The sequence below is a fragment of the Hevea brasiliensis genome, chromosome 10, assembly GCF_030052815.1.
Source record: "Hevea brasiliensis isolate MT/VB/25A 57/8 chromosome 10, ASM3005281v1, whole genome shotgun sequence".
NCBI lineage: Eukaryota > Viridiplantae > Streptophyta > Magnoliopsida > Malpighiales > Euphorbiaceae > Hevea > Hevea brasiliensis.
Window position 1 is genome coordinate 91,068,510 of NC_079502.1, and position 72,089 is coordinate 91,140,598.

General features: G+C 31.6%; 2 protein-coding genes and 2 pseudogenes across 2 annotated transcripts; 1 reads left to right on the forward strand and 3 right to left on the reverse strand.

Annotated features, from left to right (window-relative positions):
• Window positions 1–1,686: 1,686 nt before the first annotated feature.
• On the reverse strand, window positions 1,687–6,071 carry LOC110632695 (pentatricopeptide repeat-containing protein At5g65560-like; annotated as a pseudogene).
• An 18,451-nt stretch (window positions 6,072–24,522) lies between these two features.
• LOC110632692 (KH domain-containing protein HEN4) lies at window positions 24,523–31,188 on the forward strand. The gene is given in 8 exon segments (XM_021781005.2): window positions 24,523–25,303; window positions 25,730–26,161; window positions 26,356–26,625; window positions 27,655–27,921; window positions 28,000–28,290; window positions 28,405–28,454; window positions 29,963–30,086; window positions 30,757–31,188. Coding segments are annotated over 8 exon segments (2,136 nt in total). The 5' UTR covers window positions 24,523–24,736; the 3' UTR covers window positions 30,892–31,188.
• A 9,986-nt stretch (window positions 31,189–41,174) lies between these two features.
• On the reverse strand, window positions 41,175–41,891 carry LOC131183785 (lectin 7-like; annotated as a pseudogene).
• A 110-nt stretch (window positions 41,892–42,001) lies between these two features.
• On the reverse strand, window positions 42,002–47,398 carry LOC110632700 (probable 1-deoxy-D-xylulose-5-phosphate synthase 2, chloroplastic). The gene is made up of 10 exons (XM_021781018.2): window positions 47,272–47,398; window positions 46,963–47,124; window positions 46,595–46,759; window positions 46,328–46,478; window positions 44,113–44,384; window positions 43,720–43,993; window positions 43,337–43,644; window positions 42,972–43,253; window positions 42,600–42,884; window positions 42,002–42,489 (listed from the first exon to the last, which is right to left on the reverse strand). Exons 1-10 carry the CDS (start codon window positions 47,359–47,361, stop codon window positions 42,343–42,345), a joined length of 2,136 nt encoding a protein of 711 aa, XP_021636710.2. The 5' UTR covers window positions 47,362–47,398; the 3' UTR covers window positions 42,002–42,342.
• Between the last annotated feature and the right edge of the window lie 24,691 nt (window positions 47,399–72,089).

The window sequence follows — 72,089 nt, forward strand, 5'->3', positions numbered from 1 at the left end:
GAATAGTGGAATCGTAAGAGCAAATTTTCGTTACGAAACAATCTTTAGTTATAAATAATATAGTTATAAATAATTAAAAATATGATTAATAGTTAGTAATGTTTATATTTTATAAAAAAATTTAATTTTCGACTAATAAAAATACTTACTTACACTCCCAAGACCAAGACTACACTGCCACCTAACCCACTAACATGTAAGCCCAAAAACCCCACTTTATCCTTCGAAATGTTCTTCTTCTTCCTACTGCAGCTTGCATGTTGTTGCGCATATGCATGTTTGCTGAACTTTATTCTTTCTTTTTGCTTTCTTTCTTTCTTCTTTTCATTTCTCGCTAGAATCTCTATTTTGGCGACCCAATCGCATCCCCTAGCGATTTGGGATGCAAATGTCCTGCAATTTGGAATGCACAACCCAAATTGCTATTCCCAATCCCAAAAGGGTTGAGTGAATCTAGCATCTATGATCTAGACTACAGCTATGTTTGGAGCATTTTGGAAGTGAGATTTGCTAGCATTATTCATATTAGCCAAAGATGTTTTTGTTCATCCAACATTAAAACCTAATTTTCTAGCAGTTTTTTTCCAAAAAAAAAACTTTATTTTATCTCTAATAGAAAGTGTCCCTATTAACTAATTTACAAATACACTTGATCGAGTTCAATAGTACAAATGCAAAAGTCTATTTGACATAACAAGAACATTGCCAATCTCTTCAACTTCTTGTTTAAGACCAATTCTCCTACTAAGCTTTAACCCAAATTCATTTGTTGTTAAAATTGCTATCAACTCATATAATTAGTCGAAGGGGAAAACATGGGTGTCACAATGCAAAAAGTGTCTCATTGCAGACCCTGACTAAAATAAACAGGTGTACTATCAACGCAACCTAATTCCATATTGAATAATAAATCCGTATACTCCAAAAGTTTTCCCCTTCCAAAGATGTTCTGACAATATGCATAAAAAGTCTAGCAAAGTTTATGTCCAAATGGAATTCTAAGAACTCAAAGTCATGAAAATTGCAAATGCCCAAGTTTGCAACTGCAAACAACCAGCTCAACAACAATAAAAGTTTCCATCAAATGGTACCAACTCTAAAGTAAAAAACTTAATAAATAAACTTAAAACATATTATGTGCTTTTGTTTTATTTTCTTTTTATTCAATCAACAAAGAAAATAATTTAACAATGCTCAATGCACTACTTATTTACTGATAAAAAATTTGCAGCCTAAATTAATCGTTTATGCATGTGTTAACACTCCAAGAACACAATGCCTCAATATATGCTGGTAAAACTAATTAAGTTAATTACTCCTCCAATTTAGTTTCTTTTTATGGTATTCTTTTAGAAATATGATTTTATGCAAGTAAAAGAAATGAAGAAAAAAAAAAAGAAACTTTAGAAGGTTACTGAACACTTGCCTGCTGACAGTCATCTAATATTTCCTTTCCTTTGTTTACTGGGGTTCTGCTGCTACATCCAACAGTTTGTCCCATAAAATCGATGCTCCCTCTATGGTAGGCTACTACAGATTCTTAAAACCGATAAATCCCAGGTAATACATTTGGAGATTGCGTGCCAAAAGAATCTGAAATTCCAATTATATACATTAGCCTCCATATTCAACTTGGAACGGAAAGGCCTTTTTCTCCAGAATGAAACAATTTCAATAGAAAAGATATCAAGAATTAGTCCCATCAAGTCCTTCAATTAACATTCTGTATGTTTGTGGATGAATCTGGCCACCCTCTCTCTCCATGATGCTCAGTAATTCAGAGCATACATCAGCAAGGCCCATCTTAAGTAAGCCATCAATGAGAATTTTCCAAGCTACTTCATCATCATTATAACCAAAATGAAGCAAATTACAGAAAACTGCTTTAGCCTTCTCTTTGTTCCCTTTATCATATAGCCCACATACAAGTGATTTCTAAGACTCTAGAAGTGGTAAATGACCACACTCTATCATAGCATCTGCCAGTCTCACCGCATCACCATACACTCCAAGTTCACAGCAACAGTCGAGAAGAGAATTATAAATATCTTCATTGGGACATATTCCTCGTTCATGCATATGGTCAAATAACCTCTGGGCCACTCCCATGCGCCCCATTTTGCAAAGTCCTATAATGAGCTTCCCGTACGTGTTAGCATTAGGTGAACAACCATGTTCCAGCAATTTCTCAAAAAGCTCCTTAGCAGTTTCAAATTCCATGGTCTTCCACACATCAGCAACATCTACGAAGGAGACATTTGGAACCAAATCAAGTTCTCCAGCATTGTTGTTTTCCTTTATTAGCTTTTTCTTTGAAAGATGCTTGATTAAAAAAGAATAGGTATGATGAGAGGGATCACAACCAGTGTCAAACATGCGCTTAAGAACGTCAAATGCTTGATGTAATAATCCCAAGCATCCATATGCATCAATGAACAATGTGTAAGTCAGTGCATCAGGCGTAACACCTCTTTCAACCATCCTAGCTATCATATCCTCTGCCTCTTTTAAGTTCCCGGTGACACAATGTGAATGAATAAATGCAGTGTAAATAAACACATCAGGTTGGATTCCTAACGAAATCATTTGAGCAAAAAGCCTATAAGCATGGTCAAAATCACCCTCTTTCAACATTGCCACAATAAAACTTGTATATGTAGGAACTGTGGCCCTCAGACCCTTCTGTACCATATTTTCCAACAATAACAACGCTTTTTTCGCTTTCCTCTCTTTGCACAGCCCATCTATAAGGGCATTATAAGTGGATGAGTTGGGCAAACAGCCCTCAGTAAGCATTATTTCTAACAGAGAATCAGCATCGTCTATCATTCCAGCTTTGCAGTATCCATCAATTAAAGCAGTGTAAATCACTTCATTTGCCTTTATGCCTTTATCCTTGAGAGAATTGAAAAAAACAACAGCTTCTTCTATCCTCTTATTTTGCATAGAGTGTCTATAAAAATGCTGTAAATCCACTGGTCAGGAACCAGACCATTTTCCTTCATCATTTCAAGCAACCTATAAAACTCCGCCTAAGTAGTTTGCGTTTAGCCGGTCCCAAGCCCGGATAAAAGAGAAGGGTTGCGGTAGGTGACAACCAGCGTAAAAATTTCGTCACACCTTATGATATGGATTCAAATGATATAAACGTTGGGGCGTCCTCTATTAACGACGCGCTACATCGGAGCCCGGGTGTAGTGAGAAATATGCAAGGGTATAGGGCGTTCACTGAAAGCGAAGCGCTATGCCAGCGCCCGGGTGTGGTGTTAAGTGAGCAAGGGTTCTCATATCATGGACGGGTGTGGGTAAAGAAGTTAGTCCATAGGACAGATGGTAGAACAGATAGTGGAACAGAACACAAGATAGACATAGAAAACAATAGAAGATATTATAGAAAGAGACCAATTAGGAAAGAGCAGGTTATAAGGAGGATCAGGGTTGGTACTTGGAATGTTAGATTACTTACAGAAAAATTAATGGAGCTTGTGGGTACCTTGGAAAGGAGAAGGGTGAATATTACTTACATTCAGGAGACTAAATGGGTAGGAGAGAAAAGTAAGGACGTGGATAATTCAGGGTACAAACTGTGGTTTACCAGAAAGGAGAGAAATAAGAACGGAGTAGGCATAATCATAGACAAGATATTGAAAGACGCAGTAATAGCTGTGAAAAGAGTAGGAGATAGAATTATACTAGTAAAGCTAGTACTAGAAGGAGAAACAATAAATATAGTTAGTGCTTATGCCCCACAAATAGGACTAGACAGTGAGAGTAAACAAAGATTTTGGGAAGATATGGATGATTTAATGCAAAGCATACCGAATGAAGAGAATGTTTTCATTGGTGGAGATTTGAATGGATATGTAGGAAGTGATAGATGAGACACGAGAAGTAGTCAATAGAAAGCTAGAGCTTTGGAGAAGTGCTCTAGAGTCAAAGGATTTTAAGTTAAGTAGAACGAAGGCAGAATACATGCATTGCAAGTTCAGTGAAGGCTAAACTGTTGATAGGGAAGGAATTAGTTTGAATGGAGTGGTACTGTCCCAAAGTAATCACTTCAAATATCTAGGCTCAGTCCTTCAAGTAGATGGGGGATGTGAGGAAGATGTTAGTCATAGGATTAAAGCCGGATGGTTGAAGTGGAGACGTGCCACGGGAGTTTTATGTAATTGTAAGATTCCCAATAAGTTGAAAGGAAAATTTTACCGTACAGCCATACGACCGGCTATGTTATATGGTAGTGAGTGTTGGGCACTGAAAGAGTCGTATGCGTCTAAGATAAGAGTTGCAGAGATGAGAATGTTAAGGTGGATGAGTGGCCATACTAGACTAGATAAAGTCCGTAATGAGAGCATTAGAGAAATGCAGGAGTGGTGCCAATTGAAGATAAGTTGAGAGAAGGGAGATTGAGGTGGTTTGGTCATGTGAAGCGTAGAAATACGGAGGCTCCAGTTAGACAAGTAAAGCACATTAGGTTAGAGGATAGAAAGAAAAAAATAGTGAGAACTAAATTGACTTGGAGGAGAGTAGTACAACATGACCTAGAAGCATTACACATTTCTGAGGACTTAACCCAAAATCATTTAGAGTGGAGAAAGCAAATCCATGTAGCCGACCCCAAATTTTTGCAATAAAAGCTTAGTTGAGTTGTATTTCAAGCAACCTATAAGCAATATCTAAATGACCTACTTTACACTGCCCATGGATTAATGAATTATATGTAACCAGGTATGGTTTCAGCCTATGCTCGACCATTTTACTAAGGAATGACATTGCTTTGTGCACATTTTTCCTTTTGCAAAAACCGCATATCAATTCATTGTATGTACGCTCATTCGGGCTACAGTTATTTGAGTTCATCAAATCCAAAATTTCCTGCGCAGACTCCATCATCCCCTCCTTGCAATACCCATCAATCAGAGCATTGTATGTAGTCACACTGGGAACCAAACCTTTCTCCATCATCTCACTTAGCATTCTTCTACTCTCATCAAACTTTCTTTCTTTACACATAGCATCAATCATCACAGTGTAAGTGTGAACATTTGGCTCACAACCGCTGTTCCTCATCTCATGAAACAAATTTATAGCCTCCAACTTCCTATAATTTTCAAACAATGCATCTATAATCACTGTATATGTACGTACAGTTGGATAACAATCACCCTCCTTCATCTTCTTAAACAAACTAATAGCTTCATCAACCCTTCCAGCCTCACATAGCCCATGTATAAGGTTTGTGTATGAAACCTCATTTCTTCGACAACCCTTCTTCGGCATCATCATAAAAAAACTATATGCACGATTTACATCTTTATTCCTGCAATGCCCCAATATCAAAGAAGTATAAGTAAAGGTATCTGGCCTCAAACCCGCCTGCAAAATCTTACTCACATATAAATCAGCCTCAACTACATTACCCATCCTACAATACGCATTAACCATAGTGTTTAAAGTATATATATTGGGCACAAGCATATCACTCAGCAACTCAGCATAAACTCTCTTCATTTCATCAATCATTAGAAACCTCGATAACATCATTAGTAGTTCATTGTAGGTCCTAATACTGAGCTTAAACTTATGTTCATTATCATCTCTATTCATTTCCCTTAAAAAATCTAATGTGAACCGAATATCATCAATGGAAATGCAAGCTTTAATCATGGAAATACGGATTTTCACAGACACACCAAAAAACTTATTCCCAATCAAAATGTCTAAAAGCAGGGAATGGGATTGGACGCTATGTTTAAACCCAGGTTTTGGAGCTACAAATTGGAAAAACTTGAGGGCGATTTGGGGATCAAGATTTGGATTACTTCTGAAAAGAGAGGATACATGGGATGGAGAGATGCTCGGAAGTAGGCTGCGAAGGGCGGGATGTTTGCCAACTTGGATGGGAGAGAATAAAGAGAAGCTGGGAGGAGATATCAGGTGGGTCAGGGTCTACCGGAAGAGGGGCGACTGAGGAGAAGGAAATGGTTCTTTTTAGAAAAGGGTTGATCAAGGTGGAGGTGGAGGAGGATCGAGGACTCACCTGGGTGAATAATGGTCGTTGATTTTCTCATCTTGAAGGATCAGCAAGTGGTGAGTGCTCCATTCATGGAGCCAAGTTCATAAGTATTTTGGTGCATTTGGGTGGACTTTTAAGATCAGAGATAGCTAAAAAACAGTTTAAGGTATACGAGATGTTGGTCAGTTCAAAGAAACCTGGAATGGAAATGGTAGAGAGTGTGCAGGGCGCAGCTGGCTATAGAGAAGGAGCGCCAGTTTTGAATTGGGTTTAGGATGATGGGGCCTTGCCGTTGCTCCCCATAGAACCATGAGCTGAAACTTGCCTATCTCGATTAGTTTGGTCGTTTCTTTCTAGCATCAACCACGACTTCTTGAAACAAGCTACAATGTCACGTGGTGCTGCGGGTATAATTTTTTATTATTAATGTTTTATAATATTATTGATAAATAAAATAATTTGATAAAAAAATTATAGTGTTATAATTTTATAAATTAATAGATTAAAGTAACTAATTATATATAATTTTTTATAAAAAAAAGTCTCAATTCCAATATTCATTATAATTATTATATTATATTAAGAATAATTAAATTAGAAAAAAAATTAAAATTAAATCTTGCCAAAAAATATAAAACGTAAAAATTGGAAAGTTTAGTCAATTGAAATAAGAAAATTGAGGGGAAAAAACACCTAATAAATTTTTTATGATATTGTTTTCGGAATAGAACTCAAATTTGAGTTTTGATAAGTATAAAGTGAAATTGATTGCAATAAAATGAAATTAATATTGCAATACTATAATTTGTATTATTTATTTTAATAATAATATTATAAATTATTTCTGATTTATTATTCACTAAAAAATTGTATTTATAATTTAATATTACTAAAATATTTATTAATGAAAAAATAAAAATATTTTTTATATTGGATTTATAATTTAATTATATTTTATTTGAATTGTATGAAAAATATTTAAATAGTGTTATCTTTTATGCAAATATTGAATAAGTTTAATTATATGAAAAAAAAAAAAGCAAAAGATAAAAAAGCAAGATAAAAGCTAAACAGTATAAAAAATAAAATTAAAAAATAAGAAAAAGCAAAAGTGTTTCAAAAGGGCGGAATGTGTAATTAGGAATGGTAATGGGTAACGTAGGCCCTGTAAGTTATAATGAGTTTGATTTTGATGATAATAAAACTTAATGAAATATACATTAACCCTTTGTGCATAAGTATTTGAAGTGATTTTATAGATCATAATATGCAAAGACTTAGATAGAAGGACTATTTTATTGACATGGCTGATATAAAAGGAGATTATCATATTGTATAACACAAGACGAATCAAAGTCCATGAAGATCTAGGATAGAAATTGAGTTTTTTGATCTATTGTACAAGATTTGAGAGATTATGTCATTTAAGACCTAAAATCAATTTTTTTTTAGATTCAAGAGTTTAGAAAGTATTTTTATATCATTTCTAAGGTTTTTGAATGGTCAAAATAATTTTTACAACCCTCCTTCAAAAACTCAAATTTTTAAAATTTAAGTCAAACAGTAGCGAAATTAGTTAACTAGTTTTATTGTCTAAAATTCTCTGTCTTACAAAACTAGTTAACCGGTGAAAATTTTAGTTAACTATTTTCATGATCTGACCTGACACAACTCTGCTGCATGACTTTCAAAGTAATAACGGCTAGTTTTTGAAAATTAAAGAGTCGTTAGATACACTCTCCAGCAGACATTTTTTGCAATGAAAAGCACCAATAAAAGGCATCATTTACTATAAAACTAATGAAAGTGCTCTTATTCATTGTGAATTTATTGTGGTATTTTTAAAGCTTTCATTCAAATACTCTTGAGCTTAAGTGGGAAATCTTCTCTCTCAATCTTTTAGCATTAAATTCTGTATCTGAGAGTTATTGAGAGTGATTTCTTCTACACCAAAACCTATCTAAAGTTGTGTAAGTGTGAGGGCACACTTGTAGAAGGTTTTCAAGCACCTTGTGAAGCTTGTGGGAGATTTTCAAGCACCTTGTGAAGCTTGTGGTCTTTTGTGGGAAGCAAAGACGTTGTAAAGGTTCTTAAGCACTTGAGAAGCTTACTGAGATTGTAAAGGCTTTGAATCTTGCCTGTTGAAAAGATTAAATAGTGGAGTGACTCTCAAAGTGGGACTTTGGGAAGAGTGAATGTAGGTTAAAAGAGTCGAACCACTGTAAACATTGTGTTTGACCTTAACTCTTTAATTTTCAGCACTTTATTTCTCTGATTATATATTGAAAGTGTTGAGAATTTGTTTTATTGAGTTAATACTGAGCTTGAACAACTAAACTTGCAATTTCTGATTTTTATGTGAGAAGATACACTTGATATTAAGTAATTATTTTGTGTATGATCTGCTATTTGTGCATAATCTGTTTGATCACTTGAATTACATCTTAGAAACTGAGTTATACATATACATAGAAGTGCAAAGCCACAATTTTTCATTAAGTCTTGAGCAAGGACTGAAAAATTACAGTGTCTAATTCACCCCCCTCTTGGTCGCTTTCTTTGGGATAACAAATTGGTATCAGAGCTTGTCTCTCTTGCTTGAGGTTTAAACACCTTAGAGAGATCCTACAATGGCTGGCACATCTAACACAGCTGGTATCCCTGCACCTTTAGATGAAGGACACTCTATCACTAGACCACCTTTGTTTAATAGTTCTAATTATTCTTTCTGAAAAGTTAGGATGAGAAACTTTATTCAATCTATTGATATTGAAGCATGGCAAAGAATTGTTAAAGGTCATGAAATTCCATAAGAATTGCATGCTGATGGTTATAAAGAAAAACTAGAAGATGAATATAATGAACTTGATTGGAAGAAAGTTTCTTCAAATGCTAAAGCCTTAAACATTCTTCATTGTGCACTTGATGCAACTGAGTATAATCGTATTTCAGGTTATACATCTGCAAAAGAAGTGTGGGATAAACTTGAAGTCACATATGAAGGGACTAATCAAGTGAAGGAATCAAAACCAAATAAGCTTATTTGGGAATATGAACTATTTGAGATGAAACCTGGAGAAACCATTTCATAAATGAGCACAAGATTTACTAATCTGGTGAATGTTCTCAAAGCTCTTGAAAAAGAATCACTGAAGAGGAGTTAGTCAAGAAAGTCTTGAGGTCACTACCTAAATCATGGGAAACAAAAGTGACAGTGATCTTTGACACCAAAGATTTCTCCAAATTCACTTATGATGAGTTGATTGGTTCTCTTATTGCTCATGAAATGCTTTATGACAAGAGCAAGAGCAATATAGATGATGAAAAGAAAAAGAGAGGAATTGCCTTAAAGTCAAGCCAAGAGGATGAATTAAGGAAAACTATAGCTTTTAAGGCTGCCTCAAGTGACAGCTCCAATAGTTCAAGTGATGAAGATGATCTTGCCATGATTATAAGAAGATTCAAGAAAGCATTCAAAAAGGGAGGTTCGAAATATAAGAAATTCCTAAAGAAGTATTCTCCCAAAGGTGAAACAAGCAAGGATCAAAGTGAGATTAAATGCTTTGAATGCAACAAACCTAGCCATATCAAGCCAAATTGTCCTAAACTAAAAAAGAAGAATTCAAAGGACAAAAGCAAAAAAGCTTTGGTTGCTGGCTGGATGGACAGTGATGATTCCTCAAGTGATAACTCTAGTGACAAGGAGGTTGCACACATTTGTCTCATGGCTCTAGAAGAGGATAAACCAGAAAGCTCCCAACAAAGAGAAATCTACACTGAGGTAAATAATTATGACTCTCTTAGTATTGCAGATTATGAAGATGCATTTGCTAAATTATATAAAGAATACAAAGTTTATAAGAAAAAATGTTCTGCTTTAAACAAAGAAATTACTTCCTTAAGATCTGAAAATGATTCTATGAGCATTATTGTACAAGAAAATAAGTTTTATAAAAATCAAATGCTCTTGTTTGATGAGTTGAATAAGGAGTTAGAAGATTCAAAAACTGCTTGTGAAAAACTCATTGAGAGAAACAGGATTTTAGAAACTAAGGTAGAATCTTTGACAAATGATTTAGCTATATTCACAAAAGGCACACAAATTCTTGATACTTTACTTGGTTCTCAAAGATTATCAAATCAAAAATCTGGTCTTAGTTATGATGGATTCATGCACTATGGAAAATACAAAAATTTCTTTGTGAAAGCTTCATCTCAGTCATTACCAAATGTTATTTGCTTCTATTGTAACCAAAATGGTCATATGGTTAGTCGTTTTCCTATAAGGAAAGGTTCTTCAAAAGTAAAAAGGATTTGGGTACCTAAAGGAACAACTCCTAATGTCTCTAACCCCTAAGGACCCAAACTTGCTTGGGTACCTAAGAAATAGTCAATTAATTTCAGGTTTGTCTTAGAAAAAAAGCAAGAGTGTGAACAATGGCATGTTGATAGTGCTTGCTCAAGACACATGACTGGAGACAAAGAAAAATTCTCAAACCTTACCTTGAAAAGTGGTGGACATATGAGATTTGATGACAAAGGCAAAGCTTACATCATTGGAAGTGGCTCTATTGGGAAAAATCCAAGCATAAAAGATGTCGCATTGGTTGAAGGTTTGAAATTCAATCTTCTTAGTGTAAGTCAACTATGTGATAAAGGTTATAAAGTTATTTTTAATTCTACACATTATGAGATTAGAAGTTTGCATAATGATCATACATTATTCATTGCACCTAAAAGTGAAAATGTTTATTTGCTTGATTTGAATGTTATTAAAAATGGAAATGAAAGATATTTTGTATCTCTTGAAGAAGATAGTTGGTTGTGGCATGGAAGACTTGGTCATGCTAGTATGCATGTGATTTCAAAACTTTTAAGATATGATCTTGTTAAAGGTTTGCCAAAAATTAACTTTGAAAAAGATCATGTTTGCAAGCCTTGTTCTCTTGGGAAACAAACCAAAGTTTCTTTCAAATCAAAAAATGTTGTTTCAACATCTAGACCTCTTGAGTTATTACATCTTGATTTGTTTGGTCCTATTACACCTATAAATCTTGGTGGTAAAGCATATACTTTAGTCATAGTAGATGATTACACTAGGTATACATGGACATATTTTCTTGCACATAAGGATGAAACTTTTAGTGTATTTATATCTTTTTGTAAGAAAGTACAAAGTGAAAAAGGTTTAACCATTTCCTCCATTAGAAGTGATCATGGAAGAGAGTTTGAAAACCAATCTTTTGATGAATTTTGTTCAAATAATGGCATTTTTCATGACTTTTCAGCTCCTAGAACCCCACAACAAAATGGATTTGTAGAGAGGAAAAATAGAACTTTACAAGAGATGGCAAGAACAATGCTTAGTGAACACAATCTTCCAAAATATTTTTGAGCAGAAGCCATAAACATTGCTTGCTATATCTTGAATAGAGCAATGATTAGGCCAATCTTAAAGAAAACCTCTTATGAATTATGGAAAGAGAGGAAGCCTAATATTTCTTACTTTCGTGCATTTGGTTGTAAGTGTTATATTTTGAACAACAAGAAGGATAACCTCAAAAAGTTTAATGTAAAATTAGATGAAGGTATTTTTCTAGGATATTCAATGCATAGCAAAGCTTATAGAGTCTTTAATAGGAGAACTTTGTTAGCTGAGGAAACTATTCATATTGTATTTGATGAAACTAACAACTTCTTGGAAAGAAAGATTGTTTGTGATGATGATGAACTAGGTAAAATTTTTAGAAGAAAAAGGGATGAGACTCAAAAGCAACAAAGTCAACCTATTGAGCCCCAAAGTATAATTGGGAATGATGTTGTCAATGAAAATGCTAATGAGAAAGATCAAGAAGGTGATCAAGAAGTATTGCCCAATATTGAAGAACTCCAAATTGATGAACCACATCATGATGACCTACCTCAAGAATGGAGATATCATAGAGATCATCCAAAGGAGGACATAATTGATAGCCCTTCACAAATGATGATGACAAGAGCTCAACTTCGAAAATACTTTGGTAATGTTGCATTTGTTTCTCAACTTGAACCAAAGTCTTATGATGAAGCTCAAAGTGATGAGAGTTGGATTCTTGCTATACAAGAAGAACTCAATCAATTTGAGAGAAATAAAGTATGAAAACTTGTTCCTAGGCCTAAAAATCATTCTATCATTGGTACTAAGTGGGTTTTTAGGAATAAGATGGATGATAAAGGGCATGTTATTAGAAATAAGGCTAGATTAGTAGCTCAAGGATATAATCAAGAAGAAGATATTGATTTTGATGAGACTTTTGTTCCGGTTGCTAGAATTGAAGCTATTAGAATGTTGTGTGCATTTGCATGTTATAAAAATTTTATGCTATATCAAATGGATGTTAAGAGTGCATTCTTGAATGGTTATATTGATGAAAAAGTTTATGTTGAATAACCACCAAGTTTTGAAAACTATGAATTTCCTAATCATATATATAAACTCACTAAGGCCTTATATGGATTGAAGCAAGCCCCTAGAGCTTGGTATGAGAGGCTTAGTAAGTTTCTTTTAGATAATGATTTCCAAAGAGGAAAAGTAGACAACATACTCTTCACAAAAACACACAAACATGATATGTTTATTGTTCAAATTTATGTTGATGACATTATTTTTGGTGCTACTAATGCTTCTCTATGCAAAAGCTTCTCTAAGATGATGCAAAATGAATTTGAGATAAGCATGATGGGTGAACTTACCTTTTTCCTTGGACTACAAATTAAGCAACTCAATGGTGGCATCTTCATTAATCAATCCAATCCAAGTACATCAAAGATATGTGTAACACCCCTAATTTTTAAATTTATTATTTTTGGGTAAATATTGATATTTTATTTTACTTGAATTTTAGGAAATTATTTAAAATTTTTCGGATTTTAGAAATCGAGTTCGATTTTCCAAAAATAAAAACTTTGATGATTTTTAAAAATTAATTTAAAGACCACGTGGCAAAATTAAAAATATATTTGGAGTCTACGAATTTTTTTGAGTTTTCTAGAATTTTTTTGAAATTTTTTTGGGCCTCGTTTTCGGTCCCAAGGTAGAGTGAAAATTTAAAATTTTGTATCCTGAATCGGACCGGCCGAATCGAACCAGACCGGATCGGACCGATCGGATCGGACCGGCCTTTCTTTTCTTCTTCTTCTCTTCCACGCGCGTCCTGACCATCGTTCCTCTCTCTCCCGTTTTCTCTCTCCTCCCTCACCCCTAGGCCGAGCCGCCTCCTCCCCAGCCACCCCACCTCGCCAGCGCCCCACCCCAGCCTCCCCCCATTGCCGGCTGCCGCCTGGAACGCCGGGAAAACACGCACGAAGCCACACGACCAGCAAGAGTCGTTTCGACTTTCCGGCAGAAATTCAACCGATTCGGCCACCGATTGGGTCGGGTCTTATGTCAAACAACATCTACACCTCGAGAGCTTTCCATAGACACAAAGAACACCAAAATCCATCGAGCGGTTTGTCCAATTTTTGTCCGGGAAGTTTTAGCCCATTTTAATTTTTAGGCTAGATTTCTCACAAACCGTGAACCCCACGAGAAAACCGAGAGTACCAAAGCGCTCTACTCATCGAGAGCTTCACGGCAATATAAATTTCGAAATTTTCTGACACCGTTTTTCAATGGGTCTCACGGAACTTCGTAGTATTTTTCCAAGCATTAAATGAGCTTAGAAAATTTTGTAAAATTTATGTACTAACCCCCGTGTTGTAGGCTTCGTGTAGGTATCTTCAATTTACAGAAATTCGACAGTTGTCCAGATCTGTGAATTTCCGGCCAGACAGATCGGCTACCGAAAAAGTCTTGGAATCAGATCGAGATTTTGGCTACCCCACCATTGTCAGATGTCTCGAGCGCGTCCCCGGAGTTGGAATCGGCATAGATAAACCTGAACCTTGCTTTTTCGTAATTTTTTAGTGCTTAAATGGAATTAAAAATTCATAAAATATTTGTGCTAGCTCAGAAAATTATGATTCTTTTTGCATTAGCCTAGTAATATTGCTAAGGCCCGCGAGGCAAAGTTTTAGAATTTTTAGAGTTTATTTGGGTGGTTTTTGCAAAAAGGGTCAATTATAAGGATTAAACTGTAATTTTACATATTGTGATTGATGACTGTTTGGATGGGCCCAGGAGGGGCTGTGTAATATGATTGAGTTGTGGATGTATGGTTGGTGGATATAGAAGTGTGTTTTAAACCCATTTGGAGGTTGGGTAGGTCCTAGGTATAGGGGAGACTCTGCCGGATTTTCGGCACGACTTAGGACGTATTTGGTCTTTTCTTGGTTGTATTGAGTCAATTATATTAAACAATTGTAATAAAATTGTCAGGTGAGCCGGGACAGTCTTCTTCCTCCGCCCAGCCGCCACAGTGACTGTTGTCAAGTCTGTGAGTAAAATATTAATTTTAATTGTAATTTCAATATTATTATATATTTAAGCATGCCCATGCATCACTTATATGTATGTATCTATGTAGTTAAACTCGAGGCACGTTTTATTTTGCATTCACAACTGTTAAAGTGCCATGGATGTTGTTGTGGTAATTTGGAGCAGTGTGCGTGTGTTGGCGTGCGTGTGATGTGGTGTTGACTATGGATAGGACGGGTAGACACGGCTTGAGATCTTCGTTGGGACCCGGTCCTTCGGGGTAGACACGGCTTGAGTTCTTCGCTAGGACCCCGATTTGGTTATTTAAGTGGAAGTCCGAGCTGAGTTCTTCGCTGGCACAGGTTGGATTAAGAGAGCTGTATAGGGGATCAGCTTCCATATATGTATTGTTTGATATTATCGGGTGTGTGAGTGCTCCAAATTACCTTTTTGCTGTTATGATGTGAAAATATTACTGATGTTACATTTCACTCTACAGGGTGCATTAGCTTTAGATAGTTATAGAGATTATAGTTAAAATTGATATTTTACTCTCTGAGTCGAACGCTCACTCCTATTCATTATTTTTCAGGCTACAGGAAAATTTTTATTGTGGTTAACCTGCTTTTCTCCTTCGTAGGTTGTTTATTAATGTTTGTGTAATTTTATTAACTCCTAGAATTTTCGCATGTGTTAGAAGTATTTATTTAATTTGGGTCTGTAATATAATTATCATGTTGGACCTGTAAACATATTATTATATGCATGTTTGATGGACTGGATGAGGGAGCTGAGCTCCCATTTATTTTTATGATATTGAGTATGTGGAGGGTGAGCTGAGCTCCCCAATTGATTATATATTGTGTTTACAGGTCGGGTGAGTAAAAAACTCCCCGTTGAAAGGTCCACTTTATGGCCGGACTCTGTCCGGTTGAATTCTTGAAATTGGGCCCAATGGGCCTTAGAGTTGGGTTGAGGAATAGATAGGCTTACTACGGGCCTCGGGGGCTTTAGGCTGGCCCAGGTCCTAGTGCTGGTCCGGCCCATAGGTTGGGTCGTGACAATATGCTAAAGAAATTCAAGATGGATGATTTGAAGAGTATTGGAACTCCTATGAGCTCCACCATCAATTTGGAAAAGGATGAAAAAGGTAAAGATATTGATCAAAAGCTATTTAGAGGCATGATTGGCTCACTTTTATAGTTAACTGCATCTAGACCTGACATTCATTTTAGTGTGTGTTTGTGTTGCTCGGTTTCAATCATGTCCTAAGGAATCTCATCTAATTACTGTTAAAAGGATTTTCAAATACCTCATTGGCACACACTCAATTGGTTTATGGTATCCTAAATGCGACACATTTGATCTAGTTAGATATAGTGATTCTGACTTTGCTGAAAGTAGATTGGATAGAAAGAGTACTTTGGGTACTTGCCAATTCCTAGGTCATGCCTTAGTGTGTTGGCATAGTAAGAAACAAACTTCTGTAGCCTTTTCTACTGTTGAAGTAAAATACATTGCTGCAGGAAGTTGTGTTGCTCAAATTCTAAGGATGAAGCAACAATTAGAAGATTTTGGTATAAAGGTTGATCATGTTCCTATGAGGTGCAATAACACTAGTGCCATCAACCTAACTAAAAATCCAGTCCAACACTCTAGATCAATGCATATAAAAATTAGACATCACTTTATTAGAGATCATGTTCAAAATGGTGACATTGAGTTAGAGTTTATTTCTACAGAACAACAACTTGCAGACATTTTTACAAAACCCTTAAATGAGGAAAACTTTTGTAGGATTAGAATGGAACTTGGCATGAGTGAAGCTATTAAATGATATTTGTTGCATTTGATATGAATTTGGTGCATAATTTGGTTAAAATATGTTGCTAGTGCTATATTCTGCGTATATGTGTTTTTAGTTAACTACTTTCTCACTGCAGTTGTCTAGTTTTATACCTGTATAAAATTTAGCTAACTGGGTTTCAAAATTAGTTAACTAATTTTGCTTCTGTGTACATTTGAGAAAATGCGCCAGTTTTAAAATTACTTTCTTTCTAACGGGTATTTTCGCTTTCTTTATAATTTATTTTGACAAATATGCCCCTAGGCACAGTTAAGCTCTTTTTATATCTTTAAAGGGTAAAATTGGGTTTGGGCAAAAAAAGATTCCTGGTTCTCCATGATAAACTGACATAGTTTCAAAATTTGAATTTTTTTTTGGTAACTGCTACATATCATTTCAATCAATCTCTCAAAAAACTCCCTCATTTCCTGCTGCAAACTAATTCTCCACTCTCTTAGAAACCTAAACTTCTCTCAAAACCAAATATCCCCAATTCTCCTTCTCAAAATCCCTAAACGGCAAAATCCTGTTCTTTCTCAAGCCGCTACTTCTCACTGAAATTCTCCAAGAATCGATGGCAAGGGTAAAATAAATGGCTACCAAACCTCGAAAATTCATGGGTGATGCTATAAAAGCCACTGGCAAATCCAAAAAGGAAAGAGAAGAAGAAACTAAAGTTGAGAACGGTGATGACGAAACAGAGACAGTGACAGAACGAGCAAGAAAAAGAAAGGGAAAGGGTATTGCTGGGTCAGAGCCTTCTGAGAAAAAGAAAAAAATAGAGAAGGGCCCTGCTTCGAAACCCTTTGTGCAACAGAATATTCTCGAGCCAAGGTACATTAAATGGGATTCATTTTCTGATTTGCCTTATGAATTTGAAGATTTATTTACTTTTCAAGGCTGGATGAAATTTTCTGAATTGAATGAATATTATTATCCTTATTTAATTCAAGAATTTTATGGGAGTATGAAAGAAGGTGTTAAAGGAGAAAGTTTTAGTGTGAAAGTTAAGAAGAAAAGTCAGATTATTGATGTAGATTTCTTAGCCTCTGTTTTGAACCTACCGAATGATGGAAATAGGATTGGAACCTTCAAAGATACTAGGAAGCTTGAAGGATATGATGAGTAGGCATTTCAATTGTCAATTTTTCCAAAGGGTACACCTGAAAATGAAATGACCAATATTAGTTTAGTGCCTCAAAATTTTAGGATTATGCAATCCTTCATTCGATATTTGCTCAATCCTAGAAGTGGTAGTCATTCATATGCAAATAACCCTGATTTATGCATTATGTGGCACTTGGTTAATAAAATCATATTCAATTTGCCATTTTTTATTTTCAAAGTGATTGCTAAGTCAATTAAGCATAGAAGATTGCCATATGCTATGCCTTTGACTCTTGTATTTCAAGCTATGGGAGTTGATCTGAGCAAAGAAATGAAGTTTAGCAATCCTATTCCCATTAAGGAGATATTCAAGACTGATGATGGTAGGAAAAGGAGTAAGAAAGAAGAGAAAAAGCAAGAAGAAGAGACTGAGATTGAGATTGAATCTAAATCAGAATCAAATTCTGAAACAGAATCAGACATCCCAATAAGCAAGTTGAAAGAGAGAAGTTCTAAGATAGATGAAGGGGAAAGCTCTAAGAAGAAAAAGAAAATGAAGCTGAAAATGTCAGATTTTATGAAAATAAGTAAAGCAAATCTGGACATGATGAAGAAAATCAAAGAAATGAGTGGATTGACCTTGAGTATTTTAGAAAAATCTCATGAATTGCAGAAGGGAATTATGGCTGAGCAAAATGCAAAGATGGATATGTTGATTAATAGATTGGATAGACAAGAATAGTTCATGAAGAAGATGGCTCAAATGCTGTTTGGTGAATCTTTTGGGAAGTTTGGAGATTTTGGAAGCTACCCACAGGGTACTGCTGGTCCTAGCAATGCAAAGGCTATTGGACCAAGTGGAGTAAAAATTTTTGAAGTGGAATTAGAAGAAGAAGAGCATGTAGAAGCTGCTGAAAAGGGAAAAAGAAGAAAGTAAGCTAGCTGAGGTTGAAGAAGTAGAGAAAAATGATGAGAAGGAAGAATCTGCAGAAGAGGCATCAGAAACAGAACAAGAACCCGACAAAGAAAAATCAAGAGAATCCTCCTCATCTCATACTAAAAGCAACAGCAGCAGTGAAAACGAAAAAAGTGAAGGCAGAAATGGTTCAAGACAAGAAGAGGAGAAGGAAGATGCTGGTAAGAAGAAAGAAGAGCAGTCACAAGACCCATCCTCTGATCAACCAAACCCTGTTCCTACTGCCTCTCAACCAGTCCCTGAATCAACCATCTCTTTACCCATGCAATATGGCCATAGAAGAATCAAAACACAAGCCAGAAAATCAGTACTACCCATTCCTCCAAAAATCCAAGTAACCATACCTAAAAAAGAACCCCCAAAGAAGAAGAAACAAGCCAAACCTGTTGATCCTACTCACCTTAGGAGAAGTGGCAGAATCCTTAGTAGTAAAGATAAACCTTGAGATTTCAAAATTGTCTTTTTGTCTATTTTTCAAAAAGGGGAGAAAATAGGATAAAATAGGAGAATGTCTATCTTTTTGTTGATGTTAAAAAGGGGGAGAAATTAGGAGAAGATGGGAGAAATTGGGAGAAGATAGGAAAATATTTCAACTGACAGAATGTTTTTAGTTAATTGGGTACATTTTTAGTTAACTAATTTTGTTCAATGGTTATATGGTTCATATTTTGATATAGATATTTTGCACTTAGTTTGGAAAGTTATTGAAGATATGATGATGATCTTTTATGATTGACTTATGGTTGATATAAATTATATATGATGATTAAATTGATCTTGGATGAATTAATCTTGGAAATTGTTTAACATGTTACTTATATTGTTATCTTTAAAATGCTTTGAATATCATATTTAGGGGGAGACATTTTGTAGCTTCTCAACTTTATTGCATTTTGAATGATTGGGTGCATACATATAGGGGGAGCTTGTCTCAAAGCAAGTTCTTGCATACATGACATATGTAAATAGTTATACAATTGAATTTTTATGATCTTCATAGATTCATTAAGTTTTGATATCATCAAAAAGGGGGAGATTGTAGGCCCTGTAAGCTATAATGAGCTTGATTTTGATGATAACAAAACTTAATGAAATATACATTAACCCTTTGTGCATAATTATTTGAAGTGATTTTATAGGTCATGATATGCAAAGACATTGATGGAAGGACTATTTTATTGACATGACTGATATAAAAGGAGATTATCATCTTGCATAACACAAGATGAATTAAAGTCCATGAAGAAATAAGATAGAAATTGAGTTCTTAGGTCCATTGTACAAAATTGGAGAGATTATGCCATTTAAGACCTAAAATCAATTTTGTTTTTAGATTCAAGAGTTTAGAAAGTATTTTTATATCATTTTTAAGGTTATTGAATGGTCAAAATAATTTTTACAACCTTCCTTCAAAAACTCAAATTTTCAAAATTTAAGTCAGACAGTAGCGAAATTAGTTAACCCGTTGTGAAAATTAGTTAACTAGTTTTGTTGTTTAAAATTCTCTGTCTTACAAAACTAGTTAACCGGTGAAAATTTTAGTTAACTATTTTCATTATCTGACTTGACACAACTTTGTTGCACGACTTTCAAAGTAATAATGGCTAGTTTTTTGAAAATTAAAGAGACGTTAGACACACTCTCCAAAAGACGTTTTTGGCAATGAAAAACACCTATAAAAGGCATCATTTACTACAATTCTAACTAATGAAAGTACTCTTATTCATTGTGAATTTATTGTGGTATTTTTAAAGCTTTCATTCAAATACTCTTGAGCTTGAGTGGCAAATCTTCTCTCTCAATCTTTTAGCATTAAATTTTGTATCTGAGAGTTATTGAGAGTGATTTCTTCTGCACCAAAACCTATCTAAAGTTGTGTAAGTGTGAGGACACACTTGTGGAAGGTTTTCAAGCACCTTGTGAAGCTTGTGGTCTTTTGTGGGAAGCAAAGACGTTGTAAAGGTTCTCAAGCACCTGGGAAGCTTGCTGAGATTGTAAAGACTTTGAATCTTGCTTGTCGAAAAAATCAAATAGTGAAGTGACTCTCAAAGTGGGACTTTGGGAAGAGTGGATGTAGGCTAAGAGACCCGAACCACTATAAACATTATGTTTGATTCTCTTCTTCCCTTAACTCTTTAATTTTCAGCACTTTATTTCTCTGATCATATATTGAATGTGTTGAGAATTTGTTTTATTGAGTTAATACTGAGCTTGAACAACTAAACTTGCAATTTCTGATTTTTATGTGAGAAGATACACTTGATATTAAATAATTATTTTGTATATGAGCTGCTATTTGTGCATAATTTGTTTGATCACTTGAATTACATCTTAGAAACTGAGTTATACATATACATAGAAGTGTAAAGCCATAATTTTTCATTAAGTCTTGAGCAAGGACTGAAAAAATTACCTGAAGTGTCTAATTCACCCCCCTCTTGGTCACTTTCTTTGGGACAACAGGTAAGATATCCAAAAAAATTATTCTATCAGAACTTAAATTTCATTGATATTCTTACTATTTGAACCAATTCCAAACTCAGTTAAAATTTACCGATATTACTAAAAAAAATCAAAACTCATTTAATTTTATATATTTTAATTAATAATATTAATAAAAAATATTTTTTATTAATAATTTACATTTTAAAAATCTAATAATTCTATAAAATATTTAAATTTTATGTATTTAAAATATAATATATAGAAATTTATAAATATTATTATAAAAAAATATATTTCATATTTAATTATTTATTTATATAAATATGTTTAGATAATGAATATTTAATATGTAAAAATTAAAACCGTTATAGGTATTATTCTTTAAACTCGACTTGTCAAATTAGATATTCATAAATACTTAATCCGTTATCATTCCTATATGTGGTAAAAGTATAAAGAAAGCATTTTGTGGACTGACACTCTTACTAAAAAAGGAATAATAATAATTTTAATATTTTATTATTAATTATTATTTAAAAAAATAATAATTTATTAATCCGCTGCAATGTGCGAGCAACTTTTATAACTTACTAAAAACTTAAAAATTCAGTGTATATTCGAAAGAATATCTTACCTCATATTTACTATTCCCACAAATGAGTGAAAGGTTTTATGGTTATGCTGGGTAAGTGTTCGACTGTGGTGACTGAGATTTGGACCGTTTTGAAAGCTCTTGGGCTAGCTTGGGAGGCGAGGATTAGGAAATTATTGCTGGATTGTGATAGTTATGCGCGGTGAATTTCATTTTAGGAAGAATGAATCCTCCTAGTGGTGTGCGGTCTCTAGTTTTATAAGTGAGTAGACTTCTAGAGAAGGATTGGCCTGTTTCTGCGTCACGTAATTTTAGAGAGTCCAACTTTTGTGTTGACTAGTTAGCTAAGGAAGCATTGTTGCTTGCAGAGGCTGAATTCTCTTCTTTCTGCGTTGTTGGATTGGCTTAATGATAGTGTTGTGGGCGTGGCTTATGCCAGGCTGGTGTTGGTTTGCGCTATGATTTTTTTCTCTCCTTTTTGTTTAAAGAAAAGAAAGTTACTGTTCTAATGTATAAGTAACTTAGTCATCCTAATATAAAGAGGATTACTTATAATTTATGATTTATTTTAAGTAATTTTTTAATTTAAAAATTAAATCAAATATTAAGATACTTATAATTTTATATTTATAAATATATTTGATTAACTTATAAGCCGAATCAAATATTCTATAAAGAATTATTTAATAATTAATGAAAATACTCGAAATTTTAATTTTCTCATTAATATTTAGGTTTGCATTTTCTTTCTTCTTTTAGAATATGTTTACATTTATTTCTTGAAGAAAGATACATTCACCTCAAATGTAACTAAAATTTCTTAGGAATTCAATTTATTTGAATTTTTTTAAAGTAAATTTTCATTTTAGAATGAAAGAATTATTATGTTACATTAGTATAACGTAATATAATAAAATAAAATTAATTATATAATAGAATTAAAATTATAATGTTATGCAATATATTATGCATAACATTATTTTATTTGAAATAAGAAAAATGTAATATAATTACCATTACAATAAAGACATATGGAATGTAATCAAATTAGTAATAATATTTTATTATATACTATTTTAATTTGAATTTATTAATATTTTCACTATTACCACTGCCAAGTAATGATAGTGATAACTAAATGACGGTGATGGTAGTGGTAGCAGTGGCAACGATAGTTAAGTAGTTGTAGTAATAATGGTGCTAGTGATGACAATATTTCAAGTAATGGTGGTGATGATGGTAATAGAGTAAGGGTAGGGTGGGAGTGGTGGTAGTGGCAATGGCTAGGTAGCGATGGTGATAGCACTGAATGGTGATAGCACTGAATGGTGATAGTGGTAATTGTGATAATAATAACAACATTGATTAAGTGATGATGGTAGTATGTGGTGTTAGTAGCAGTAAAGGCGATTGGGGTAGCGGTGGTTTAGTGGTAATGTCAATAATAAGTAAAAAAGCCAAGATGAATAATTATGATTATATTCATTTTTATGTGCAATGATAATTACATAATCTAAAGTGTAATTAATTATATTATATAAATATCATTTCATTAATTTTTTTTGTTATTAAACAAAGTAATCAAATATTTATATCACATTATACTGAATGTGATCTAAATACTTTTTAGCTTAAAAAATTTTTAGTTAAAAAAAATAAAAATTAGATATAATTATATGAGAATTCAATCAAATTCTTACTTCCAAATAATTTACTCCAAATAGAGCTTAATGATATCTCAAAGCATTTTTTATGGTTTTCCAAAATGATAAAATATCTATACTATTTAATAGCTTCAAAAAAAAATATATATATATAATTTAATCTTCCAATTTTAGCTATTTCCCATAAAAATAAAAATTTAATCATTTTCTCAATATAAAAATTATTCTTTAAATAGTTATATATAATAATTTTATAAAAAATAAATCCTTATAACAAAATTTAACAAATTTAAATAATTTTATTATATATATCCCAAAACAATATTATATAAATAATAAAATTATATAAGAAAAATTAAAATAGAATACATGGTGCTCTCTGCTTCAAGTTTTATGTCACTTGATTCTTCATACAAGTTTAGAATTTCTCAATACAATAATAATTATTTAAATATTTAAGTATAATTAATTATTTAAAAAAGTAAAACCAATAGGTTATACACTCACAAATTTAGCTCTTATATTTGTTTTGAAAGTTCAATTTAGTTCGATTGTTTGTCAAAATTTGTTTAAAAGTTTCAATTTAAACTAAAAAAATAAAATTTACAAACTAAATTTTTTATTTTTTAATTTAAATTAAAAATTAAAAATTTAATTTCGTAATTTTTAAAATAAATTTCTTGATTTAATTTTAAAAATCAAGAAATTTAATTTCTTAATTTTTTTTTATTTTTAGACTATATTTTTTATTAATATTATTTTTAAGTAAAAAATATATATTTTTTTTAATTTTAGCGAAAGATGGATGTTCACATAGTATTTAAAATGAGCTTAAGATACAAATATGATCCGGGCCGTGGAGTTCAAAATTTGGGGTAGACCTATAACCTGCTCCTGCTCCTCGACAGCAAAACAGTAATGGCAACATTCTGTGCAATTAACGATTCACATGTTGCCACTTGCCATTTCTTTTTTCTCCTTTTTATTAAGCTTATATTTTATTTAAACAAATTTTGCCTCTTGGAAGAAGGAAAGGATTTCTTTCACAACCAACCAAACCCCTTTGCTTCTCTCCATTTCCTACCATTTTATTATTTTAATTTTTTTTTACAATTATTAATTTCTTTTCATCAATTAATTTTAATTATATTATAAAATTTTAAATTTAATTAAATCCTTAAAGTAAATATTTAATTATAACAGACTAAATGTTCAATTTTACCAATTAAAATGTTTAAATTTAACTATTTTTTGTTTAAATTAATTTAAAATTTAAAATTTAAATTTATTTTACTTTAAAAATTAAAAATTAAAAATTTTGACGAAACTCAATTTCTTATTTATTTTAGTAAAATTGAGTTTAAATTAAAAATTTTAAATTAATTTAAATAAAAATTAAAATAATTAAATTGAACATTAAGGGTAAAACTGACATTAAGCCATAATGATACAGTATCTACCAAACCAAGTAACCAACCTTTCTTTACAAGATTGCAATTCAACTGGCGCGCGTATCACTCCCTCAGGCCCGGTCTTTCTCACTCACACTTCGAATCCCACGCTTCAGAGCTCATTACCCAACTGTACGGAGTTGCAGCTTGTCTGAACTGTACCGACAAACCAAACGCAAGAATACCCTCCTTTTCCAGGGAGGAGCGACTACAAGTCTTCGGATACGACGCCGTTTAATTAATGCAACACCGCGACTACCAATTCTCCAGCCACCGTCCCAGGCGGCGCCCCCGTCCCCCGCAGCCGATCTTGCTGCAACCCGGCCAGGTGGCATTCCGAGTCATCTGCCATGTTTCCATCATCGGCGGCCTAATCGGTCCTTCCGGCTCCATCATCTCTCAAATTCGACGCGACACCGACTGTACCATCCGCTGCGAAGAGCTAGTGCAAGGCTCGGACCACCGGGTTATCGTGGTAATCGGGCCGGCATCCCCCGGGAGGAGAATCGCGTTAAAGTCAATGGAGGGTGATGATGAGGATGAAAAGGAGCTCGTGTCGGTAGCGCAGGAGGCGGTGATTAGGGTTTGTGAGAGGATGTGGGAGGTTGGCGCTCATAGCGGACGGGTTGATGATAGTGAGAGGGGCGTGAGTGAGGGCTATTGTGGACTTCTGGCCGATACGACGCAGATTGGTGCCGTAGTAGGGAGAGGAGGGAAGAATGTCGTGAGAATGAGGAGATAGTGCGGGGCCCAGATTAGGATCCTGCCGGCCCCACAATGCGCTGCGAAGGACGATGAATTGATTCAGGTTTTTTCCCTATTGATCGTGTTCTTTGATTATATGCTTTTTTGTCTATTTCTTTTGTCGTTTCTTTTTTTTTTTTTTTTTTTGTGTTGGCAGACTTTTGTTTGGTTCGTTGGCAGTGAAAATAAGAGAAAATGAAAGAAAATTGAGAGATGATTTTGACTTTAGGCTTTGTTCCGCTTGGTTCTTTTCAACTGCAACAAGATATTTTCGTGAATTCCAATAGCTACTTTACTCTTGAGATAAATTTTGCTGTTAAGTGTGGATGATAAAAACAGATAACCTGAGCTTTCTAGGACATGGCTTCAATTTCTACAAAATTTTTGTTTCTTAGGGACAAATATCCAATTTGTGTTCAGTAAATGTGGTCTGTGGAACAAAAATATTGGTTCCTTCTTCCCATGTGAAAAAGATTTTATGTTATGGCAGATTACAGGTGATATTTTGGCTGTAAAGAAAGCACTGGTCGCTGTAACTGAATGTCTTCACGATTGTCCGCCGTATAACAAAGAACCAATGCTTTTGAACAGACCTGTTGAGAGAGCTTCCCACATTTCCTCTTCTGATCTGCATGCAGAGTTCTTCCCACATCTTAGTTCATTGTTACCACCTTTGATTGAAAATTCTGCAAATTCCCATTCATTATCCTCAGATGCTGATGAAGACCCCAACCAGGATGTGAAATCTACAAGACAAGAAGTTTCATTTAGGCTGCTTTGCTCCAATGGTGCAGCTGGGAGCATAATTGGCAAGAAAGGAACCATAGTAAGAACTCTACAGAATGAAACAGGTGCTTCTATCATGTTTGCAGCTCCAATAACTATGTCTGGTGCACGTGTAGTCACCATTTCTGCATTTGAGGTTAGTCATGCTACTATTGAACTACTTATTGACATGCTTATAGTTGTAGAAGCACTAGTACCAATTCTTACATTTATACATTAACACAGGTAGAATCTCACAATGGCTTGGTAGCATCTTTGCGTTTTGGGTTATCATCATCTCAATGCATATTATTTTTTCCATTGATCTTGGGTTGTTGTCATCTTTTGCAGAACCTTGAATCATCGTACTCTCCTGCACAAAAAGCTGTTATTCTTGTCTTTGCTAGATCTATTGAGCATGACATTGAAAAGGGGCATTCATCAGGCTTGATTAAGGGTAGTACTGTAACTGCAAGGCTCCTAGTGGCATCAGATGTTGTTTGTTGCCTGATTGGGAATGGTGGTGGGATAGATTCTGAAATGACAGAATTAGCTGATATACGGATCTTAGAAGGGAAACATGTCATGGATTGTACTTCAGAAAATGATGTAGTAATAGAGGTGTGGTTATGACTGTATTGTTTGCTTCATCATTTTCTGTCTGAGCTGGTGAATTGTATAAAATGGATTTTAAGAATTTCCGCTGCACTATTATATAAATACAACTACGACCAGTTGATATTGCCACTCAGGTTGATCTTTTTATGCTGGAAATATTATGGTTTACAAGCTTATAAAAGTTCTCTGTCGCTATCCAAATATAATCAAAATTTTGCATCACAATACCTTCTCTATCATGTACTTTATTTCAATTTTACCTTTGCATTTGACATGTTAGAAGTTCTGATGCTTCTATGATCAACTATCATTGTATATGCTTGAAATAGGCATTTAATTCTTTTCTTTTTTTTAATATTCCTTATAACTTCTCTTCTGAATTATTTTATCGAATTTTTTGTAACATCGTATTGAAATGCCCTTGCACTTTTAGTGTGGTTGGATGCATAGAAGCAATATGGGACGCCACAAATATTTATAATTACATTTATTGGGTTTATATTATTGCATCTTTGTAATCTTTACATTCAGTATTTCGTATATTGATCTGCATTAATTGCTGAGACTTAGAATATGCATGTTTGGTGTAATGTGGTATGATTCTCATTTGTTATTGCCCTTATGGTAACTTCAGAAAAATTCCCTCAAGTTCTATTGATGACATCAGTTTTTACTACCTACATAATATGAAATATGGATAGGAAAAGTTTAAACCTAATAGGAATGATAGAAAAAACCCTAAAATATACCAATCCTAATTTTATTGTATTCTTTAATTAATATTTTATGATTCTCTGATAGATAGGGTTTCTTCTTAATTTTATTCAGAAACTTTATCTGATATAGGTGCTTGAATGTTATCACATAGACTTTAGAACGTCCCATTTGTAAAGGTTGGTTGTCTGGCTAATTGGTAGAGACTCTAGGTTTCTACAGAAAATTTGGGTTATTTTTCTTTAAATTTCAATTATCAACGTACTTTGGAAACCATGTGCCAATCAAATTATACTGAAATTGTTGTACTTTTTGCAGATCACTGGTGAGTATAAAAATGTACAGAATGCTCTGTTTCTAGTTACTAGGAAACTGAGGGATAATCTTTCTCGTACTGAACTGCTCAATGAAGTGAGAACAAGGAGTCCCCATGGAAGAGTAATGGAGATTGCTTCTCCTAGATTGCAGCAACCAATCCTATCTCTTAATTCTGATCGAGAATGTAGTTTGAAAGGAGGAATGGATCGGCTTGGACTTTCCAACAACTTGGGCAATGCCTCTTCGTCGGGACAGCGGTCACCACAGGTAGCAGGATTTCTTCCTTATTTTGCAGTTTTTATGTTTAGTTCCGACTGAGGGCCTTCTTGTTTTGTGTGATTGCAGAAATTTGGAAAAACGCATGCAACAACTATTAAAAATAATGGAAACAGCTCAACTTTGTCTGGTGGGTGTTCAGAACTTGAAAGGTCACTTCACTTGTTTCTGCCCAAAGAGGTGCTTAAAGAGGTAGGTGCAAGGAGTCCTGGTGGAGTGAGAGAGACTACTTGTCATGAATCACATTCACCATCAGACCTAGCTTCTGATCTCATTCAAGAAACTATTTTAACAAAAGAAAAAAATCAACCTGGACTCTCCAACATTGGCAGTCGTTCATCTGCATTGCATATGCAACAGGTAACTGGTTTCTTATTCCTTTATTTTGAATTTTATACTGTTCTTTCTCATTCTTTAAGGAGTTGGATCTCTGTCCAAGGACCTCAGTGTTTGAAAGTGGGTATATGATTGCAGACTGCAGGAAAAGGCTCAACAACTTTTGGAGGGAGTGTAGAACTTGACAGGTCAGCACCGCACAACACAAATTATTCAACCTTGATTTTCTTTTTATCGTTTCTTTCTATATTCCCTGTCTTATCCTTTGCTACATGGTGGAACTATTCATGATCACACTCTACTTTTGGATTTATTGTTGAACATTTATTGACAATTATTATGTAATCAAAGGATACTTTGTTTACAGTGTCTTGGATAGGTTTTGAAAATGGCCATAATATTAGGGTGGAGAAACTAAATATAGAATTTAAGTTAACTATTTTCAATATATTTATTAAATACATCTCCGTTTTCGTATAATGGCAATGGAAGTGAACAAAATGTATGAATTTCAAATTTAATAACATATTTAAGTGGTTGGTATAAAAGAGATTAATAAAATTATCCACTGTATTAGTAATATACAGTTTTGTTTGCATTCATAGTAACAAATTCATAATTAAGTAAAAACATTTGGCATAAACATACTGTATGTATTTTTGTATGACTCTTGTGGAAGTGTAGCTTGGTTATTGTTGATAAATAACTATTATCATTAATAATTTTGGTAAGATCTGCACTGGTGAGCTTGAATATGTTAATGCCAAAGTTTTTAGGCTGTTCATAATATTTTATTACTTTTTACATTTTACTTTAGAATTTTATTCTTGTTTTGGTAAATTTACTGTTGTCATGTCAATATATTTATAATAGTTTAGCACTAATAACAGGTCGCTTTTTCTTAATTTTTAATTGAAATTACTAGTATCTTTTTAAAAATTTATAAGTATTCTTTGTGTTAGTTTTAAATAACAGATTTTCTTTTGGTTGCATTTCTTGCATTTACGTACTCATTCTGCACAGCATAGATGAGATAACTAGTATTTAATGACAAATTTATTAGATTGCAAGATATAAAGTTAACAGCTAATATAATGCAACAAAACAAAATTATTTATTATTGAAAAGTTGCTGAAAGTTACAAATAAATTCTTTTTATATATAAATTTGGCTGAATTCTAGAAACAAAGACCTTAATTTGTCTGCTTTTATTGTTTGTGGATAGGCATCAGTGATCAGACAGGTTACTTCACATGTCATCCTTGTGTGATGATCTGTGGTAAAGTTTTATTTTTTTGCTCCAATTGAATTACCTATATAGCCAATGATAATGAGTCTTGTCTGTAATGGTCTAAGTGATCATATTGTAGTAGGATGAGTCTTGACAAAGGCTTTAAAAAATCATTGCTCTTTCAATCAGGGAGCCAAGGACTTCACTTACCAAGAACCTTTGCTTTGTTAATAACATTGCTTGTTCTGGTATTGGCACTAAATGGCATTTGGTAATGGTTCTTAACACATGTTCGTAAGGCATCACTATATTGTCCTAGATCCGGCAGCTTGTCATTGCCTGCTACATCTTGAAAAAGAAAATAAAATGTTGCTTACCCCATCTTTTTTCATCATCTAATGTCTATAGATGTAAAATTTCTTAGAATGGATTTCGCATGCATGTAACCACTCTTCGTGCTTACAGTAGTTTGCGCCGTCGAAAAAGATCTGCTATAGTGGCAAATACAACCTTGGAGCTGATAGTCTCTGAAGATATTCTTGGTTCTATTTATGGTGATGATGGCAACAATCTGGCTAGATTAAGACAGGTAATTATCTGTTTGCCAACCATAGAAAGGAAGAATAGGAGGATTAGAAACTGCTTGGTTTTATCAAATTGATAAATAAGTTATTTCCAGCCAACTAATTTTGGCAATACAATAGGAAAATATAATAGCATGAAATAGGAGTTTGGAAGTTTAAAATTTTGGTTTGTGTTAATTTGTAGTGTTTGGCACTAACAGCTGATCACAAATAGTTCAAAATGAATCTCCAATTATAATATATGCACTGGTTCTGCAATTGAGTATAATTATACTAAAATATTAAATCAAGATAGACTGATAACTTAATTAAATAAGGGCTGTACTGTGCAATCATGATCAATTGGTGAAAGATTTAGATCCAGTGTGTTGTAGTAGAAGGGTATTTGTGTATTGGATTCCACTAGTGCTTTATTTTTCCCCAGTCTAGTAGCAACTTCCTTATGCAATAAGCACATGATTCTATCAATTTTTTTCAATCAATAAGAGATTATGTTCTGTCATTCGGCTATAACAACTTTTAGTGTTGATCTCTCTCATGAACACTCAAAATCAGATAATCTGTGGATGACATACAGATCAAAACAAGCGTGCGCAGGCGCGTGCGCGCGCACGCACACACGCACACAGATGCATGTATTTTGTTACTAATTGACAAGTGGTTTCATTTCATCAGATTTCAGGTGCAAGAGTTGAAGTGCGTGATCCATCTCCCAGCAAGAGTGAGAGAATGGTGGTTATATCAGGGACACCAGATCAAACCAGGGCAGCACAGAGCTTGCTTCAAGCCTTCATTTTAGCCGACCAGTAATTTACATACTACAATCTAACCAAATATAGTTTGCAGCAGATTGTTGGACGTAGATGTCATTTGTGTATATTTCCACTCGAAGCATGGACATATCTTACGTGTGTGGTTCAGTGTCAACGTGGAAATGCTAACTTTTATGTAGGGTGAGGTTTCCCAGCAAGATCAAAGCCGTAGAAGAGGTCTTTCTAACAGGTTCTTGAGATTTGGAAGTGCAGAGTACAATTACACTGGATTTGTTGATATTTAATTGCAAAACTTGACATGATATCATATGCTTTTAATATCTTGTTAGATCAATCGTTTACCTTTCCCTTTTATTTTTATTTTTTTAATAATAAGAGGATTTTGTTGAATGATTAGAACCAAGAAAAATTTAGAATGAGCACATCATCCTGTTCCCAGGTCAGCCGTCCTTCCATTAACTTCCAACCTAGATGCTATGCTAAGTTTAAAAAAAAAAAACTGGTAAAAATGTTACAATCAAAGCCAAGAGTGCGGCCTGAACCATGAACCAAACCATGACTGCCAAGCATCTGCGATAGATCACTGTTATCATGAACGGTGTTCAGGGAATCTGTTTTAGTGTATATGTATAATATAATGTGTGGGCTCATTTAGGGGCTTTTTAGTAAATTGAGAATGAAAAATAAAAGAAAGGCATTTAATTTCAATTACAATAAGGCCCAGCACATCAATTAATTTAGCATACCTGCAAACCACTGAACTGTTACACTAATCATTCAAAATTGTTTTTTTTTTCTAATTATTTAATCTTTTTGAAATCTTTTTTTATTTCTCCTGTGAACAATATACCTTTTTTTTCTTAAAAATTATTCCTTTTAAAGGTTGTTTATTGTTTTTACATAATATATTAAGATGATAACCACATTAAAACAAATCCATCTTTACCATTTGAATATTATATTTTTATTTTTTAAATTGTTTTCTATAATAATTTATTCTTTTTCATAATATATTAAAATATATCCATATTCAATATTCACAAATACAATAATTTTTTTTAAAAAAAATTGTTTTATTTAATTGTTTACTCTTGTACTATACAATTTATCTTCTTTTTTATCTGTTACTTTTTAATTTTTAAAAGTTATATATTCTTTTTTTAATATATTAAAATAATATTCACATTGATTATTCATAAATAAATTTTCTCCCTTTTATTTTTAAAAAATTATTTACTCCTTTTGCACATAAATGCCAATCTATTCAATGCTTTATTCTATCGACTTCATCAAACACCCAAATCACCTTTCACTTTTTAAAAAATCTTTTTAATTTCAATTAATTTTAATATTTTAATATTCAACCGTTACTTTTATAATCATTTAATTTTTTTTTATTTTATATTAATATTTTTATTTAATTTATTTATACTAATTATTACTCTGTTATTAAAATAACTTTATAGATAAACATACTTAAAACATTAAAAAATAAAAATAATTTGTAAATCTACATCAACGCGCGCGGGTGAGTTTGCTTGTTTCAACGAAACTAAAATTTCCAAGGAAAGGACACCACTGATGCAACCCAACTTCAAAACACATAACAGAACAAAAACCCCTTTTTATTTTCTTCATCGTTATAAGAGAACAAAACATCACCGAGCAAAATTCAAGGATCAGCAAACGGAGCAAAACTAGGCAGCCCATCAATCACTACATAGCAGCAAAACTCAATGCATACCAGCAACTCATTAGATATTATTCAAAATTGATAGGCAAAAACATTGGTGGATTTAGAAATTTTTTAAGATAACATATAAAAAATAAATAATAAAATATTATAAAAAATTAAAAATATAATATTAATATTTTATAATTAAATTTAATAAATTCTAAATACCTTGAAAATTATGAAAAAATATATTATTATTAATACTATTAAATATACATTTCTATACAAACAACTAAAAGTCATTTATCAATTTATCACGTATATAATTATATCATTTTATCTTAATAATATATATTTTTTAATATAATTAATTTTGATCGGGAGAAACTTTAATTTTGAAAATCACTCAGTATTACTAAATTAAAGTTAATTGATAAAGTTTAAGCGTCTGTTATATAATTCTAGCAGCGTCTTGTATAATAATGGGCTAAAGTCTATTATTTGAATCACCAAGTGTCTACTGCTACATAATAATTACTTTAGATATTCAAGTTAATAATTGAACTTCAGGGATTTTTCCCCCTTTGGGGTTAAAAGCTTGTAGGATCTTTAAATCATTCACTTGGGGTCACTCACTTCCGTGTAAATCATTAAATTATAGGTGTTAAAAAGTCTCAGAAAATGGAGCTATGAGACTCAAATTATTAATGTGGTTGGGATTTGGACAAGGATTTTAGGTTCAAGTGTTCATGGCTAGTTGCACCAAGACAAAGAAAAGCATGCAAAGGTTTCAAAGAAAAATGAAGTTAGGCTAATTAAATTTCTGCTTTATTTATTAATGAATTGTTTATTCTCAACAAAGAATGCTATGTAGTTCAACAGATGCAGCAGAAAAACCTATTGTAGCCCATTCAGGCAGAACTTCCCTCACATCAACGGCATACGACAAGCTGAAATTTTCCTCCATTACTGAATTGGCAAAGATGCTCAAGGTCTTGGCAGTAGAGTCATAACTCACCCCATGCATTTACCACAGATTCCACTGGCACTGACACCTAACCACGGAGCATATACCACAGATTCAATGGAGTAGATGTTAATGTCTATATGATTATAGATTGGATCCCATGAGTTCTAATAAGAATCAAACTCAACAACAACAATTTGATTCTCTATGCATCCCTTGAAATGCATCACAGTCCTATTTTAGATGCATAATGGGAGAAGAGAAGGGGAAAAAAAGTTTCTTAGCATCATCCCTTGAAATGTTGTCTTAAAGTCTTAATCAACAAATTACGATATATATATATATATATATATATATATATATATATATATATATATATATATATATATATATATATATATATATAATTCAAGATTAATAATACGCTATTTGACAAAACCTAATTACTTAAAATAAAGCAAGATTGGTTTTGAACATACTATTAGATCAGAGTGAAACTTCATCAATTTGCATATGAGCTCCAATTTAATTAGATAATATAAACTCTCATAAATGTTGTGTCTAAGGTTTTATGTTTTAATAATTTCTAAATGTTTCATGTCTATGATTGAACACAAAAATAACTTTAATTATGATGCATCCCATCTTATTTTAAGAAATCTCACTTCTTATATTAGAAAGTGTTATGATATAACTTGAATTTTGGATATAATTTTTATGAGTTTGAATTATAATATGATCCGAAAAGGTTATGGTGCTGTGCAATCGGAATGAGATATTATTCTAATCAATTTTTCTACATTTATTTTGATTATATGATTTTTTTCATTTTTTATGTTTAAACATTTGATTAATTATTTTTTTTTAGCTTAAATTTAAAAAAAAAATAAATGAGAAGATGTGATTAAAAATATAAGTAAAAGGAGAGAAAAAATTAAAAATTAAGTTAATAATATTTTAATAATATTTGATATATTATTTTATTATTATTTTTTTATTAATATGAAGTTTTTTAAAATAAATGAAAATAAAAAACTACTGAATAAATTGATAAAATTAAGAGGAATCGCTAAAATTGTTATATAATAAATGAAAAAATTTGGATTATTTTGTGAATTGATGAGTTTAATTATTTTTAATTAAATTTATTGCTAAAATTGAAAACAATTAAAAAGATTTATTTATGATCAAATTGATAAAATTTAAAGTTTTAACTAAAATTGATAATTGAAATAAAAGTTTTAATTTTTTTTATTTAAAAAAAAAAGAAAAAATAACATAGTAAAGGGTATAAAAGTAAATTAACTATTCAAAGAACTTTTTATTGTGTAAAAATCAGGATAAAACTGTCAATTTGTAATTTGCCCTTATTTATTTTGCATGGACCAAACCCAAAAAAAAAGTACAATTTTTCTTCTTTTTAATCAAACCATTAATGCTTGATGAGTCCTTACAGAAGCAAACTCTCCTATGTCAAAGAGACGCTGTCTCATGATCCCAAGCCATACCCTGTTATCCTCATCATCTTGGCCTTCATTGTTCACATTTTGTTTCCATATTACCTGTCGTTTGAATCAATGATAAAATCCAAAAGACGAATGATGCGATGGCTACTCCTAATCATGCCTATTTTCATATTCAAAATCTCCCATTGCTCGCCACCGCCAATGTTGTCCTCCAGCCGTAGTTTCAATAAATCAAGATGGTGTGGTAGCTTTTTTCAAGCGTTTAGGGACCGGTGCTTCTCCGAGGGATACACGCCTTTGATCGCTGTTGCTCTGGTGGTAATAATTCTTGTTATGGGCCAACACCAGTCTGCCATGCATGATAATTGGCTGCCCTTTGGGAAGTAATTCATTTATTAATTACTAGTTTAAAAGTGCATTAGGGTTTTCTATGCTATAAATTCAAGGGTTAATTTGAATTCACAATTAGATTAATGAAATTTAATAATTGAGTTTATCTAAAAGAGTATAAAATTTAGGGTTTCAGTATATATCAGACTTTTGCTTTGCAGCGACGAAGGACGGCCACGTAGTGGCATAGAAACCTATAACGGCATGTTCAGGTAACACTTCCCTCAGATCAACCGTATACGAAGGGAACGAACGGCTGCGATACGCACCGGATACTGGATTCCTAACGTCAGTCGTCACAAGCACTCTTATGTTGAAGTGGAGTTGTTCTCCACCCTTGCATATGCGCCACTGATCCACTAGAAACGACCCAGGTAAAACTTTCCCGAGATTCAATGGATCGTTTTACGTTAATTCCCATATGATTATAGAATAGATCCCATGTCCATGTGTTCCTGTACTAATCGACTCAAAATTGATTAAACTTAAGGAGCCAATTAATCAGGGAAGTTAACATAGAATACTCCCATTTTTATACTTTCACCCACATATCTTCAGAATTCATCTTCCATGATTTGTTACAGGTCCATATATTTTAGTACACCGGAAGCATTATATTGCTTATTCACTCACATAAATATGGATTTACCTCTCACAATTCAGGGAGGAATCCACTTGTATGTGAATATAATGAACACTACAATTCTGTTATGTTGGAAGGGAAACAGTCTCGCATATATTTTTTGGCATGTCAACACTCATGATTAGTGTGGAGTTGGTTTGTGAATTGGAGGAATATATCCTTTTGCCTCTCTGCTTCTGTATTTGAATTGCTTGATGAATGATGCTTTCTTGCTAACGGTGCTTTTCAAAGGAAATTTTGATGCAATTTATCTTTTGCTATTTTATGGTTATCATGGTGGGCATTTGCCAAAACTGTGTGTTAAGCTAAAAAATTTCTTGTTTCTGTGTGTGAGAAGAAGAAATTCTCAAACTAAAGTGAATCTATCAACCATAAAAAGAAATTAAAAAAGTCAGCATATGATATCGACATTAGAAGAATCGATTTCAAAGTTTTTTTAAACAAAACTCCATGGTTGCCGATAGTTATATTATGGCATGCAGAGCGCTGTCAGATGGTACAGTAACAAACTGACTCTTATAATGCTGGTAACTATTGCCCTGCTGTCTCTCATGCCAAAACAACTTATTTATTCATTCGATTTGTGAAATGGATAAGCATATATAAAGTTGACATACCAAAAACTCGGAGGAAATTCATTTTCATAAAATTATTATTATATGAATTAATAATTGTGTTAAATAATAAATTAAATGTTTTTTCATAAATTAATGTCTATAAATCATGAATTAAATTTTTTTAAAATTAATGTCTTAATTCATGACTGAAAAAATATTACAATGAATATTCATTATGATTTATAGACTTTCTTTATTGAATTATTTCTGATTATTTAAAGTTAATAAAATATATGATTTATAAAAATTATGATTATTGTTTAATAAAATATAATTTATAAATTTTTATTAATTATAATAATTAATGTTTCTGCACTTAATTGTATATAATAACTTTTGCCATATCTATATAATGTTTTAGTTAAACCATCAGATTATATATATTGTTAATAAAGATCCGAAAGAAAAATTTTTTCTCCCGTCGTTAAAGTCCTTTTTATGATTCTACAAGTTTTCTTTTCCTTTATCTAAGCATAGTATTTATTTTTTATTTCAAATTTAATTTTAGTTTAGCTAAGTTTATGTTTTTAAATTGGAACGGAATTAAGAAAAATAGAATTTTATTAATTAAAATCTAGAGTATTAATTATTAGTATAATTAAAAGCCATTTAAATTGGAATTTTTTTTTAACATAAATTCACAATTTTTTTAAAGAAATATGAATTTATTAATTAATTTTTTACAAAATTTTAATTTATTGTAATTAGTTATGTAGAACTACAAGTAAGGTAGAAATTTTAAAGTTATCAAAAAAAAAAAAAAACTCTAAAATGAATATAAATAATTAAAAATAATAAAACGGTAAATAATATAAAATTTAAGGATATTTTATTGTTTCAAAAGTTCACCCTTTCACTCGTACATACATATACAGATTAATTAAAATTAATTAATTTAATTTTATTTATTGAATTAATATTTATATATTTAACTAATTTCATGTAATTATTTTTATTTTAAATAATTAAATATTCTAACTTTAGATGATTTAACACAATTATTAATTCATATAATTACATTATTTAAATATTTAATATTTAGTTAAATAATTTTATGAAAATGAATTTCCTCCAAGTTTTTGGTATGTCAACTTTATATGTGCTTATCCATTTCACAAATCAAAAGAATAAGTTATTTTGGCGTAGGAGACATGGGAGACAGTAGGGCAATAATTACCGACATTTTAAGAGTCCGTTTGGTCACATGGCAGAGGAATTACTGCACCATCTGATAGCACTTTGCATACTGATAATTTAACTATATATCGGCAACTAGGGAGTTTTGTTTAGCAAAAAAATTCTTCTAATGTCAGTATCATATGCCGATAATTTTAATGTCGGTTTCATGGTTGACTCTGCCACCTTGCCGAGATTCACCATGGTTTGGGAATTTCTTCTTCTCACGCACAGAAACAAGAAATTTTTTTAACTTTTAACACACAGTTTGGGCAGAATGCCTTATTATGGTTGGCGCGGAATGAAAAAGTTTTTAATGACTATGATACCTCCACTGCCTCTCTATGCTCTCTTATTTTACATCGCCTCTCCACCTAGATGAAGGCTATACGTGCAAAATTTCCCTTCTTAAGATCAAACTTGTGGATTACCTCAGCCACAATTCAATCATGATCAAATCCTCCCAAGCAGCGTCCACTTCTCCTATGGGCTGCTCCTCCCTAGACGTATGCTTCTTCATTTGGCAAGCCTGGGAGAAGTGCAGTAGGTGGTGTTCTTAGAGATTCCTCAATTTGTTTTTGCTGTGTATTTTCATGCCTAGTAGGTATCATAGAATCAAACGAAGTTGAATCGTTGGCCATATGCAAGGCTCTAAGGTTATCTGTGGACCTACCAGAACTAGGTTGCTTCCCTAAATCTCTCATCATTGAGTCGGATTCGATAAATGTAGTTTGTTGATTGACAAGCCTGGATTTTGCCCCCTGGAAGTTCTCCGTCATCATCAACTCAATTTAGAGCTTGATTTAATCACTTCCCATGGTCTCTTTAATTCATACTCTAAGGAAGCCAATTCAGTAGTTGATATTTTAGCCAAGCAAGGTCTGAGCTACTCAACGGACTTTGTTGCGCCACTCTAGGTTTGTAAGTTGCGGTACTCATATTCTCTGGACTTCTTAATTAGTTGTTCAGTTTTGATGTAGACTTGAGTTTTCGGCATCAGCTTTGCTCTCTATGCCGGATTTTTGTGCTACTTTTTGTCTTCTAGTTGCTTAATTTGCTCTCTATGTCATTTTTTGTTTCAAGTTTTCTGTTCCCATTGTTGTGTCTTTATGCTTAGCTTTGTCCTTCCCACAGCAGGAATTGAGTTTGTGTTTTGATTGCTAGGTATCCATTTTGACTTTGTACCTTTCTTCCAGGTTTTTTCAATTTTAGGTGTATAGAGGAAGTCAATTGATTTGGATTTAGTATAAGCATACTAATACTGAGATTTTCCTGATTAATTTAATAAAATAATTTTACTTATAAAAATAAATAAGAAACACTACAATTTTGTTCTCCGAATGCAGTTAATAATTTTCCTAATTAATTTGTGGAACAATGAATTTCATTGAGTTTCAACAATACCAACACTTACCACATTTTTATTTTCTACGTTGGTGGACTAGTTTTTTAGGCAAATTATTAAATTTACAACGAGTACTATAAAATAATGCTCTTTAGATATAAATATTCAATTTTTCCTTATTTATAGAAAATGAAATTTATGTTTTCTAATCATGTGCTTCAAGAGCCCCTAATAATCCCTTAGTTCTCCGAGCTTGAATATAATTCCCAAGAAAGCATGTACGAATTTCAACCAGTCCACCAGTAGCAGCAGCCAAACCATTACAGCAAAACACTTTCCTCAAATCAACTGCATATGAAAGGCTAAATATTTCCTACCTAAGACTGGATTCTCAGCTTAAATCGCGAACACACCTAATTTCTTGTTACTGGAGTCATAAATCACCCATACATTTGCTACCTATCTACTGTCAACGACCCAGCGAGCAGTTCCCACAGATTCAGTGGCGTTTACATGTTAATCCCTTCGTGACTTTTATAGCTTTGTAATCCATTCCCAAGTGTCCTCGCAAGTATCAAACTCAAACGCAACAAAGCCAGTGGAAGTAGAATTAGAACAAAATACCCCCCATTTATATGTATACCGTAAAAACTTTTTGTTAGTTGCTTTTCTGAATTTTCGAAGTAATGCATTGTTTATTCCAAATTTTCGAAAATACCATGTATTTTACTTGAATCCATTATATATTGGCCACTTCTTCTCCTACCACAAGGCAATAGCAAGTACCAAAGAGAAGAAAGAAAATAGTCATCGTATTTGAACTATGGACAACCTATCTAGAATTCGAATTTAATTTAAGGATGCTTTTTTTTTTTTTTTTTTTTTTTTTTTTTTTTTTTTATAATTGGAGATTTAAGTTATCCCACTTGCTGAAAAACATTATTGTCATTGCTCCAATACAAGTATATACTAAAATCTAAATTTTAAAATTATCTCTAAAGCTCAGAAAATAATTTATATACATGAAAAATATTTTCTAAAAAGATGTTTTTCATAAAAATATTTTTCGTTATTTGATTATAATGTTAATTAATTATATGTGTTTATTTTATATATGTATAAATGTATTTATATGTTAATAAGACTATTAAAATTAAAAAAATGACTTTTTCTTTTTAAAAATAGAAGTTATTTTTTTTAAAATGATTTATTTTTTCCTTTGACCAGAAAAATAACGTCAGAAAATGTAAAAAATGTTTTTCAAGAAAATATTTTTCGTGAAACAAACGGAGTTTAAAATTATAAAATCTCGATTTTGAACCTTAAAAAGAGTTAAATAAAATTTAAAGAAAATCTAAATTTATCATTGAGTATTCTAAACAAATTTTAATAATTCAAAGCAATTTTTAATTTAGTTAATTATATGATTCATTATAATTCACTGCTAAGTGAAATTTGACCTAGCTGGCTATGAATGAGATAGAATTGCTTGAGTGGTGATTCACCAAAAGACAAAAATTCACTCTTGCTTATGAATGATAAGGAAAAACTTCTGCTTAGAGGGAAAAGGTTTCATCTTTTAATAATCTGGAAAAAGCATTTAAAATATATAACTGTTGACAAGATACAATTATTTAATCAAGTTAATATAGAAAAAAATTAATGCGTTACATTAGACTAATTGTGTTCATTATAGGCCTTTGGGTGGATTAATTGTTATAGCCAAGGCAATGAGTCAATCAAATGTTTGCTTAATTAATATGAATCTCCACTCATTACAAAAGATGAATTATTGACTGATGTGAAATATGAAATGGGAATTGTGTAACTTAGATGAAGTAGAGTTTCCAAGAAGGAAAAAAAGATAATGAATTTGAACATAAGTTTCACTTCATTTATGAAATGAAACCTTTTATTACACCAGGCTTAACAACACCTCCTCCCAGGAAATAATTGGCTGATTAATTTGTGTGAACAACGAAGTTTATTAATTGTTCACACGAGTAACACTTATTATAGTTTTATTTTTCATCATGATGTATTAATTTTCCAAGCTTGAATAAAATTCCCAAGAAAGAATGTTACTGATTTCAACGGGTGCACCTGTAGCATCAGAGAAACCTGCTATGGCGTATTCAGACAACACTTCGCTCAGATCTACTGAATACAGAAGGCCTTGATTCCCAACGAAGGCTTGATTCTCAGAGCCGTAAATCATGTCTACACGTAAGGTATTGCTGCTGGAGCTATAAGTCACCCATGCATTTGCAACCAATCCACTGCTAAAAATCCAGGGAGCATTTGTTACAGATTCAATGGAGTTTACATTAATCCCTACATGACTAATATTGTAGCTTGGATCCCAGGTGTTTCTCTAAGCATCAAACTCAACCGCAACAACTTGATTTTCTATGAAGCCAGTGTAAGTAGAATTAGGACTAAATAGTGCAAGAAATCCCCCACTTGAATCAGGAGGGATCTGAGAGCCAACTGTTGCTATGAAGAAGCATATTCCATCGCCATAAATTGTAGGGTCAGTTGTTTTCACCACAAAAGAAAAGTGGTTTATAAAGTCAGTGAGCTTTCTTGTTTGGGCATCCCAGATATGCACTGGTTGAATACTTGCATGGAATAAGATAGAGGAGTGCTTTAAATATTTGTAGCAGGTAACAGAATTGTCTTCTAAAATTTTCCCCTTTTTTTTTCTTCTGAATTTTCGAAGATATGCCTTGTTTGTTCCGAATCTTGAAGTTACCATGTTTGTACTTGAATCCAATGTAAATTGGCTACATCTTCTCACAGCAAAAGCCAATACTTCTGTATTCGCTAAATGATTCACTCAGAGCATAATGTATTTTTTGGACTATGTGCATGGAAGTTTGCGTTTCATATTGACAAATACTTCTGTTTTTACATATGAACAAACAGAATAGAAGAAGGAATATTACTGAATGTTTTAAGAGAAATTTCTCGGTTTTGTCTTTTAAAGTTCTGACTAGTGCATATACAGAGGCGCCATTGGTGACTTAAACTGAAGTGAATCATTTTTGAATCCTCATATCGAGATCCATTTTAGTCATGGGATTGGAGGAGTTCCAAATCTTTGTACATTAATATCCAACTATGAACTTCTAAATTGCAATTTTTACAGGAGTCTCTCACTTACAGTGATGTGCATGGCTTTTGCTATTCCTGAAGCAATACTCACTTCACTTGAACTGAAGAGCTTCTTTTGGCTTCCCCAAGAGAGATAAGACTGTGGCAGTGATATGGTTTGAGGAGAGCCCTGCTGCTTGAATTTGGTCTTGAGGTGATCCATGCTCAATATATCTGTCAGGAAGAACCATTGGTCTCAACTGCAATACGCTTTAAGAAGGTTAGAACAGAAAAAAAATTGAAAAGGGAACAAAATGAAAGCAAGTCTTTTACGAAGCAGCTGAAATTTGCATGTTGAAAGAAAAATCACCTTTATTGGTCCATCCAGAATGCCACTTAAACTCAGGAAGTGGGATACATGGGAAGAAAACCCTCCAATGGAACCCTCTTCTACTGTAATTAGGAACTCATGCTCTTTAGCCAATCTCCTGACAAGATCTGTGTCTAAAGGTTTGCAAAATCTCGCATCAGCTACTGTAACAGAAATGCCTCGGGTTCTGAGCATGCTTGCAGCTTCTACACATTGTTGAACTATAGAACCATATCCCAAAATGGCAACTCTATCGCCTTCTTTCAGTATTCTTCCTTTTCCAATCTATTCAGTAATTAAAAAAGAAACATTTTGGTTATCTGTTATTAGTTCTGCTGTATGTAATTTTCTGAGTTGATTGCTTATGCTAACCTCAAGTGGGGTTCCTTTGTTGCTAGGAGGAAGAGCTGCTCCAATTCCATTGCCCCTTGGGAACCTGAAGCAGCTGGGTCTGTCATCTATGGCTGCAGAAGTGGCAATCATGTGCATCAGCTCAGCTTCATCAGATGGGGCCATGACCACCATGTTGGGCAAGCAAGACATGTATGTGACATCAAATGCTCCACAATGAGTGGGTCCATCTGCACCAACCAAACCAGCTCGATCCATGGCAAAGCGGACTGGTAACTTTTGAAGGTCCACATCATGTACCACCTATGTTACCCAGAAAAAACTTAGTATGGTATTTTGCAGCGGACTTATCTTAATTAATCAAGTATCAACTTCCGTTGGCTCACCTGATCATAACCTCGTTGCAGGAATGAAGAGTAGATAGCACAGAATGGCTTAAGTCCTTCAGTGGCCAAACCAGCTGCAAATGTAACAGCATGTTGCTCTGCGATGCCCACATCGAAGCAGCGATCTGGAAACCTCTTCTGGAAATAATTGAGACCAGTCCCACCACCCATCGCAGCATGAATGGCTACAATCTTGTTGTCTGTCTCAGCTTCCTTGATCAGAGCTTCAGCAAAGTACTGTGTATATGAAAGTGTAGGGGATTTTGGCTTGAATTGCTTCCCAGTTGGAATATCAAACTTGACGACACCTGAGAGTATGAAAGAATAAGGATCTTCTAAGGAATTCATAACACCACTACGTGACAAGAAAGTTGTAGTCTCACCATGCATTTTATCAGCTGCTGCCTCAGCTGGGGGATAGCCCTTCCCTTTCTCTGTCACAATGTGAATCAGAACTGGTCCTGGGGCAGGCATTGCTTTAACTTTTTGAAATATGGTCACTAGATCTTCAACGTTGTGCCCATCCACTGGACCGATATAATATAAACCTAGCTCCTCGAAGAGAGTAGATCCAGAAGCACTAATCATTCCCCTTGCATACTCATCTACCTTCGCTGCAACTTGATGCGCTTGCGCACCTATTTGCTTTGTGATGCTCTTCAACACACAAAACCAAAGTCAGATGTCTTCTGATATTGAAATTAGATGCGAGGACCAGAGCATGAAGATAAAAAAATAAAAATAAAAATAAAAAAGAAAGAAAACTTGTAACTTACTTTTGCAGCTTCACGAAGTTTGCGGAACTGGGTGCTTGCCTGGAGCTTGGTCAAAGCACTACTAAGTGCTCCAACTGGAGTTGCAGGGCCATCGATCGTAGCAGTGGGTAAAGATACTTGCTTATTGTCATTCAATATAACAATTAGATTAGCATCAAGGAATCCTAAATTGTTCATGGCCTCATATGCTTGTCCAGCTGTCATGGCTCCATCTCCGATTACAGAAATGACATTGTTGTTCTTCCCCAACAGGTCCCTTGCAACTGCCATTCCTGCACATTTTATTTTGTAGAAAACTTATTACTACATTGAATTCCTACTTGTACAAGCAGTACTGGTTAGTAATATGAATTTAATTGTTGCATATAGCCTGTACCTGGATCTCTTCTATTCAATTTGATTTGCATACTAACTGGATTAATGGGAAAAATTATATTATTAAACGGTGACTTAAATTTACTTAGTTGTTAAGGATTGAAGTCTTATAAAGTGGGTCAAAACTTACAAGTAAAGTAATAATTAAAAAATAAAAAGGAAATTAACTTTTCCAATTTGCTACTGAATTGCGACTCAGTAAGCAGATCATGTTTAGCTATATAAGGAGATTGATTCTCCATTTTGAGAGGAGCCCAATTTTGCGATAGAAAACCCATTTTGTGAGAGAGAAAATTAGAGTGAATTTTCTATAAACCAAACTTTTGAGAGGTTTTGAGTGTAATTGGATATGAGAGTTTGAGTGATCTGTAAGATAGAAATATTTAGTGTTTGTAATTATTTTGCTTATAATAGAATATTTATTTATAAAGTAAATTTATGCTGAATCACTTTAAATTTAAATTTTGTGTTTTTTGTATTTTAAATAATATTTAGTGCAATAATATGAAATTATTTAAATAATAATATATAAATTATACATTAATTATATGTAATAAGTTTAACATATGAAATATTTAAGGAGATAATGTTATAATAATGATACAAAATTCTCTTCTGAAGGCAAGTTTAAAATTCTAACAATAAAGTTCATATTTATTATTTAATCAGTATGAAATAAATTACAATCATTTATTTTTTTTATAAAAAGAAAAGATATTTCATAAATTAAAAATAAAGTAAAAAATAAGTATGAATTAATATATAATATTTTTCATAAATAAATTAAAATTTATAAAAAAAAAGTAATAAAAAAATATTTTAATAATATATTTAATCGTAAAGGTCTTAATTTTTAAAAGTTAGTTTTTAAAGAAAATAATAATTTAAATAATAAAAAATTAAAATAATAAAGTTAATAATAATAATAATCTTAATGAAAAGAAAAATTAAAGAAATTAAATAATTAGTGTAAAAGAGAATTATATATTCATTCTTTGTAAAGAGTGACATGTAGCAAATAATGTTTTGCATAAATGAATTCAAATAAAAAAATTAATGTAAAAAATTTTTAAATAATGTATTTAATTACAAATATATTAATTTTTAAATATCAAATTTAAAAAAAAACAATAATTTAAATCATAAAAATTAAGGTAATAATGTCAATAATAATTTTAATTAAAAGAAAAATAAAAAAATTAAAATAATTAGTAGAAGGAGAGTTATACACTATTTTTTATGGATGTTAATACGTGGTAAATAATATTTTTATTTTATAAATAAATTTATAAAAAATGTAATATAAAAAATTTTTAAATAGTACATTTAATCACAAATGCCTTAATTTTTAAAAATAAAATTTTAAAGAAAATGATAATTTAAATTATAACAATTAAGTAGTAATACTAATACTAATAATAATTAAAAAATTAAAAAAAAATAAAATAATTAGTATAAAAAAATCATACACTGTTTATTGATGGTGATATATGGTAAATTTTTTAATAATTAAAAAATAAAAAAATAATTAATTAAATTAAAAAAAATTATATAATCATTTATGGAGTGTGACGTGATAAATTTTTAGGAAAAATATCACATAGTAACACTATATGAATACTGCTTGCTTTATAATATAGGAAATATTATGAAAAATTCTTAGTACATATAAAAGTAGTACTATTTCTTTTAAAAAAAGTGAATTATATTTATAATATAAAAAAAATATTTTACATAATTATAAAAAATAATACATATATACTAAATACACTTAATAGTTTATGCACTTATAGATATAAAGATTACACTTCTGAATAAAAAGAGCTGCGCCTATACATACCAAGACCAGCAGAGATGCTTGTGGAGCTATGTCCGGTGCCAAAGGCATCATAAACGCTCTCATCTCTTTTAGGAAATCCTGCAAGCCCTGAAGTTTTCCTTATGGTGTGCATCCTAGACCTTCTTCCCGTTAGAATTTTATGTGGGTATGCCTGCAAAAAAAAAATCCAGACCCTGTTTAGGATTACATACTCTGGACATTCAAACTCACCATTCTGCTCTTTCTTTTTTTTTAAAAACTGATTGTTTGGAATGTAGAGTATCCCACCTGATGACCAACATCCCAAACGATTCTATCGTCAGGGGTGTTGAACACATGATGCAGAGCCACTGTTAGCTCGACAACTCCTAAGCTGGCACTCAAATGCCCTCCTGTCTTTGATACACTGTATATAATATCTGCTCGAAGCTCTGCTGCTAGTTGTTCAAGATCCTGAAAGTTATCGATGTATAACAACCAAAATAAGTAGGCAGTTCAAAAAGATTCCACGTTAAAAGCAAACAAAACAAGAACGCCAAAAAAAAAAAAAAAAGGAAGCAGCAGTTCTCATTGGTGTGATAACAACCCTGTAAACAGATACAGAAGATCACCATCAGCTCTGCGTATTTTTTTGTTTTTTTTCTCTTTCTTGTTACCTGTGTGGATAGGTTCTTCATGTGAACTGGGTAATTGATTGTATCCAGCAATGGTGTGGCTGTTTTCCCCCCTGAGAAATCAATTTTCCAGCCATTTTGATCTTTGCTTATCATCGTATTCCCTTCCTCATCTGGGTGGCCGGCAGATGCTTGTAAAAAGAACTGAAACGAATAACCAACCATCATTTAACTACCCATAAACAAGATCACATCATCAAACACCAAAGCGTAAAGAATAAACCAGAAATGAAGATGGTTAACAAGATGAACATCATCATCATCATCATCATCATTATTATTATTATACACCTGTTTTCTGCCATAAAGGATTGATCTTGGAGCTTTCAAGAATGGAAAGAGAGATTGGTTTGCTATAAAAGAAGAACTAGAAACCGCCATGGCTTCTAAAATTTATGTAGTAAGAGAAATAAGAAGGAGATTTTGTGTGAGGGAATGAAGAGGGGGAAGTACCAAATTTATATAGCGGGCAGCCCGGCAGGGTAAGACAAACAACGACTTGTGTATTTTTTTAGTGTTTATTCGATTAAATTCTATTAAAATGTGTTTCAGTAATATATAATTGAATTTTAATTTTGAATATAATGTTTATGTCAAATTTAAATTTTATCAAGTATTGTTCTTTGTACTGCATCTTGTTTATATAAATGATTAATTAAATATAATATATATATTTTAATTTCACTTTAAATATCTAGGTTCAGTCCTTCAAGTAGATGGGGGATGTGAGGAGGATGTTAGTCATAGGATTAAAGTCGGATGGTTGAAGTGGAGACGTGCCACGGGAGTTTTATGTGATCGTAAGATTCCCAATAAATTAAAAGGAAAATTTTACTGCATACCATAATGACCGCCATGCTTATATGGTAGTGAGTGTTGGGCACTAAAAGAGTCGTATACATCTAAGATAAGAGTTGCAGAGATGAGAATGTTAAGGTGGATGAGTGGCCATACTAGACTAGATAAAGTCCGTAATGAAAGTATTAGAGAAAAGGTAGGAGTGGTGCCAATTGAAGATAAGTTGAGAGAAGGGAGATTGAGGTGGTTTGGTCATGTGAAGCGTAGACATACGGAGGCTCCAGTTAGACAAGTAGAGCACATTAAGCTAGAGGATAGAAAGAAAAAAAGGGGTAGACCTAAATTGACTTGGAGGAGAGTAGTACAGCATGACTTAGAAGCATTACACATTTCTGAGGATTTAACCCAAAATCGTTCAGAGTGGAAAAAACGAATCCATATAGCCGACCCCAAATTTTTGGGATAAAGGCTTAGTTGAGTTGAATATATATATTTTAATAATATTTATAAATATTTTTATATATTATATTTTAAATAAATAAAAATTAAATATTTTATAAAAATATTAAAATATTTGTATTAATAAAATTTATAAAAGTATATGGGTCTATATATTAATAAGATAATATTAATAATTGAATTTGGAGTGAATTTTAATTAAATTTAAGATGAATTTAATTATTAGAAATTTTAATAACTTAAAAAAAAAAGATAATTTTCGTAAATACCCATAAAAAAGGAGAGCTTTTGTGTTATAAAATATTCTATCATCTCACAAAAATATTTTTACTTCTATTTTTATATAATTTAAGAAAATATAGTAAATATAAATAAAATAATAAATTTTAACTTTTACACCCACTTTTTAAAAGAATAGTTTTTTTTTTCTTTACATCAATCGATATAAAAAAATAAACAGTTATTTTTTATAATTAATTTTGATTAAAGTTAAAATTTATAATTTATAATTTTAAAAATACTCTAATATTATAAATCAGAGCTGATCGATAAGCCATGCGATATCCATTGGGTGGTTGGCAGCTCCCTTTCATATTGTTTTTTTTTTTTTTTGACCCATCACTATATCTATATGTCCCTATTGGAGGGACTAATTATTCAATGCAATATTTTATATATTAAAAAACCTTACCAATATCCAATATTTTTCCCTTATATATATAATTAAAAATATTAAAATTTAAATTCTTAATTTTTATAATATGACATCGGAATCTGATCATGAGATTATTAACTCTATGACATTAATATAACAAGATAAAGACAATGGACATGAAATAGAATTTGTTAATGATAAATAATTGCATATATGCAACTATATATTATACAATTTACATTAACTAATAATAATAATAATAATAATAATAATAATAATAATAATAATAATAAATTTAAACTGACTTATCCATTAAAAGCGTATAATTTACTTGACAAATTCAGATTCGAGTCTCTATTATGTTAATTTCCTATTAAAAATAACAATAATAATGGAATCATATATGTATGCCAAATTGTCATAATTTATAGCTTAAATTGACATAGGGGTGCAGATATATTACCATAATTGCATAAATTTCTTTAAATTAATGGATTTAGAAAAAGAAAAGTTATTCAAGGATTAAAATGAAAAATAAGTTGTTTGAAAAGGATTGAAGTAGCTAGGTATGGATGCTCTTCTCAAATCCCTTCAAGGGAAGAATCTTCATCATCTAATCAGTACAAAAACAAAAAGGATTAAATAAGATCATAATTCTTTAAATAAATTTAAAATTAAGTTTTGAATAAAAAAATAATATAACCTTAAATAAATTCAATTAAAAAAATAAAATATTATTTTTCTATTTTTTAATAACAAAATATTTAAAATATTAATTTTTATTAATTTTATAAAAATTTATTTTAATTAAAATTAATATATAATTTTTAATATTTAAAAATTAAAGAATTAATATTTTCTTATTAAAAAAATAATATTTATTAAGTGAAAAATTATTTGACTTTAATTAAAAAAATTCATTTTTATTTGATTTAAAATTTAATTTTGAGCTTATTTAGATCAATTTAAAGTATAGGGAATTATATATATATATATATATATATATATATATATATATATATATATATATATATTTATATATATATATATATAAATTTTTTTTTTCTGTGGGTAAAGAGAGATGTGATGATATCACCTACCATCTTTATCTATCTCCAAAAACGCAGAGTTTCCTATAATGCAAAATGTTTTGAAGACATATACTTAGAAAATAATGATAAATATTGAAAGTATAATTTATTCCTTTAATTTACTTTTTTTTCTTTTTATGGTTCTAATATATCTTTAAAAGGATATGTAATAATCCTTTTTGTGAGACACCTATTAACTGGTTTTACACTACAATGCATTAGATTTGTGGATTTTTTTTTTAAAATTAAAAAAAATTAAATTTTAAATTTAATAATTAATAAAAAAATTAATTAAATTAAATTCTTATAAAAATTTACCTCCCAATAAAATTGTTATAAAAATTTCAGATAAGGAATTTATGAATATTAAAAGTGCTTGTCAATTATCAAGAATTTAGAGTTAAGTTAGGCGTGAAGGTTAAGAAAAAGAAAAAAAAAAAAGCTTAAATTTGTCGTTACGTAGAGAATCAACAAGTCAGCATTCATTTCCAGATTCCTACATAACATTTTCAACGGCTCATTTTTCTCTCATGTTTATATATATATATATATATTATGTTTCTTACTAAAATTATTAGTGTTTACATTAAAATAATTTATTTATTGATTTATTAATTATTTTTGTTTAAAAATTAATTCAATTAATTTTTTATAAAATTAATTCAATAAATTTTATTTTATTAATTTATGATCTAAGTTGATTATTAAGTAAATATATGGTTAACTAAGATAAGAACTCCCTCTATAATAATGCATTTACAATTTTTCTTTTCCTCTACAAAGACAATTCCAATATAACTTTAGACAAGAAATTAACTTTGACTGGGAAGTATTATGGATTTATTATTAAAATAATGTTAAAAAATGTATTTACTATATCAATGTCAAATCTGGCGGTCCAAGGGACCACTACGGTTACTTTTTTCTCTATAATCCTTACTTTCCTTATTAATACATATATAATTTTTCTTCGAGCATAAGTTTAGATTCAGTCTCAATGGAAAAATGCACATAATAACGTATCTTTACAGATTAAGATCTATGAGATCACCCCTTTCATTATGGGGTGACAGTGAAATAGTACCATTTAAACCTTGTTTTTTATACTTTTCTCAAAAGTTTGGAGAAAGATGTAATTAAGGTGAAATTCTTTTTTCTCTCTGTGAGGATCTGAAGATTGAATCTAGCCGTAAGAAGAATACTTGGTCGATAAATAACTCACTTCTTGATCTTTAACCTCCTTAGTCATTACGAGCGTCCCCTATCAGTGTAATGAGACGTATCTATTTGTTTATTTCTTACCTTAAAATGGGAGTAGATTTGAAAAAGGATCTTAAAATATCTAATATGGGGCCTAAGGATCTCTTAACACCCTCTTTTTCTTCTCATTGAAATTATTTCAAAAAAATTGATCATAGTAAAGAAAAAGGGGAGAACAAACACACTTAGAGATAACATGTTATTAAAAAATAACATTTTCTTAAGCAAGTTGAGTTATGCTGAAAATGCTGATAAGAATAACATTTTTTTATAAGCCAATAAGAATAAATTCAAACCTGTATAATTTTGAAAGCAATATAATTAATATCATTATTTTAAAATGTCATACCTTACCCCTCTGTAAGGCATAACATGATCTCGTAGAATACCTAATGAACTACCGAACTTCACCTACCGATAACTCATTAAGTACCCTATAAGGGATTTTAAAATAATTTTTTTTTCTTATTTTTGATAAGTGGTGAGCATTTTCTAATAGGCATTAAAACATTTAATTGAAGTTAAAAACTAGTTAAAACTTTTGGCCCATTTTATTTTTCCACAAAATTTATAAAAATTTTGACAGAGTTCTTCTGTATTTTGAGAAATCAGTTCTTCAAATACCTGTAAAAAGCACTTCTAAAAATTGTTCTCAACAACTACTTCAATTTCACAATCAAACTCAATCCATTTCAACAACTCCACAATCATTTCAATCAATTTCTCAAGTCCAAAATTCAATAATCCTCAAAAATATTAGCAATACATTTCATTCAGATTAAATAAAATAGTTCCACTCATATTTCATTAGAGACAAAATAATTTATATTCATCATACTAGAAATTTACATTCAGAAAATCCAAACTAAATTTATTATAACTTTATACAAACTTTTGTACAAAATGCTCAAGACCGATTTTACAAGTCCATAAAATTACATGCAATACATACATCAAAATGAATATTTACAGTCAGAGTATAAATTATACCTGATAACTTCTAGTAGGTAGATCCCCTGTCCTCAGCAGCTCAATCTGCTGCTCCTCGAGTCTCTATATCTGCGATAGCATACAAAGCTATCGCTGAGTGGTGCACAAACTAGTAATTTAAAACTTAATACAAATTATGCTTGACAATTCATAACAAATAGAATTTTAAAATTTCTAAATTCTTCAAAATCCATGACCTTCAGAAGTCAACATTATCATTCATGCAAATTATTCATTTGAATAACATTTTGATCAAATAGTAACTATTTATTTACATTTCTTTTAAATTCCGAAACAATACAAAAATTTTTGAATTACTGACAGATTATTTATTTCAATCACAATTTATCAAATCATGCATAATTTAAAGGGCGTTACCAACAATACACACAATCGAACCCATGACCCAAAATTCAAATAGATGTCGTGTTGTACACCACGACATTTCACACTCTCCCAATAAATGAGGCTAAAAGAGAGAAACAAAGACTAGCTAGTATATATGAGTACTCATTCACATCATTCCCCAACTAGCAAGCCAGAGAGGAAGAAACTCGCCCCATCAAGTGGAGGAGTTATCTCACTAGACAAGCTAATGAGAATTCACAACATATTTTGTCATATCAACTGTGGTTTCAAATCATATTCAAAATAATTTCTATTTACAAAGTGTTTACAAATCATTAGCATATTTAATCATCATAAATTCATGCTCAAGGTTGGCAACACATCAAACTTAAAATTTACAATCCTTAAAACAATGCAATAAATCCTTAAATGCATAAGAAAATTTATATTCAAATTATACAATTTCATTCAATAAGTTAAAATTCTCAACACAACAAAAATCATAAATCATACAATAAATTTATTTCAAATCAATTTGGAATTAAAAAATAACAAAAGAGTTAGTTGTGCACAAACCTCAAGCGAGTCGCCTCTTGACGTTGACTCGGTTCCTTGGGTTCTTTCCCGGTATTCTTTCCAATTGAAATATACAATTTCACAATGTTTCAGTACTAGAACTTAACATAAATCCAAAATAAATTTAGCTTCACTTTTACCTAGCTCTAACGTGCTAAACTCGACGTTCTTGAAATTTTGTGTTTCGGGGTTACTATTTATTATACTATTCAAGTCAAATTGTTGACTTTCTAAGGCTTAATAGGTATGGAAATTCCAACTTCACCCACATACCACATTTTGGTCACCAAACTTGTTGGTTTTGGTTGTTTACTCAAATTCTAAGTCTTTTAGGCAAATTTGGTAAATTTCAGTTTTAGAGTTCTAAGTTGCACTGTTCCATTGGTCACTTTATTGTTGGAATTTGGCAAAAATTTCTTCATAGAAAATGTTCCCCATTGTCTTAAGTTTATTCTCCTTTTTGAATCACCCCAATTGGAGTTTTGTAGCTCAAGTTACAGCCAAAATACAGTTACTGTTCATGCTGCAGAATTTATTTCTAGCAGATTTATTGATCCAACTTCGCTCAGCAATTTGATCAAGTTAAGTCTATAATTTGGTCTAATTTTCTTCATATGAAATGTTCTACTATGTCTTAGGTTTCCATCGGTTTAAGAATCACCTAAATCGGAGTTTTCTAGAGAGAGTTATAGCCATTGAAACTTTACTGTTCATGTGGTAAATCTACAGTTTTGCAGATTCAGTGAGTCAAATTTGCTCACTAATTTGATTAGGTTAATGGCATAATTTGGGTTGGTGTTCTTCATGAAAGTTTTAGGCCTATATCTCATCTAACCACTGGTAAAATTTCAGGTCATTTTGATTTTCCTAGCTCGAGTTATGACCCAAATACAATTAATGTTCATGTGTACTGTTCATACTACAGATTTTCAAGTTTGGCTAGTTTGTTCACTAGGTTTTGGTCACTTTTTGGGCATGCTTCCTAAATGAAAATTGTGTCATTTAGTGCCTATTTTCAGTCCCAATTGGTCCCATACCAATTGGACTTATAAAATTTCATATTTGGTCCCTCAAAGTTGACTTTTGGTCATGGTGCATACCTAATCCGAATTTGGCTTTTAATTTAACACTCCTAACACACCTCTTTAGGTCACAATTGACCATTTCTTTCCTTAAACTATGTCAAAGATATCATTTAGCACTTCTTCACATTTTTGGTCTCTAAACCCTAATGTTCAAAACCCTAATTCATGTCATTTGTTGCATTTAGCTAATTAAACACTTATAAACATGCTCCCTTAACTCAATTAAGCTTCCAAACATGTTTAGCTCAAACAAATTTATAAGTTGTCCAACCAAACCCCAGCTGTCCAAAATTCTATATAATCCCTCAACAATTTTTCTTTCCATTTTAAGTTTATTTACAAGCTCAATAAGTTAGAAATGTAAGAATCAAACTCAAATTATCAAAATTGATTACTAACCTTTTATGTAAAATTTCTTTTTCTTCAAAACTTCTTTCTTTCTTTTTCTTTTTGTTGTCAAGCTCCTTCCCAAGTGACTATAACAAGTTTTTGTGAGCAAGTATGGGAGAAGTTGAGGTTTAGTGAGGGTTTCAAAGCTTGAAGACAACTTTAATGGAGGAATTTCCATAGAGATGAGAGGGAGAGGGAAAGTGACGTTTTGAAGAAGACCTTTATCTCTTTTTTTTTTTCTTTCTTTTCTTTTTGTTTTTATGTCTTTAGGAAGACCAAAAATCTAATTAACTAAATATATTAATTATTATTTTTATGGCATCATGCATGAGGTCATGCATGATGTCATCACTTTTTGACTTTTCCATTTTCTTCTTTTTTTTATTTATTTTTCTATTAGTTCTTTAATTTAATTCTCGATTCTGAAATTTTCTTTTCTCCAATTTTATTTGACAGTTAGGTCAGGAGTCAGCTCTCAGGGTCAATTGATCAAATTGCCCCTCGCCGGTTCATTCCGGTTTGCAATTAATTCTATATTTCTTCCGGCTCCCTGACCTAATTATTTAACTGACTTAACAGTTCTTTTTCGTGATTTTCTCTTTTCCACTGTGTTTATAAGGGTCCTAAGGACCGCGGCGTCACATTTTATGGTTCGAAATTTGAGTTTAAATCGACTTCGCAGTCGTTCCCGAGACGGTCACCATCATTGTGACTCTCGGCTCGTTTAACTTCCTATGTTCAGTTTTTCTTGTTTATACTTAACTAATTGGATATTACTAATTATTTGTGTTTATTGTTTATTTAGTTGTCTTAAGTATGGTTCTAATCCCCTTAATTTTCCGGACCGAAATCGATCACCGGAACAGTAAAATATATCAGGCTATACAAATAGAGGTGTTACAATTCTCCCCCCCTTAAAATAATTTAGTCCTTGAAATTGTGTTCACTATCTGTTCTCAAATAGTCATACATATTGTTTTCTCGTGTTTTTCTCACATTTCTGCGTAGCTTCAAAATCGGAATAATGGTCTGTAGCACTTTAACCAACACTATTTACTCATCAATTGCTTATCTCGTATGCCAAGTTTCTTATGAGCTTCTGTCATAAGTTAGATTCAATTTCATTTCAATTTTAGAGGTAAGCAAATCTGTGTGTTAGTGGATCCACTCTTTCTAGGACCTCGTATGATCCTATGGGGGAGAACTTAGTTTTACTCTTTTCTTATCAAATCTATTGATCATTTAATGCAACCTTCAGTTTAGTTTAAAATATTTTAGTCTTTTCTTGTTGTTGTTTTAACAATTATTTTTCTTTATAGTCTTTTTTTTTTATATGACCCTGTTGATCATATATAAACTGTTCATCTCTTTCTTGGCCATAGGTCCATAACCATTATCTTACTATCTCCATTTATGACCAAGGCCTATGTGCCATTTTGCAATATCTTGTTTGCTTTTGTTTAACTTATTTCCTTCTTGATAAAATAGTTCGGGATATCATTACGCGTCTTAAGTAAGTCGTTTGCCCCGGTGGCAAACTCTCATCTAGTATTTTTCTCATTTCTTACTGTTCTTTGTTTCTTTTCATTCCACAATTTAACTTTAATTATTTTATTCCTCAATCTTATCTTCTTCCTTAACTTGGCTGTCGAGTCGTAATTTAGTACCTCTTATTGTCCCTAATAAATCCACTATACTTCAATATTACTTGATTTGGTCCTCCGACCATTCTAGTCAACACTTTAACTAATATTCATAATGTTTCTTTATTACATTCACACTAACTATTCTAATTTTTACTTCCACAACTCTTTTATCTATCAATATTCTATAGCTTATTTTCTGCTGATTTGTGATCATTACCCCCTTTTTTTTTTTTTTAACCATAAACAATTATTTAATCTTAAGAAGGAGTCTACAGGACTCTCCTGTTTCCCATGCTATTCAAAAGTTTCGCTTGAATTCTAATCTAAATCTTATGATCCGCACAATAAAATTGTGCTCTTCCTAAAGAATACTTGGCCAACTAGTTCTTATTGAATTACTGTTATCAGTAGAATATCATTTCTTAATTGTTTTATAAGTTATAATTGTCATCCATAGCATCCTGTCTCTTCTAGGAAAATAAAATTATATTTTGTGTCTTACCGTTACACAAATAGAATACTGTTCCTTACTAAACTTTGAGCACAAGATCCATTGCAATACCAGAACAACTATAAACTCCATATCGGAGACTGGATGACTTAGCCCTATAGGTGTTATTTTTAAATTTTTACCATGCTAAAATCTCTAGTCCTATAATAATTCTTGGTGTACTGTAATTCATGCTACGGTAACGGAGTCTTTAACTCTCACTACCTTGTAACCATGATATTTTGATATTCTAATTATAGAGTTTTAAATCCTGAATTAAGATTTTCAAACTTAGTTCTAGTAATAAAACTCTATTCTGGTACATTTGTACCAAAGCGAAAATCATTTATAACTATTCTTATCCTTATGTACTATTGGGTAGTACGTAGCTCTACACAATAAATCTCAAGTCAATACTGTAATCTGCAGCTTACAGCACAAACATCAAGTATATTGTATAGTTACTATGATAAATCCCAATAGATCAAACTTCCCTATGTTTTATTTCTTTCAAATCCACTAACATCTTAAACTTATTTTGGTTATGGTACTTACTGACATCTATCAACAGTAATACTTTTACTTCCATCTAGGGCAGATATATTACTACAACTTACTTTTAGGTCCTCTTGCCTTACTTAATTAGGCTTACTAATTAACTTTATAATTTATCATAGTCTAGGAGATGTCTCTCACTAGAAATTTTTTCAAAATTAATTCCAATCATGCTTATTATCGCAATTCTTATCTTAAAAGACTAATTACTAACACATTAAAATTTATCTCCATGCAAGGGAATAGCAGTAGAAAATATAATTTTAGCATTAGTATATAAACAAGTAGAGCCGGAATCAAATAGTACATAATTATTCCTTTCACAAGTTAAGATCATATCGGCAACTACATCTGAAGTCTCTGCTTCTTCCCCTCGATGCACGGTGTTCCCTCTTTCTAGTGTATTCCTCTGCTCGGGTTGGTCCATTGTGCAAGGATTACCTGAAGTGTTGTCTCTACTTCTGCCTCTGCCCCTACTGACTATTAATGAGCCTCTAAAATTAGAACCTCGGACTGATTCCTTTGGTGTAGTATGTGGCATAACTCGACGTGCACTAGTACAATCTCGGGTGAAATGTCCAATTCCACCACAATTGAAGCAGGCTCCAGTGACCCTATGGCATATACCTCCGTGTAATTTCCCACAAACGTCACAGATACGGGTAGGGTAGGAACTTCTGGTTCTTTGACGAATGGTTCTTAATTGCTTCCGCCCTAAAGATCTGCCTCTCTCATACTTGAGAGCTCGGGATCCCTCAAAAACTTTTCTCTTTCCCAAATTTCTACTTGAACTTTGACCAATAGATTTCCCACTTTTCTCTTTTTCATGTTGTTCTTGAGGGGGTTGGGTTTGTACTTGGGCCTGGGCTGACAGATTATCAGCCATTTGCTGAAAGAACATGGCCATCTGCTGGGCCGTTTGTGCAGTAATTTGTATAGGAGGGATTGGTGCAGTTGGACCCCCAACGCTCTGTGAAACTGGGGTCTCTCTTTATACGTTAGCTGTATCAGACTGCTCTATAATTTTATCCCTCTTATCCATATTTATTCACAGGAATTTTTTTCTATTTTCTGTACACCTAACACAAGGAGATTTCTCCCCGTTAGTTCATATTTATGATGTAAATGTACTGTATGTAACAAATATGGACTTTGAGCAGTTATACTTAACAAGGAAAGATACAAATTCTTAAGTTAAAACATACTTCAAAAATTTTGCTCTGATACCACTAAAACATGTCACACCTTACCCCTCTGTAAGGCATAACATGATCCCCTAGAATAACTAATGAACTACCGAACTTCACCCACCGATAACTCATTAAGTACCCTACAAGGGATTTTAAAACAATTTTTTTTCTTATTTTTGATAAGTGGTGAGCATTTTCTAATAGGTATTTAAAACATTTAATTGAAGTTAAAAACTAGTTAAAACTTTTGGCCCATTTTATTTTTCCGCAAAATTTATAAAAATTTTGATAGAGTTCTGTCTGTATTTTGAGAAACCAGTTCTTCAAATACCTGTAAAAAGCACTTCTAAAATTTTTTTTCAACAACTACTTCAATTTCACAATCAAACTCAATCCATTTCAACAACTCCACAATCATTTCAATCAATTTCTCAAGTCCAAAATTCAATAATCCTCAAAATACTAGCAATACATTTCATTCAGATTAAATAAAATAGTTTCACTCATATTTCATTAGAGACAAAACAATTTATATTCATCATACTAGAAATTTATATTAAGAAAATCCAAACTAAACTTATTACAATTTTATACAAACTTTGTACAAACTGCTCAAGACCGAATTTACAAGTCCATATAATTACGTGCAATACATACATCAAAATGAATATTTACAGTCAGGGTATAAATTATACCCGATAACTTCTTGCAGGTAGCTCCCCTGTCCTCAGCAGCTCAATCTGCTGCTCCTCTAGTTTCTATATCTGCGATAGCATACAAAGCTATCGCTGAGTGGTGAACTCAGTGGTGCACAAACTAGTAATTTAAAACTTAATACAAATTATGCTTGACAATTTATAACAAATAGAATTTTAAAATTTCTAAATTCTTCAAAATCCATGACCTTCAGAAATCATCATTATCATTCATGCAAATTATTCATTTGAATAACATTTTAATCAAATAGTAACTATTTATTTACATTTCTTTTAAATTTCGAAACAATACAAAAATTTTTGAATCACTGACAAACTATTTATTTCAATCACAATTTATCAAATCATGTATAATTTAAAGGGCGTTGCCAACAATAAAATTTGTTAATGATATATAATTGCATATATGCAACTATATGTTATACAATTTACATTAACTAATAATAATAATAATAAACTTAAACTGACTTATCCACTAAAAGCGTATAATTCACTTGACAAATTCAGATTCGAGTATCTATTCTGTTAATTTCCTATTAAAAATAACAATAATAATGGAATCATATATGTATACCAAATTGTTATAATTTATAGCTTAAATTGACATAGGAGTGCAGATATATTACCATAATTGCATAAATTTCTTTAAATTAATGGATTTAGAAAAAGAAAAGTTATACAAGGATTAAAATGAAAAATAAGTTGCTTGAAAAGGATTGAAGTAGCTAGGTATGGATGCTCTTCTCAAATCCCTTCAAGGCAAGAATCTTCATCATCTAATCAGTACAAAAACAAATTAATTATTCCTTTATAATACTTTGAGGATTTCACAATTAACATGTTATTAGCTAGAAAACTAAAAGAAATGATTAGAGTTGAGTTTAATTAGGCCACAGGTTTAGTTAAGAAATTATCAAATTGATAGATATGTTGAAAGGTGGAATATCACCAAATCTATTATCACAGCCACCGCTAACCAAGCTATCTTTGGTTGTGTAATATAATATATGATGATGATGATAAAAGGAAACTACCAATTTAAGCATATATAGGGTTTAAATTGTTTTTGAAAAAAAAGATTAAATAAGATCATAATTCGAAAAATAAATTCAAAATTAAGTTTTGAATAAAAAAAGAATATAACCTTAAATAAATTTAATTAAAAAAATAAAATATTATTTTTCTATTTTTTAATAACAAAATATTTAAAATATTAATTTTTATTAATTTTATAAAAAATTATTTTAATTAAAATTAATAAATAATTTTTAATATTTAATAATTAAAGAATTAATATTTTATTATTAAAAAATAATATTTTATTAGGTGAAAATTTATTTGACTTAAAATTTAATTTTGAGCTTATATATATATATATATATATATATATATATATATATATATATATATATATATATATATATATGTATTTTTTTTTTTGTGGGTAAAGAGAGATGTGATGATATCACCTACCATCTTTATCTATCTCCAAAAACGCAGAGTTTCCTATAATGCAAAATGTTTTGAAGACATATACTTAGAAAATAATGATAAATATTGAAAGTATAATTTATTCCTTTAATTTACTTTTTTTTCTTTTTATGGTTCTAATGTATCTTTAAAAGGATATGTAATAATCCTTTTTGTGAGACACCTATTCACTGGTTTTACACTACAATGCATTAAATTTGTGGATTTTTTTTTAATTAAAATTTAAATTTAATAATTAATAAAAAATTAAATAAATTAAATTCTTATAAAAATTTACCTCCCAATTAAATTGTTATAAAAATTTCAGATAAGGAATTTATGAATATTAAAAGTGCTTGTCAATTATCAAGAATTTAGAGGTAAGTTAGGAGTGAAGGTTATGAAAAAAAAAAAAAAAGCTTAAATTTGTCTTTACGTAGAGAATCAACAAGTCAGCATTCATTTCCAGATTCCTACTTAACATTTTCAACGGCTCATTTTTCTTTCATGTTTATATATATATATATATATATATATATATATATATATATATATATATATATATTATATTAATTCAATAAATTTTATTTTATTAATTTATGATCTAAGATGATTATTAAGTAAATATATGGTTAACTAAGATAAGAACTCCCTCTACAATAATGCATTTACAATTTTCTTTTCCTCTACAAAGACAATTCCAATATAAATTTAGACAAGAAATTAACTTTGACTGGTAAGTATTATGGATTTATTATTAAAATAATGTTAAAAAATGTATTTACTATATCAATGTCAAATCTGGCGGTCCAAGGGACCACTACGGTTACTTTTTTCTCTATAATCCTTACTTTCCTTATTAGTACATATATAACTTTTCTTCGAGCGTAAGTTTAGACTCAGTCTCAATGGAAAAATAAAATGAAGCACATAATAACGTATCTTTACAGATTAAGAACTACAAGATTATTCTTTCCATTCTGGGGCGATAGCGAAATAGTACCATTTAAACCTTATTTTTTATACTTTTCTCAAAAGTTTGGGGAAAGATGCAATTAAGGTGAAATTCTTTTTCCTTTCTGTAAGGATCTGAAGATTGAATCTAGCCATAAGAAGAATATTTGGTCGATAAATAACTCACTTCTTGATCTTTAACCTCCTTAATCATTACGAGCGTCCCCTATCAGTGTAATGAGACGTATCTATTTGTCTATTTCTTAACTTAAAATGGGAGTAGGTTTGAAAAAGGATCTTAAAATATCTAATATGGAGCCTAAGGATCTCTTAACACCCTCTTTTTCTTCTCATTGAAATTATTTCAAAAAAATTGATCATAGTAAAGAAAAAGGGGAGAACAAACACACTTAGAGATAACTTGTTATTAAAAAATAACATTTTCTTAAGCAAGTTGAGTTATGCTGAAAATGCTGATAAGAATAACATTTTTTTATAAGCCAATAAGAATAAATTCAAACCTGTATAATTTTGAAAGCAATATAATTAATATCATTATTTAAAAATGTCACACCTTACCCCTCTGTAAGGCATAACATGATCCCGTAGAATACCTAATGAACTACCGAACTTCACCTACAGATAACTCATTAAGTACCCTACAAGGAATTTTAAAACAATTTTTTTTTTCTTATTTTTGATAAGTGGTGAGCATTTTCTAATAGGTATTTAAAACATTTAATTGAATTTAAAAACTAGTTAAAACTTTTGGCCCATTTTATTTTTTCGCAAAATTTATAAAAATTTTGATAGAGTTCTGTCTATATTTTGAGAAATCAATTCTTCAAATACCTGTAAAAAGCACTTCTAAAAATTTTTCTCAACAACTACTTCAATTTCACAATCAAACTCAACCCATTTCAACAACTCCACAATCATTTCCATCAATTTCTCAAGTCCAAAATTCAATAATCCTCAAAATACTAGCAATACATTTCATTCAGATTAAATAAAATAGTTCCACTCATATTTCATTAGAGACAAAACAATTTATATTCATCATACTAGAAATTTATATTAAGAAAATCCAAACTAAATTTATTACAACTTTATACAAATTTTGTACAAACTGCTCAAGATCGATTTTACAAGTCTATACAATTACATGCAATACATACATCAAAATGAATATTTACAGTCAGGGTATAAATTATACCTGATAACTTCTAATAGGTAGATCCCCTGTCCTCAGCAGCTCAATCCGCTGCTCCTCTAGTCTCTATATCTGCGATAGCATACAAAGCTATCGCTGAGTGGTGAACTCAGTGGTGCACAAACTAGTAATTTAAAACTTAATACAAATTATGCTTGACAATTCATAACAAATAGAATTTTAAAATTTCTAAATTCTTCAAAATCCATGACCTTCAGAAATCAACATTATCATTCATGCAAATTATTCATTTGAATAACATTTTGATCAAATAGTAACTATTTATTTGCATTTCTTTTAAAATCTGAAACAATACAAAAATTTTTGAATCACTGACAGATTATTTATTTCAATCACAATTTATCAAATCATGCATAATTTAAAGGGCGTTACCAACAATACACACAGTCGAACCCATTACCCAAAATTCAAATAGATGCCGTGTTGTACACCACGACATTTCACATTCTCCCAATAACCGAGGTTAAAAGGGAGAAACAAATACTAGCTAGTATATATGAGTACTAATTCACATCATTCCCTAATCGGCAAGCGAGAGGAAGAAACTTGCCCCATCAAGTAGAGGAGTTGTCTCACTAGACAAGCTAATGAGAATTCACAACATATTTTGTCATGTCAACTGTGGTTTCAAATCATATTCAAAATAATTTATATTTGCAAAGTATTTACAAATCAACATATTTAATCATCATAAATTTATGCTCAAGGTTGGCAACACATCAAACTTAAAATTTACAATCCTCAAAACAATGCAATAAATCCTTAAATGCATAAGAAAATTTATATTCAAATTATACAATTTCATTCAATAAGTTAAAATTCTCAACACAACAAAAATCATAAATCATACAATAAATTTATTTCAAATCAATTTGGAATTGAAAAATAACAAAAGAGTTAGTTGTGCACAAACCTCAAGCGAGTCGCCTCTTGGCGTTGACTCGGTTCCTCGGGTTCTTTTTCTGTATTCTTTCCAACTGAAACACAAAATTTCACAATGTTTCAGTACTAGAACTTAACATAAATCCAAAATAAATTTAGCTTCACTTTTACCTAGCTCTAATGTGCTAAACTCGATGTTCTTGAAATTTTGTATTTTGGGGTTACTATTCATTGCACTATTCAAGTCAAATTGTTGACTTTCTAAGGCTTAATAGGTATGGGAATTCCAACTTCACCCACATACCACATTTTGGTAACCAAACTTGTTGGTTTTTATTGTTTACTCAAATTCTAAGTCTTTTAGGCAAATTTGGTAAATTTCAGTTTTAGAGTCCTAAGTTGCACTGTTCCATTGGTCACTTTATTGTTGGAATTTGGCAAAAATTTCTTCATAGAAAAATTTTCCCATTGTTTTAAGTTTATTCTCCTTTTTGAATCACTCCAATTGGAGTTTTGTAGCTCAAGTTATAGCCAAAATACAGTTACTGTTCATGCTACAGAATTTATTTCTGGCAGATTTATTGATTCAACTTCGCTCAGTAATTTGATCAAGTTAAGTCTATAATTTGGTCTAATTTTCTTCATATGAAATGTTCTACTATGTCTTAGGTTTCCATAGGTTTAAGAATCACCTAAATCGGAGTTTTCTAGAGAGAGTTATAGCCATTGAAACTTTACTGTTCATGTGGTAAATCTGCAGTTTTGCAGATTCAGTGAGTCAACTTTGCTCACTAATTTGATTAGGTTAATGGCATAATTTGGGTTGGTGTTCTTCATGAAAGTTTTAGGCCTATATCTCATCTAACCACTGGTAAAATTTCAGGTCATTTTGATTTTCCTAGCTCGAGTTATGACCCAAACACAATTAATGTTCATGTGTACTGTTCATACTACAGATTTTCAAGTTTGGTCAGTTTGTTCACTAGGTTTTGGTCACTTTTTGGGCATGCTTCCTAAATGGAAATTGTGTCATTTAGTGCCTATTTTCAGTCCCAATTGGTCCCATACCAATTGGACTTGTAAAATTTCATTTTTGGTCCCTCAAAGTTGACTTTTGGTCATGGTGTATACCCAATCCGAATTTGGCTTTTAATTTAACACTCCTAACACACCTCTTTAGGTCACAATTGACCATTTCTTTCCTTAAACTATGTCAAAGACATCATTTAGCACTTCTTCACATTTTTGGTCTCTAAACCCTAATGTTCAAAACCCTAATTCATGTCATTTGTTGCATTTAGCTAATTAAACACTTATAAACATGCTCCCTTAACTCAATTAAGCTTCCAAACATGTTTAGCTCAAACAAATTTATACTTTGTCCAACCAAACCCCAGCTGTCCAAAATTCTATATAATCTCTCAACAATTTTTCTTTCCATTTTAAGTTTATTTACAAGCTCAATAAGTTAGCTCAATAAGTTAGAAATGTAAGAATCAAACTCAAATTATCAAATTTGATTACTAACCTTTTATGTAGAATTTCTTTTTCTTCAAAACTTCTTCCTTTCTTTTTCTTTTTGTTGTTAAGCTCCTTCCCAAGTGACTAAAACAAGTTTTTGTGAATCAAGTATGGGAGAAGTTGAGGTTTAGTAAGGGTTTCAAAGCTTGAAGACAACTTTAATGGAGGAATTTCCATGGAGATGAGAGGGAGAGGGAAAGTGACGTTTTGAAGAAGACCTTTATCTCTTCTTTTTTTTCTTTCTTTTCTTTTTGTTTTTACGTGTTTAGGAAGATCAAAAATCTAATTAAGTAAATATATTAATTATTATTTTTATGGCATCATGCATGAGGTCATGCATGATGTCATCACCTTTTGACTTTTCCATTTTCTTCTTTTTTCTTTTTTTTTTAATTTATTTTTCTATTAGTTCTTTAATTTAATTCTCAATTACGAAATTTTCTTTTCTCCAATTTTATTTGACATTTAGGTCAGGAGTCAGCTCTAGGGGTCAATTGATCAAATTGCCCTTCGCCGGTTCATCCCGGTTTGCAATTAATTCTATATTTCTTTCGGCTCCCTGACATAATTATTTGACTGACTTAACAGTTCTTTTTCATGATTTTCTCTTTTCCACTGTGTTTATAAGGGTCCTAAGGACCGCGGCGTCACATTTTACGGTTCGAAATTTGAGTTTAAATCGACTTCGCAGTCGTTCCCGAGACGGTCACTATCACTGTGACTCTCGGCTCTTTTAACTTCCTATGTTCGGTTTTTCTTGTTTATAGTTAACTAATTGGACATTACTAATTATTTGTGTTTATAGTTTATCTAGTTGTCTTAAGTATGGTTCTAATCCCCTTAATTGTCCGGACCGACATCGGTCACCGGAACAGTGAAATATACCAGGCTATACAAATAGGGGTGTTACAATTCTCCCCCCTTAAAATAATTTCGTCCTCGAAATTGTGTTCACTATCTGTCCTCAAATAGTCATACATATTGTTTTCTCGTGTTTTTCTCACATTTCTGCGTAGCTTCATAATCGGAATAATGGTCTGTAGCACTTTAACCAACACTATTTACTCATCAATTGCTTATCTCGTGTGCCAAGTTTCTTATGAGCTTCTGTCATAAGTTAGATTCAATTTCATTTCAATTTTAGAGGTAAGCAAATCTGTGTGTTAGTGGATCCACTCTTTCTAGGACCTCGTATGATCCTATGGGGGAGAACTTAGTTTTACTCTTTTCTTATCAAATCTATTGATTATTTGATGCAACCTTCAGTTTAGTTTAGAATATTTTAGTCTTTTCTTGTTATTGTTTTAACAGTTATTTTTCTTTATAGTCTTTTTTTTTTTATATGACCCTGTTGATCATAAATAAACTATTCATCTCTTTCTTGGCCATAGGTCCATAACCATTATCTTACTATCTCTATTTATGACCAAGGCCTATGTGCCATTTTGCACTATCTTGTTTGCTTTTGTTTAACTTATTTTCTTCTTGATAAAATAGTTCGGGATATCATTACACGTCTTAAGTAAGTCGTTTGCCCTGGTGGCAAACTCTCATCTAGTGTTTTTCTCATTTCTTACTATTCTATTTGTTTCTTTTCATTCCACAATTTAATTTTAATTATTTTATTCCTCAATCTTATCTTCTTCCTTAACTTGGCTATCGAGTAGTAATTTAGTACCTCTTATCGTCCCTAATAAATCCACTATACTTCAATATTACTTGATTTGGTCCTCCGACCATTCTAGTTAACACTTTAACCAATATTCGTAACGTTTCTTTATTACATTCGTACTAACTATTCTAATTTTTACTTCCACAACTCTTTTATCTATCAATATTCTATAGCTTATTTTCTGCTGATTTGTGATCATTACCCCTTTTTTTTTGTTTTTTTAACCATAAACAATTCTTTAATCTTAAGAAGGGAGTCTACAGGACTCTCCTATTTCCTATGCTATTCAAAAGTTTCGCTTGAATTCTAATCTAAATCTTATGATCCGCACAATAAAATTATGCTCATCCTAAAGAATACCTGGCCAACTAGTTCTTATCGAATTACTGTTATCAGTAGAATATCATTTCTTAACTGTTTTATAAGTTATAATTGTCATCCATAGCATCCTGTCTCTTCTAGGAAAATAAAATTATATTTTGTGTCTTACCGTTACACAAATAGAATAATGTTCCTTACTAAACTTTGAGCAAAAGATCCATTGCAATACCAGAACAACTATAAACTCCATATCGGAGACTGGATGACTTAGCCCTATAGGTGTTATTTTTAAATTTTTATCATGCTAAAATCTCTAGTCCCATAATAATTCTTGGTGTACTGTAATTCATGCTAGGGTAACGGAGTCTTTAACTCTCACTACCTTACAACCATGATATTTTGATATTCTAATTATAGAGTTTTAAATCCCGAATTAGGATTTTCAAACTCAGTTCTAGTAATAAAACTCTATTCTGGTATATTTGTACCAAAGCGAAAATCATTTATAACTATTCTTATCCTTATGTACTATTGGGTAGTACGTAGCTCTACACAATAAATCTCAAGTCAATATCAGAATTTGCGACACAAAGATAAACATCAAGTATATTGCATAGTTACTACGATACATCCCAATAGATCAAACTTCCCTATGTCTTATTTCTTTCAAATCCACTAATATCTTAAACTTATTTTGATTATGGTACTTACTGACATCTATCAACAGTAATACCTTTACTTCCATCTAGGGCAGATATATTACTACAACTTACTTTTAGGTCCTCTTGCCTTACTTAATTAGGCTTACTAATTAACTTTATAATTTATCATAGTCTAGGAGATGTCTCTCACTAGAAACTTTTTCAAAATTAATTTCAATCATGCTTATTATTGCAATTCTTATCCTTAAAGACTAATTACTAACACATTAAATTTTATCTCCATGCAAGGGAATAGCAGTAGAACATATAATTTTAGCATTAGTATATAAACAAGTAGAGCCGGAATCAAATAGTACATAATTATTCCTTTCACAAGTTAAGATCATATCGGCAACTACATCTGAAGTCTTTGCTTCTTCCTCAATGCACTGCGTTCCCTCTTTCTAGTGTATTCCTCTGCTCGGGTTGGTCCATTATGCGAGGATTACCTTAAGTGTTGTCTCTATACGCCTCGCCCTATCGACTATTAATGAGCCTCTAAAATCGTAACCCTGACGATTCCTTTGGTGTAGTATGTGGCATAACTCGATGTGCGCTAGTACAATCTCGAGCGAAATGTCCAATTCCACCACAATTGAAGCAGGCACCAGTGACCCTATGGCATATACCTCCATGTAATTTCCCACAAACGTCATAGAGACAGGTAGGGTAGGAACTTCTGGTTCGTTGACGATGGTTCTTAATTGCTTCCACCTCAAGATCGCCTCTCTCATACTTGAGAGCTGGGGTCCTCAAAATCTTTTCTCTTTCCCAAATTACTACTCGAACTTTGACCAATAGATTTCCCACTTTTCTCTTTTTCATGTTGTTCTTGAGCGGGTTGGGTTTGTACTTGGGCCTGGGTTGACAGATTATCAGCCATTTGCTGAAAGAACATGGCCATCTCTTTGGGCAAGAATTTATATTGAGGGATTGGTGTAGTTGGACCCCAACGCCTCGTGAAATTGGGGCCTCTCTTTGTACGTTAGCTGTATCATACTGCTCTATAATTTTATCCCTCTTATCCATATTTATTCATAGGAATTTTTTTCTATTTCCTGTACACCTAACACAAGGAGATTTCTCCCCGTTAGTTCATATTTATGATGTAAATATACTGTATGTAACAAATATGGACTTTGAGCAGTTGTACTTAACAAGGAAAGACACAAATTCTTAAGTTAAAACATACTTCAAAAATTTTGCTCTGATACCACTAAAATATGTCACACCTTACCCCTCTGTAAGGCATAACATGATCCCGTAGAATACCTAATGAACTACCGAACTTCACCTACCGATAACTCATTAAGTACCCTACAAGGGATTTTAAAACAATTTTTTTTCTTATTTTTGATAAGTGGTGAGCATTTTCTAATAGGTATTTAAAACATTTAATTGAAGTTAAAAACTAGTTAAAACTTTTGGCCCATTTTATTTTTCCGCAAAATTTATAAAAATTTTGACAGAGTTTTGTCTGTATTTTGAGAAACCAGTTCTCCAAATAGCTGTAAAAAGCACTTCTAAAATTTTTTCTCAACGACTACTTCAATTTCACAATCAAACTCAATCCATTTCAACAACTCCACAATCATTTCAATCAATTTCTCAAGTCCAAAATTCAATAATCCTCAAAATATTAGCAATACATTTCATTCAGATTAAACAAAATAGTTCCACTCATATTTCATTAGAGACAAAATAATTTATATTCATCATACTAGAAATTTACATTAAGAAAATCCAAACCAAATTTATTACAACTTTATACAAACTTTGTACAAACTGCTCAAGACCGATTTTACAAGTCCATACAATTACATGCAATACATACATCAAAATGAATACTTACAGTCAGGGTATAAATTATACCCAATAACTTCTAGCAGGTAGCTCCCCTGTCCTCAGCAGCTCAATCTGCTGCTCCTCTAGTCTCTATATCTGCGATAGCATACAAAGCTATCGCAGAGTGGTGAACTCAGTGGTGCACAAACTAGTAATTTAAAAATTAATACAAATTATGCTTGACAATTTATAACAAATAGAATTTTAAAATTTCTAAATTCTTCAAAATCCATGACCTTCAGAAATCATCATTATCATTCATGCAAATTATTCATTTGAATAACATTTTGATCAAATAGTAACTATTTATTTGCATTTCTTTTCAATTCTGAAACAATACAAAAATTTTTGAATCACTAACAAATTATTTATTTCAATCACAATTTATCAAATCATGCATAATTTAAGGGGCGTTGCCAACAATACACACAGTCGAACTCATGACCCAAAATTCAAATAGATGCCGTGTTGTACACCACGACATTTCACATTCTCCCAATAACCGAGGCTAAAAGGGAGAAACAAATACTAGCTAGTATATATGAGTACTCATTCACATCATTCCCCAACTGGCAAGCCAGAGAGGAAGAAACTCGCCCCATCAAGTGAAGGAGTTATCTCACTAGACAAGCTAATGAGAATTCACAACATATTTTGTCATGTCAACTGTGGTTTCAAATCATATTCAAAAAAATTTCTATCTACAAAGTGTTACAAATCATTAACATTTTTAATCATCATAAATTCATTCTCAAGGTTGGCAACACATCAAACTTAAAATTTACAATCCTCAAAACAATGCAATAAATCCTTAAATACATAAGAAAATTTATATTCAAATTATATAATTTCATTCAATAAGTTAAAATTCTCAACACAACAAGAATCATAAATCATACAATAAATTTATTTCAAATCAATTTGGAATTGAAAAATAACAAAAGAGTTAGTTGTGCACAAACCTCAAGCGAGTCGCCTCTTGGCGTTCACTCGGTTTCTCGGGTTTTTTTCCGGTATTCTTTCCAACTGAAACACACAATTTCACAATGTTTCAGTACTAGAACTTAACATAAATCCAAAATAAATTTAGCTTCACTTTTACCTAGCTCTAACGTGCTAAACTCGACGTTCTTGAAATTTTGTGTTTCAGGGTTACTATTCATTACACTATTCAAGTCAAATTGTTGACTTTCTAAGGCTTAATAGGTATGAGAATTCTAACTTCACCCACATACCACATTTTGGTCACCAAACTTGTTGGTTTTTATTGTTTACTCAAATTCTAAGTCTTTTAGGCAAATTTGGTAAATTTCAGTTTTGGAGTCCTAAGTTACACTATTCCATTGGTCACTTTATTGTTGAAATTTGGCAAAACTTTCTTCATATAAAATGTTCCCCATTGTATTAAGTTTATTCTCCTTTTTGAATCACCCCAATTGGAGTTTTGTAGCTCAAGTTATAGCCAAAATACAGTTACTGTTCATGCTGCAGAATTTATTTCTGGCAGATTTATTGATCCAACTTCGCTCAGCAATTTGATCAAGTTAAGTCCATAATTTGGTCTAATTTTCTTCATATGAAATGTTCTACTATGTCTTAGTTTTCCATCGGTTTAAGAATCACCTAAATCGGAGTTTTCTAGAGAGAGTTATAGCCATTGAAACTTTACTGTTCATGTGGTAAATTTGCAGTTTTGCAGATTCAGTGAGTCAATTTTGCTCACTAATTTGATTGGGTTAATGGCATAATTTGAGTTGGTAAACTTCATGAAAGTTTTAGGCCTATATCTCATCTAACTACTGGTAAAATTTCAGGTCATTTTGACCTGCCTAGCTCGAGTTATGACCCAAACACGATTACTGTTCATGTGTACTGTTCATACTGCAGATTTTCAAGTTTAGTCAGTTTGTTCACTAGGTTTTGGTCACTTTTTGGGCATGCTTCCTAAATGAAAATTGTGTCATTTAGTGCCTATTTTCAGTCCCAATTGGTCCCATACCAATTGGACTTGTAAAATTTCATTTTTGGTCCCTCAAAGTTGACTTTTGGTCATGGTGCATACCCAATCTGAATTTGGCTTTTAATTTAACACTCCTAACACACCTCTTTAGGTCACAATTGACCATTTCTTTCCTTAAACTATGTCAAAGACATCATTTAGCACTTCTTCATATTTTTGGTCTCTAAACCCTAATGTTCAAAACCCTAATTCATGTCATTTGTTGCATTTAGCTAATTAAACACTTATAAACATGCTCCC

Excerpts from the sequence above, each read along its gene's own strand:
- LOC110632700 (XM_021781018.2), bottom strand. The coding sequence starts at position 47,361 with ATGGCGGTTTCTAGTTCTTCTTTTATAGCAAACCAATCTCTCTTTCCA. Across the intron at positions 46,760-46,962 it reads TGAAGAACCTATCCACACAG|GATCTTGAACAACTAGCAGC; the intron begins GTAACAAGAAAG and ends GATAACTTTCAG. Across the intron at positions 42,490-42,599 it reads TTCTGGATGGACCAATAAAG|TTGAGACCAATGGTTCTTCC; the intron begins GTGATTTTTCTT and ends AGCGTATTGCAG.